Genomic DNA, 71,257 nt, shown 5'->3' on the forward strand with positions numbered 1-71,257 from the left:
TGAACTCGTTCAATGTTCTGACCACACTGGACGCTTCCAGATATTCAATGTATCAAATTAAAGGGATCATCATGCATGAGTTGACGCAAGAGTGACTGATCTTTGGCGTCTGCCAAGCGTCATGGATATCCTAATTAGGATCACAATCATCTCATTTTATTAGTTGTAGTTAGATTTCAGATGCGCCAAGGAAGGTCAAATTACTTGGTTCAAGTTCTCAATCTTAATTCTTATGATATTCCCAAACCTTCCCTCCGACCATGTTTCCTGCCTTTTTTTTTTTTTTTCCCTTTCTTTAAGATCGGTCACGCTAAGAAATTCTGACCGGACGTCCTTCGTCTACGGCAGCTTCATTTGATCCCTATGCAAGTTTATTACCGACCCATTACAGTAATTTATTATCTTCTAACCAACAAGGGTCTTGTGAGGACAACACTAGCGGAGTCTTAGAATCTGAATGAAATTTCTAATTACATGGCTAATACAGAATGTTACGAGCAGATCCAGATATAACGTGACAGTCAAAATTAATGTGAGATGGTGATTAAAATCAATATGAGATGATGATCAAAGTCAAGGGGGGTGACAGTCAGCGGGTCACTTTCAACAGGACTTTACTCCTTGCCCAGCGCTAAGGCCTTCAGTGCACTCCAAGTATGACCTAAGAGTTGATCGGATCCAAGGGACCTAGAGCTTCATTCCTATGTTAAGACACCTATTATATATTCAATCAGTCAATAGTTGATCGAGTTTAAGGGATAACCGACCTACCATAAAGTCTGTCGATTATACATCAGGTCGGATTCAAGGGACCCAACTTCCCATTCTCATAGTACAAGTCTTTTAGCATATGGTTAGTCAGCCCTTAAGTTGGTCAGACTTAGGGAGCTTATCGCTTCATTCATTGTCAAGATACACAGAACAACCGACCTTACACGTCGGTCGAGTCTACGAATCTAGCTCCCCGCTTCTGCAATATAACTCAGCGTAGGGACGCTCGGCCCTAAAACCAATCAAACTTAGGGGGTTCAATACCAATACGAACACATTAAATCTGAATAACCTTAAACATCCAATCAAACCTATGAGTCTTTTCATATGTCAGTCCTCCTAATATAGCAGGTTAGTAACAACGTCGGCCAAGTGTACATAGCTCAGCACACACGTCTCTTATATGTACGAGGATAAATGTATAAGATAATTCTCATTATAGATTCGACCAAACTTCCAGATCTCAAATTTTCACTTCAAAGGCAAGTCTTCTATCATATAGACAACCGACTTAAAGTACTGATCATATCTCTCGAGACTCAATTCCCCATCCTTAAGAGGCAAGTATCCCAGCATATGGTCAATCAGTCATATAGTCGGTCGGGCCCTATGGGACTTGGTTCCCTATTGCTTCAATATTAGATCCCCAACATCACATAGTATATAGCCGAGTGGCCCATGGGCTAGAGGGCCATACAGGACTCGGTACCCAACTGCCTATATATCGAGCTGCCAATATAATATACAACAGGTCGATTAAAGATCCGACCGAGATATCTTCAAAGGACAACATTATCAAAGAATCACAACAACCTGTTATAGATTAACAACTATTCATCAAAGAATATTCATTTATTATAACAGATGCATTCAATGAAACTGTCTTCGAAGGTACGTGTTATATATGTTCCATTAGCCGATAGAATATTCTCTTAACTGCCTTATTAATTGCTTAAGTTACAAAAGCGATGAATAAATAACGGAAGATTCCTCGAATTGTGATTGCACATCTCCCAAGCTACACATCTTCCTTTACTCGATAACTACTGATACCTGATATTCTCTGCCACCTTATGATTGCAAAGGTTATGAGAGGTGGTGTATATAAAGAGGGGTCCTCTCTGTTAGCGAGGTATGTTACGCTCATGCGAGACATTACATTTTCACTGCACATATATTGTTCTTCTCTGTTCTTCTTTTTTTTTCCGCCCAGCCACAGTACTGACTTGAGCCTCAGAGTACCTATGCTAGGGATCTCTTCCCTGATTCTCGCTCTAACATTCTGTTGGATTGCTTTTCCATGTGCGTAGAGAAGAGGGAGGCACTCGGAGCCCCTTGGTCACCCCATCTTATTAGCTTTTTCTCCCATTCAAAGTCTTCTTTTGGTCAACAACACATCCACCTTCCTAGCACATCATCTTCTCAGCTTTCAGATATGATCAAATTTGACGCTGTTTGTAAAAACTTTCGCCTGAATCTGAAACGTAGAGATGGAAGAAGTTGGACAATTCACTACAGTTACCCTGTCTTAAGATGATTTTGAGTTATTGGTCATAGCTCGAGAACAAAGGTTAATGCATCAGTAGTAAGCAACCACCGCTGGCACGCTATCTCATGACCTGGTTGTGTCTATGATGGGTCCTCACACTGAAAGAGAGACTTGAGTAGAAGGCCCAATTAGGTATAGCTAGTTCCTTCTCCACTAGCGGCGGGCTTTGTGCAACCACCCATCCTGCAAATCAACCTACTACCCGTGCCATCATCCCCTATTGTCTATCACCGAGCATTATTTTGCACGCCTCTGGAGGGGATGGGTTGAGAAGAAAGACCTTAGGTATCATCTTCTGGAGATGCACCCGCACGAGATTTACGTAAAAGGAAAGCTCCAATGGCCAATGATTCTCCTGAGCGGATTAGCACGCCATTCTCCATTGAACTATTGGAAGACAAATTGTCAAGTCACTTCCAACCCCTGATGATAGGGGAATATGGAGGGGCAACCGACCCAGAAGACCACCTCCTCAAGTTTGAGAACGCCACCATCCTTTATCAGTACACGGATGACGTAAAGTGTCAAGTGTTCCTCACCACACTCTTTGGATTGACACAGAGGTGGTTCAACCGACTGTCGGTCGAATCCATATGCTCTTTTAAGTATTTTCATAAGATTTTCCTTCAACATTTTACCAGTAGTCAACATTACCACAAAACCACCCTGAGCCTCTTTTCGCTCAAACAGGGACCCAAGGATATGCCCAGGGCCTACATCAAAAAATTTAACTATGTGGCCATGGATGTCCCCTCGGCCACTCCGGAGATTCTAGTGAAGGATTTTTCTCAAGGGCTCACAGATAGCGGGTTTTTTCACTCCCTAATTAAGAAGCCTCCAAGGACTTTGATCATCTACTCAGACGAGCAACCAAGTATATTAATGTAGAACAGGTGTAATATGCCTGAAAGAAGGAGGTCACTGTTGGTACCCCCATGATAGTTTTGATGTGATCAACCAAGTTAAGTTAGGTCCTATGTATTTGATCCTTGTGTCTAAGTGTGAAGGAGCTTAGGAACATAAGAAGTCGAGCGGAAGATGCAGCTAGCGAGAAGGAGACACATGAAGAGAGTTAACGAGCTTGGTGCATCCAAGGGATGAGAAGCTGCGGAAGAGTACACCAGTAGATGAGAAGGACGTGCGCGGTGGTCTGAGGGACGAGAAGTCAGGGAGGAAGACTGCTCGAGGAGAAGGCCAGAAAATGGGTTCGGGTGATCCCTATTCTAGTTGGCTGAAATCACCCAAGTGAGCGAAGCAGTGGAAGGAGAAGACTTGGAACTCGGTAGTAGCTGCTGAAGGTGCCTTCAACCCTTCATGGAAGGCGCCTTCAATCACTTGAAGGCATCTTCGACTGGGCAAAAACTGTCGTTGGTGAAGGATAAAGTTTTATCCTTTCTTGCCTTGCTAGAAGCGCCTTCCAGCCACGGATAAGATTTTTCAAGGGCTATAAAAAAACCCTAGACCTAGGAATTAAGTATCAACTCTTGTATTAATTTCTAGCAACTGTCTGGGCATTCAACGAGTGTAAGAGGCTTCTCCGCCTTCATCGAAGGAGACTTTTAGAGCTTTTCATTGGTCTTGGATTAACAATCACCTAGGTTGTAACCAAGTAAATCTTATACCTCTTCTTTCATTTTGTTGTTGTTTAATTTAATTTTTTTGTTGCTACTAATTTGAGTTGAAAGAACGATAAAGGGATTTTGTTTTATAGGAAATTCACCTCCTATTGTCGGTCTCACTGCACCAACAATTGGTATCAGAGTCCAACTGCCTCAAAAGAACTAACCACCAACTAAAGCACCAAAATGATGTCGGACTGACAATCTTCCCACCGAAGTTCAAGGGAGAATTTGTGTCTTGGAAGAAACACATGGAGATATTTTTCAAAACTGATTTTGAAATTCTGTTAATAATTAAATATGATTTTATAGCTCCTAAAGACTCCCAAGGAAATGAAAAGAAAGAATACCAATGGACCAAGAAGGACCAAGCAGACTTCGTAGCTAATGGACGAGCCGAGTTCCAACTACTCAGCGTACTTCCACCCCAGGAAGTAAATCAGATCGGAGATTACGAATCAACAAAAAAACTTTGGGAGAAGTTCCTAGAGATGCACGAAGGATCTTCCGAAGCAAAACTCGCGAGACGAGACCTGCTCCGGAACCAACTGACAAACCTCCGGATGTAAGAAAGTGAAATAGTTGCACATCTGCACTTGAGGATTAAAAAACTAATCATCGGACTCATGAATCTCGGAGAAAAGGTAACAAACTGAGATTTGTTAAGGTATGTTGTAAATGCATTTCCTAGGACACCCGAGTGGACATCTATAGTCGACTCATTTTACATATCTAAAGATCTTAAATTTAGTTCATTAGAAAATCTTTTTTCCACTTTTGAACTTCACAAATCAAGATGTGCAGTCTTGTGAAACAATGGAGAAAAGACAACCCATAACAAAGAACTAAAAGCCAATCAAAAGGGCGAACTAGATCAAGACTCTAAGAATTCAATCGACGCAGATAAAGTAGCATTATTAGTAAGGAAATTCAATAAATTTATTAAATCTAATAGATTCAAGTCACAGACAAAAAAAAGACTTCAGAAGTAAAAGGAAGGTATGATGCTACAATGGCCAAGGAGAAGGGCACATCAAGAACGACTACCTGAACTAAAGAAGAGAGAGAAAGATAAGGGCAAAAGACTGATAAGATCAAAGCACAAGAATCTGAAGGCAACTTGGGATGAGTCTTCGTCCTCTGAGTTCGAGATCGAGGCCTACGCCGGACTAGCTTTGATGGCAGATCACCAGAGGAACATTGAAAGTTCCTCAAAGATGAGCATCGACGAAGGGGGAGAATCCTTTGAAGAAAGCAATGACGAAGGGGGAGCATCAGAACACAAGGTAAGTGCGGTACGTATCTTATCTCCTGAAAAATTATTTCAATTTATTAAAGTTCTTTCTAAGGATAAAGTAAATCTAGAAAAAGAAAATGCTAGGTTAAAATTAAACTTAGTAACCATGTCTCCTAGAAATGTATGATTGCTTAAAAATAGAAAATAAAAAATTAAAGATTCAAATAGAAAAACTAGAAAATGACTATGCATGCTCAACTCAAAAAGGATTTCGAAATTTAAATTACATACAACTAAGTTGGTATATCAGGAATCATAGGGGTCAAATTAAAAAAATCCTTAAAAATTATGTACCCCTAAATTTTTAGTAAATCAGTAGGAAAGAACCTATACTGGGTTCCAAGATCATTCTTAGATTAAATTGTTATAATCTATTCAGCATACTCAACAAGAAAATTAAATATTTCTTTTCTTTAAAAGGTTTTATCTAGAAGTAGTTGTTGTTTCAATATCCAAGAAGGCTTAGTACCTCACCACAGCCTAGAAACCAATTACTGAAATGAATGTTTAATTGTCTAAAATTGTTTTTAAACATTTTTTTAAATTCTTAATGAATGTTTAGCCAAATTTCTTTTCCCAAATTTGTGTAACACTTTATTGTATTTTTCCCATTTTTTTTATGTGATCAAATGGGGGGATAAGTAAAAATGCAAAGAGATTAAGGATTAAGGGGGAGTTAGAATTTTTTTATTTTGAATTTTACAACTAATTTGTTTAAATTTATTGCAACTTTATACTTATACATTCATCATGTTATTATGCTATATTGTTTTAAAACCCCTAACTTGAACTTGGGTTGATGCACATCAAAAAGAGAGAGATTGTTGGCATCCTGTGATAGTTTTGATGTGATCAGCCAAATTAAGTTAGGTCCTATGTATTTGATACTTGTGTCTAAGTGTGCAGGAGCTTAGAAACACAAGAAGTCGAGCGGAAGACGCAGCTAGCGAGAAGGATGGAACGGGAAGAGAGTCGATAAGCTCGGTGCTGTTGAATCGCAGCGGCCGGTTAGCAGGGGGGTTGAATATCCCTGTAAAAACAAAACACAACCTTTCTCAAACTTTCAACAGAACACTTGCATAAAATAAAAGCAATAAATTAAAATAGAAAAGAAGAGGCGCAAGATGTTTACTTGGTTACAACCGGGGAGGTTGTTAATCCAAGAAAAGTATCGCACTAGTATATCCTTCAGGTGGAGAAGCCTCTTACAGCAATGACGTACAAGAAATAGAAGCTCAACTCTAAAACAAAGCGTACAAGTGTCGGAATGCTAATGCTTAAGATGATTTGAAGCTTCTGGACCAAGGCTATATTTATAGCCTTGGTCGAGGCGCCTGGAAAGGGTCCAGGTGCCTGGGAGGGGATAAAATTTTATCCCCTTCGCAACGGATCACGTTTGACGCGATCCTGGTCAAAAACCAACTCCGAGCGCCCGGAATGGTTCCAGGCGCCCGGATAGTCCGGCTGCCCGGACCATTAAGTCAACCAAGTTGACTTTTGGTCCGAGCCCTCTGCTCCGGTGCTGCTCGCCTCTGTCCGGGTCTTCCGCTCCGGTTCTGCTCGCTTGGGTGATTTCATCCAACCGAAATAAGGCTCACCCAAATCCAATTTCGACTTTCTCGAGCAACCTTTCGCTCCGGCTTCTCGTCCCTCGGAAACGTCGCGTGTCTCCTTCTCATCCGCCCGTGTACTCTTCCGCAGCGCCTCGTACCTTAGACACACCGAGCCCATCGGCTCCCTCCCATGTCGTCCTTCTCGCTAGCTACGTCTTTTGCTCGACTCCCTGTGCTCCTAAGCTCTTGCACACTTAGACACAAGGTTAAAAACACGACAGAACCTTACTTAACTTGTTGATCACATCAAAACAATCTTAGGGTTCCAACAGGTGCATCTGAGGAATGAGTAGTTATGGAAGAGTACACTGACAGATGAGAAGGACGTGCATGGCGGTCCGAGGGACGAGAAGCCAGGGAGGAAGTCTGGTTGAGGAGAAGGCTAGAAAATGGATTCGGGTGAGCCCTATTTCGGTTGGTTGAAATCACCCAAGCGAGCGGAGCAGCGGAAGGAGAAGACTTGGAGCTCGATAGTAGTTGTTAAAGGCGCTTTCAAAGTGAATTGAAGGCGCCTTCAACCCTTCATAGAAGGCGCCTTCAATCACTTAAAGGCGTCTTCGACTGGCCAAAAACTGCCATTAGCGAAGGATAAAGTTTTATCCTTTCTTGCCTTGTTGGAGGCACCTTCCAGCTTGTTGGAGGCACCTTTCAGCCATGGATACGATTTTTCAGGGGCTATAAAAAGACCCCTTGACTTAAGTATCAACTCTTGTATTCATTTTCTAGCAACTGTCTGAGTATTCAACGAGTGTAAGAGTCTTCTCTGCCTTCATCGAAGGAGACTTGTAGAGCTTTTCATTGGTCTTGGATTAACAACCACTTAGGTTGTAACCAAGTAAATCTTATGCCTCTTCTTTAATTTTTTTTGTTGTTTAATTTAATTTTTTTGTTGCTACTAATCTGAGTTGAAACAACGAGAAAGAGATTTTGTTTTACAGAAAATTTACCTCCTATTGTCGGCCCCGCTGCGCTAACAGTCACCATGCCTACTCCAACACCTACTTTAGAGGGTTGAGCTCCTCCCCCACCTTTTCCTCATAAAGGACTCTGAGTAGGCCCTCAACCTCATCACCAAGAGTCGTGACCTCAAGTTGTACAATATGTGGCGGTCGAGAGGAGGAAATTCCCTGTGCCCCTAGATGGGCTCCACCCAAATTCTGTACATACCACCAATCAATGGCACATAACACTCAAGATTGTTATCATTACAATCTAGAAAAGCATCAAGCGACCAACCAAGGATTTTGTCGGCACTTGCTGTCTCTTAACATCTGGTACTATCAGTGATCGAACGACCGACCTCAAAGAGAATACCAGGATGCTGAGTGGCGCCAAAGAACTCCCCAGCAATAAGAGAACGGGGCCTATCCCCCTGCCTGGTATAGCATGAACATCCCCCTACGTGGAAAGAGGAGAACCATAATAACGCCGGGTTATTGGCATGATCGCAGGAGGGTCGACCGACGGAGACTCCAATTAGGCAAGAAAGTCGCATGCCCATCGGTTAGAGATCCGTGCAGTAGGATGTAGCCAAGAGAAGGAGCAAGGGTCCAAGATTAATTTTAGGCCCAAATATTTGGAGGGGATGGAAGTGCCCCATGATGATTCTTTAACAATTAAGGCGGTTATAGCGAATTATAATATCCATCATACCTTTGTTGACATAGGTAGCTCATTCAATATTTTATTCAAGAAGACGTTCGAGCAACTATATATAGATTGACAAAGGAAAGCTCTAGCCCATGATGAAACCATTATATGGCTTCACAGGAAATGAGGTTTAGCTGCTCGATCAAATTAAGTTAGTCATATTCTTAGGGGAGGAGTCCCTAATGAGGACGCACCAATCAACTTTTATAGTGGTAGACGCATCCTCATCATACAATGTCATTTTGGGTCAACTGGTCCTAAAGAAATTTTGGACAGTTGTTTTGAATTTCTATCAGAAAATAAAATTTTCTGTAGACGACTAGGTGGGGGAAGTTAGAGAAAATCAATTAATAGCATGTAAGTGCTACAAGGATATTATCAACACTAAAGCCAGCATCTCCCAAAAAAGTTAGCAGCTAGAAGTTAACACCATTCGGGAGTCACCCCCGACTTTGATTTATGAAGAAAAAGAAGAAGTACAAATTTGACTAGGCTGACTAGAGGCTACTACTCAAGTAGCACCTGACTTATCCCAGAGCTTAAAGATGAGCTTATTGCGTGTCTAACATGCAATAATGATGTCTTCACCTGAGAGCTAAAGGAGATAACTGGCATATCACCTGAGGTCAAGGAGAATGTACTCTACATCCATCCAGATGCATGACCGATCAAATAAAGGAAGTAAGATTTTGGGGCCACATAATACTCAAGATTGTTATCATTACAATCTAGAGAAACGTCAGGTGGCCAACTAAGGATTTAATTTGTCGGCACTTGTTGTCTCCTAACCTCCAGTAGTATTAGTGACCAAATGACCCACCTTGAAGAGAATACCAAGACGTCAAGCGGCAACAAAGAACTCCCCAGCAGCAAGAGAACTGGGCCCAGCCCCCCGTCCGGGTACAATAGGAGCATCCCCTACATGGCAAGAGGAGAACCATAAGAACGCCGCTTGAGGGGATATTGGCATGATTGCAGGAGACCTGACCAATAGAGACTCCAATCAGGGGAGAAAGTCACATGCCCATCAGTTAGAGATCCGCGTAGTAGGATGCAGCCAAGAGAAGGGGCAAGGGGCCGAGATTAGTTTCAAGACTAAATATTTGGAGGAGATGGAAGTGTACCATGATAATTCTTTAATAATTAAGGTGGTTATAGTGAATTATAATATCCATTGTACCTTTGTTGACACAGGTAGCTCGGTCAATATTATATTCAATAAGGCATTTCAGCAGCTACGGATTGACAAAGGCGAGCTTTAGCCCATGATGACACCACTATATGGCTTCACTGTCAATGAGGTTCAGTTACTCGATCAAATTAAGCTAGTCATATCCTTAGGAAAGGAGCCCCTAATGAAAATGCGCCAATCAACTTTTATAGTGGTAGACACGTCCTCAGCATACAATGCCATTTTGGGCCAACTGGGCCTAAATGAATTCCAGGCAGTTGTTTCGACTTTCTGCCATAAAATAAAATTTTATGTGGATGGCCATGTGGGGGAAGTTGGAGGAAATATGTTGGATCGTGATAGGGGGGTGAATCATGAGTTTTTTTAAACCAGATTAATTTTTAAAATCTTGAAGTAAAATTGCAGCGGAAAGAAAACTGAAAAGAACACCAAAAGATGCGGTTGTTTTTAATTGGTTCAGAGACTTCGACGACTCCTAGTCTGAGACCTAGGTTCGCAGACCTATCAATGGATAATCCACTAAATGTCTCTTCCAGAACCATCGGAAGGGGTAATCTAATATAGAAAGATAGAGATAGTGTAACAACCTACACTTCCCTTTTTAAAGCAGTAGTACAAAAACTTACAACACTATTAAAAGTTTGCCAACAATTGGGGTGTGCTCGTGTGTTGCTGTCGGTATGCCGGAGATGATCAGATGACTCAAAAATATAGCTCGGTGGTAAACAGACTTCTATGAAGCAGTAGTAAGAAGCTAGAGTAGTTGGAACTTCAAACAGATGTGTAGAGGATCGTAGAAGTGATGTATTAGAAGTTTTGCTTGAAATGTTCTTTTATTGACCATGGAAGGCGCCTTCCATAGCCTTGAAGGCACCTCCAACGTACAAAAATTGATCATGAATAGATTGCTCATTATCTGCGATGAAGTCTGATTTTATCCATTGGAAGGCGCCTTCCATAGCACTGAAGGCACCTTCCATGAGCAGTATGAAGACTCTTTCCAATGCTTGAAGGCGCCTCAGGTATTGTTTACCCGAGATATTTTTTGCTCCTTTTGCCCTGAAAGTTAGGTTAATCCAACACGATAATATCCAACTTGTAAAATAAGTTTTAGTACAATCATAATAAGAAGTATTAATTAGTTCATATGCTTTCGGGATTAAGAACTAATTAAGGTCTTAGTTTAGGGATCCAAAATGGACCTAAATTGGACCAAGACCTACTATCCCCTTAATTGGGACACGCCCTCACTTAGTCACTCTCCTCCAGTGACTTACCTTCACTTACCAATTTGCAGTCTATCAACTAGCCTCTTGACTCACTAGGTCTATATACCAGTTGTCAAGTCCGTAGACCCAACTAGACTTCGGCCAGCTGTCAGGCCCCGTGGACTAAGCTGGACTTTTGGCCAGATATCAGGTCGGTTCTTTGACCTATCTAGGCTTCATACTAACTATCAGGTCCTCAAACCTAATTGGGTTTCATCCTGGTGTCAGGTCCTTTAGACACATCAATCTCTGCACGCTCAGTACATGCATTAAATCACAATAACACTCTAACTTTAATCCCCTTGTCATTCATCAAAATTTGAGTTAGATCATTAGTGCAAATTATACCAACATTCTCTCCCTTTTTGATATAATGATAACTTGTGTTAAAATTAAAAAATAATATTGAAAGAAAATATTCAAAATGCAAACCAATAATCTCAGTTAGATTTGAATTTGATTTACTTAATTAGGTTTGTTTGTGCTTAACCGTTACTAAGGTTTGTTTGTTTATTCTTTTTCTACATTAACCCTTACCCTTTTCCTTTGGCATTCATAAAAAAAAAATACTAAGGTAAGAGAAATGCAAGCATAAGATAATAATGTCAGACATTAATGCAGAAATATAACTGGGAATAGACACTTGGTACATCTAAGACTTAGGTAGAGTTTTTGAATAGAAGTTTAGTTTTAAAATATTACAAATATTTAATTCTATTTTTTTAAGTAAAGGTTTGGTAAAATTATTTTCCAAGTAAGACGTTGTCAAAAAAAACTTTCAAGGAAAATCCGTAAGTGGACATTTTTACAAATTTCTAAATATATTTGTTTAAAAATGTCTGAGTAATTATTTTTTTAAAAAAAATAAGGAGGGATCTTAAAAAAATTTTAAGTGAAGTTTTGTAAAGATGAAGTAAGAATTTTCAAAAATAATTTTCAAGAAAATTTCTAATAAAAAGTGTCAAAATAATTTTAAAGAAAAATTTTCTAATGAAAAGTTCAAAGTAATTTTAAAGACAAATCTCTAAGAAGAATTTTTCAAACAATGTTAAAGAAATTTTTCAAAGAAAGATTTTCAAAATAATTTAAGAGAAAAAATTTCTAAAAAAACTTTCAAAAGTTTTTTTGGGTAAACATTTTCAAAGTACTTTTAAAAGTACGGATTTAAAATAATTTTTCAAGATTTAAAAAAAAACTATTTTTTTAAAGTATATAGTTTTTTTAAAAAAATATTTTAAGTTGTCCAATCAAATCCTCCTCCTTAACCTGATATCTTTATTAAAAAAACTCATTCAGTTACCAATAACTATAATACATATCTAACTGTTAGTTACTGACTATCTACCAAAAGATAGTAGTTTTCATTGGGTTAGTCAAGTTAAGTAAATGTATTCAGTTAGTGTTTGACTAAACTAGATTACTTAACCTTATCATTATTACTTTGATGTTTTTCACCCAGACTTGTATTGATGCACTGATATAAGCATCCGAAGTTCAGGCAATAGGCCTATACATCTCACGTCATTCTAAATTTTAGAATGCACAATCAAGGTAGACCTATTGTGTTTGTAAAATGCTCAATTCCTAGATCTATAGGAACATGCTTTCTATGGATTTGTTCTAGTCTAAGGCCAAAATTAATTTTGAAATTCTAAGAAAATAGAATTTTTTAGAAAATATAAGTAAACAGATTTTCCTAAAATTTAGAAATCATTTAAGAAATATTTTTTTAAAAACAATAGTAATCCTAGTCTAAAGAAAAGGAATTTCCTAGATTAATAGTGGCAAAGAGTAGCAAGTTGTATAGATCAAGTCATACAAATATGCACTGTATAATAAGGTAACAAAATAAAGTCAGGTCTGGTCATCATCAGCTGGAAGAGGTGGGGGTTGTTTAAGCACTCGCAAAACTAGAAGAATCCATTGAAAGCCGATGGTCATCTCCTCCTAGAGAGATGAGAATCCGGTGGTCATCTCTTCTCGAATAATGCTGAATTCATCCGAGACTGACTACTAGATCTGAGCAGAAGACTCCTCAGATTGAGTAAGTCAATCCTCGATGGATAGTGAAGTCGAGGGTTGGGTCAAAGCCGAGGGTTGAGTTGGAGAAGGTCCAGAGAGCTCCTCAAAAGTAAATGTCGGTAACTCCTCCCCCTCGACTGGAATGATGGGTGGAAAATTGTCCTCGGCCTCGCCTAGAGCGTTTGGCTGTAGTCCCACTCTCCAAGCTAGTCTCCCCTGAGCAGTGACATCTATATACACTAATGCAAGTGATGCTAACCAATCTCATTATATGCACTAAGGGATGTGGACATACCATGGGGCATATCTATTCCTATGGTCGAAAATATATATGTCAAAATGTGACAATAGGGCATATGAACTTGACATCTAGTGATGAGACTAGATACATGAATGACATTCTGGAATATGTGTAATGCAATGTCAATGTCAAGGCATTGATAGAGGAAGAAGGAATATAAGAAGAAGAAATGGGAGGGTCGCATTATTGCAACATCGCGAGATGTAATTGGCAAAATACAAATGGTCAAAACTCGATACAGGACATAGTCCTGTACCATAAGGGAGAGTAACCTAAAGTTAGTCACTGTAGATAGCCTCTCCTTCCCTAATAAATATATGTGGATAGTATCCAATATAACATGGGAGTAGAGTTCGCCAAATGACAAATCCCTATTAGGGTAGCACAAAAATGGGCAGGCTGACCTTATAAGTCCTAAGCTATCATACAATAGAGTGGGGGAGAAGTGAAATTCCTTCCCACCAACACTAGTGGAATAAGTCAGGTCATCAATCTTAACTAGATTGTTATAAAATTGGGCACATAAGTCTAAGATCACTGGATGACTACAGTAAACTAATTTATCCAACTAATAATAAGCAATAATCTCTATAATAGAAGCATAGTATTGGGTAAAAAAGGTCCTACTCAGAAACCTAGACTTTAATACAACATATGTATGCTGTAGAAAAACTAACCTAAGTCGCTCAGTGGGAAATCGACATCAGTAGATGGGGTACTACTAGGGCTAGGGTTAACATGTCGTCGTTTACTAAAATAATTTATATATGCAAAGCATTCATATAACAATATATAGATAGCCAAAACTAACTAGATAGTTAAGTTAGGGTGTACCAAGGAGGTATTTTCGAGGTTTAGAAGGAGAAGAAAGGAGAAATAGTGGAGATCAACTGTGGGAAGGTGCCTTGCCGTGACCAAACTCGCGAACAGAGTAAGGCTCTATTCGCTGGAAAAAGTATGATTGAAGGCGTCTTCTGCCTGATGGAAGGTGTCTTCCATGTGCTATAGAGGACACCTTCAACCAACTGAAGGCGCCTTCAGTCAGTTAGGGCAAGATTTTTCCCATCACCCGAGGCACCTTCAACTGTTTTGGAGGCACCTTCAGTGGCACAATTTTTTTGTTTATATTTTAATTAATTTGAATTTAAATTTGATTTTAATTTAATTTGAGATTTATTTTAATTTTAATTTAATTTTTGAATTTGAATTTGAATTTGATTTAATTTTAATTTTAATCCTTAGTCATCTCATCCAATTTATATTTTCAAAAAGGGAATCCTATAATTTTGTGAGATGAGTTAAGTTGAATTTCAGGGTTTGGTTTAACTTTGTGTTAGATTCAAATTTAGCTTTGGATTCAACAAACAGATATTCTTTGAATAAACTTCTAAGCTGTGGTAAGTCACCTGGACATCATTAGAGTAACCACGCATTCAGAATTTTTCAAATAGCGTTATCCACTAAAATTAATATAAAACTCCGGTCTAACCAATTAGGATTAGTAAGGGGTAGCTTCAGTTAGTTCCATTAAGTCAAATGCATCAAGTTGAAGTCATATCTTCCTAGACATGTATAGGTAGAGCTTCTCTAACCTACTTGTAGGTTCGAAAAGAACGCTAGAGGAGGGAGGGGGGGTGAATAGCGATCGTTGAAAATTCAATTTAAAACAGATATGCAATGGAAGAATAAGAAACAATGCTAACACGACCAAGTTTTTACTTGGTTCAGAGCCTTCGACGACTTCTACTCTAAGACCCGCACTCATCGAGTGCTTTTATTAGGCAATCCACTAATAGTTTGAAATGGTTATAAATTGCAAGTATAAGAACTATAAAAGAGTGTTACTAACAGTGAAAAGAAAAGAATCTTGATTGTCGATTGTTGGAGGAGCTTCACAACGTTATAGGAGCTTTTTCGGAGCATCAAGCAGAAGAGAAAGTTGCAGTAGTCGTTATTTTGAAGCTCCAAGTCAAAGGCCTTTAAATAGGTCCATTCTGAGCGCCTGGAACCCCTCCGAGCGCTTGGACCACATGGCTCAGCCAATCGACGCACTCCACATAAGTTTGTAGATCAATTTTCAGGTCCGGACCCCTGGACCGAGTTCGGGCGCTCGAGCATCCTGGGCGCCTACCGCCCTGCCCAGGCGAGCCTAGTCTGGGTGCCCGGACCCCAGGCGTCCGGACTCCTTCCGAGCGCCCAAACTCATTTTCTTCAGCCTTTACACCTGTAAGAAAAGGTTAGTCCAGGTAATCAAAAAATATATTTTACTCTACAAAACAGAGTTAGCACAACATAATAGATTATGAGTATTAATTAGATCCTATCTCCCTAAGATCAGGATCTAGTCAATGTCTCAGCTTAGGTTTTCCAAATTGACCTAAGCTAGACCGATACCTACAGTTCTCTCAACGGGGAACACGTCCTCACTGGATCTCTCCAATTGTTTACCTTTACTTATCAGTTGTAATCACTCGACTTGCCTTTAACCCACCAAGTTTTTCTGCCAGTTGTCAGGTCTGCAAATCCAAATGGACTTCGGCTGGTTGTCAGGTCCCGTAGACCCAACCAAACTTCGCGCTAGATATCGGGCCCCGCGGACCTAGCTGAATTTCCCACCAGCTATCGGGTCCCGCAGACCTAACTAGATTTCAGTCTAGTGTCAGGTCCTTCAAACCAGTCAACTCCTGCACACTTGGTAGAAGCGTTAGACAAATAACCCATCTAACTTTAACCTATTTGTCATACATCAAAATCGGACTATTAGTGTAACCTACACCAACAATCTCCCCCTTTTTAATGTAATGACAACCTGAGTTAAAGTTAGAAAAAAATACAATAAAGCAATAAAGCATAAAATGTTTAAAGTGAGTTTAATTTTTTAACTTAACCCACTATCCTCCCCGTTTGGCATACATAAAAAAAATAAAGACATAATGCATAAAAAATAAGTAAGAAAATATTGCAAGTTGATATCTTCAAGCAAGTTTCAAAAAATTATGGCAATATAAGGGATTTAGAATAGTAATTACTTTAAATAACTTTGAAACAAGACAGAAGTTTAAGTTCATTTGAGAGAGGAATAAATATTTTGAGAAATTTTGCAAGTAAAATTTTTGAATATTTTAAAAGTAATAACTTTTCAAAATATGGTAACACTGTTTTTCAAAATGATTTTCAAAAATTCAAAGTTTTCTAAGTAAGACTTTCAAAAAAAAGTTTAGAGAGAAATGTCTAAGTAATATTTTCAAAACATTCTAAAAATATTTTTCAAAATATTTGACTGAACTTTTTCAAAGTAAACCTCAAACAAATATATCAAGTAATTTTGAAAGAAAATAAGGTTTTGAAAAACCAACTACTTAAAAGAATTGCAAAGTGATGGTTTCAAATTTTGAAACTTTACAATAATTTTGAAAAATATTTTCAAAGAGAAGAAAGTTAGTTTTGAAACATTTCATATTTTTCAAACAAGATTTAACAAAGCATATTATAAAGATTATTATATATAAATTTTTTTTGAAATTTTGTAGGTATCCATGATGGATGCCCATAGTATATTTCGAGGAAATATATTTAGGACATACCTTATTAGATCTCGGATCTCCATCTGGTGGTCGATCGTGTGGAGTCCGTTGAGGATGCCCTTGATCCTCGCGTGTAACTGGCTTGCAGTCTCTCCTTCCTGTATTTTGATATTAAATAATCTATTTAAGAACAAGTCCCTTTTTGTTACATTTGCGTCGTTGGTTCCCTTGTGTAGGAGATACAGAAATTTATCTCAAACAACCATGCTTATACTCTTAACTGGCCAAGATTCTTATTGAGAAAAAAAACAAATGCACTTTATATAGAAACTTAATCCAATGTACACCTCATCATCTTGAGTTTCATCAACATCTTCATATGCCCTTTTACCACAGTAGTTATGAACATCTTGAATCAACATGACAATCAAAAGGTATAAAATTTTAACCTCTATAAGATTTTCTCACGGAAAAATGGTTACATAGAAGTTGCAGGATAGACACATCCACTTGCATTTGCAATACCAAAACCATAGATTAGCATCCTATTCTTCCATGGCTTCCAATGATTTGATAAGTTAAGAGAAGGGGATGCTTGCTTGGATCTGAGAAGGTGAGCATGGCTGTAGAAGGGGCTGCTTATTCCCTCTCCTAGTCAGACTGTTACGAAGAGGAAACGAAGAGCACTGGGTCAACCTGCTATGAAGAGGGAATGAAGGTGGGTGGTTCGGCGGAGATGTTCAGCGAAAGAAGGATTCAACTTAAAAGGGTTATGAGGAAAGGAGTTCAAATGAGCGGTTAGGCGGAGAGGAGTTCACAAAGAGGGGGATCGCTGGCATAGAGGGGTTCGACAGCGTGAAGAGATAAAGAAAGAAAAATGTGAAGAGATCGTGGATGGAAATGCTTAGGGTTTGAGAAGGCAAAGGAGAAGGGAGACGCGGCGGCAAAAAATTTCGGGGAGAGGGAAAGAAAAACTCGATGGCAAAAAATGGCAAAGGGAAAAAAACGACGAGGGAAAAAATAATGGTATTCAACAACACTTAATAGACAACGGTTTTTAAAAATCGTTGTCGTAACCCCAAAAAAACGCACATAGACAACGATTTTCAAAAACCGTTGTCGTAGCCTTTAAAAATCGTTGTCGTAGCCCAAAAAAAACATAAATAAACAATGGTTTTTAAAAATTGTTGTCGTAGGCAAAAAAAAATTGCTAAAAGATAACAGTTTTTGTTAAAACTGTTGTTAAAAGGTAAAAAAAATAATGATTTGGTATAAAACCGTTGTCGTTTGAGTGTTGTTGGATGAAGATTTTCTTGTAGTGGCTTTCCGATTTATCCTGGTGATTGGTACGAAACTTCCATGAGATCAAGCCGATCACTCTAGATATAATCAATGAGACTAACTGAGATTATCATTTTTTAATTTTTTTTATACATGAAATTGAATTATAGAAAAAAAAAAACTTCGTTGAGTGTGATTTTCCTCGTATAAGGGTTATTGATGTAGGACAAAATATTCCTGTGGTGATACTGGGCCATTTAAGGTGAATAATATTACCCTTTTGCTCCGTAGTACAAGAAATTGAAATGAAAGCCACAATTCATCTCAAAGCTGGTAAAAAAATGTGATTTTGAGATATATAGTTGCTGGTTTGAGGCTAGAACAAACGCTTATTATAATGTTCAATATCTGATACATACGTTAAGTCATATCCTAAGGTATAATACTACTGCAATTTGATTTTGGGACATGGAGCAAAGCTGTTTCATGATATAAATTCAAGCTAGCTAAATCATACATAGAGACAAATTTATTTCAAATTACAACAAGATTATTTTATTATATTTTGTTTTTATTATACACTAACCTCTCTTTCCTTTATTGCACACATTGGGCATAGTGATGGATACTTTTGAAGAGCTCCTTCATTATCATATCTATATCACGACAAAAAAAGTATAGAATCTCTTGTTTTATTATAAAAACATCTCTCAATAATTTCTTTATGGATTTTACACTTATTCATTATATATATATACAGTATTTTTATAGTAAAAAAAGATATTCTTTACTTTTTGACGTGATATATATATATAATCTCTTTCGTATTTATTTGATATATAATTAAATTTTTATAAAATTTAAATTCATAAATTAATAACGTAGAATAACATTAATAATTAAAAAAATTATATAAATATTATGGTACATAAAAATTATTATAAAAAACATAAATTATAATAATATATAAAAATAAATTTAAGCACATCTATACTAACCACGTCTCTTTTTAATTTTTTTCAACCATTTTCTTATATTTACGAAGTTATCTCGGCGTCATCTCATTAGTTTCCTTCATAAAAATTTCATAATCCTTATAAAAGATCTCAACTTCCCGCAAGTCATTTTTTACATTTAATATTTTTAATATCTTACCGTTCTTTATCGATGCTTTATTCCATTATATCCCCCTCTCTAACTTTGAATTTGCTATTTCTCTTCGTTGTCTTTTGCCCTATTGGACGATTACGGATTTTAAAGTCATGCACATCAACACTCGTATTTGAATTTGATGTTGAAGTGTTTCACTTGATTTAGATGTCCTTGTCTTCTTACTAGAGTAATGAGCAACTAATTGTGGAGCATATGGATCATATTTCTCATACTCTCTGAGAACCCTCCACACATGCATATACTTTAAATCCTTATTATTATTGTTGGCTTTCCACATGTTTAGTGTATTCTACAACACATGCTCGTTATTCCAACCACTTTGATGATGCATATAAAAATTATTATAAGTTTGTAGAAAATGCATTTACCATCAGCACAAACTTATAGTAATGTGATTTTAGCCGCTAATAGCTTCTCGTCAAAATTCCAGTGGGTTGATGCTTGTTGTAGTAATCAGCTATACATTTTTAAAAAGTTTGATCCTTCTGGTCATTACCAATGACTGCATCGGTGCTGATAGTTGCCCTTAACTTTGCAAGGACCACGTCTTTATCGAGAAACTAAAATCTTCTTTTCGAATAATCTTTTTTCAGTTCAACTTCATGCTCTTCTTGTGATAAGTGTGGTGACCACTGAGTTGCTGGAACAAATGATGACATTAGAAATTCTTTGTCACTGATAGATACATTAGTAGTAGCTTTTCTTAATTTATTCGAAAGCGTTATTGATGATTGAGACTGAGAAAATACGTAAGGTAGAGAAGGTATCTAAAATTAACTGTCATTGACCCATCTTGGAGTGGATATATACCATTGATGGAGCTGGAGTGACGTCACTTGGATTCATAAAAAATAATTTGAGATCTTTGAGAATTTGGAAAATTTGGAGAATATTATGGAGCATATAAAATATTTTGAAATTTGAAGGGTATTGTGTGTGTAACGCCCGTCCTTCTAATAACCTTAACTTACAGGACAATTGGACAGACGTTACCCTTTCTGTATATCTAATTTTTTTTAGCATTCTTACTCATTATGTATGGTTCACCATGTAGGTCTACTTTCATTTGTTCGACTGATAGGACATTACTTGGAGCCAAGCAAAGCTGCACGACCGTGTAAATCCACACGGTCGTGTCCCCTTGGCCGAGAAAGAGAGGTACACGACCGTGTCCCCTTGGCCGAGGGGGAAGAAGTGCACGGCCGTGTGAATCCACACGGTCGTGTCACCTTGACAGAGAGGAAGGGGTGCACGACCGTGTGAATCCATATGGTCGTGTCACCTTGGGCCTAGAAGAAGAGGTGCACGGCCGTGTGAATCCACACGGGCGTGTCACCTTGACAGAGAGGAAGGGGTGCACGACCGTGTGAATCCACACGGTCGTGTCACCTTGGGCTGAGAAGAAGAAGTGCACGACCGTGTGAATCCACACGACCGTGTCACCTTGGCCGAGAGCAGGGGGTAGGGGACCGTGTGAGTCCGCACGACCGTGACACGGGTCGTGCAGAGGTCACCCCTTGCTCCATAAGAGAGGTTGTTCTCCCCTGAGTACTCATCCTTGGCTTACCCTTCTATCTCATTACTTGAGGAGGAGTCTTTGACACACCAATTACTACCAAACTGTAAATTCATCATAATAACCATTACTAGTGTTTCAGGTGGAGCGGAAATAAAGAAATACATTAGCACCAAGGTTTAACATAGCTAATTCCAATATCTTCTTCCACTGTTCCATCGCACGCACACACAAAACACTGCTCCTGTTGCCTCCTCCTACTCGAGCTTTCCTTTACCTTTATCTGTGGTATAAGGAAATGCAAATCTATAAGCGAATGCTTAGTAGTACCATCTACTCACAAAACGATGCATTTAAAGAGAACATGTTTTCTTTTAAAAACTGATTGCGGAAAGTACAAAACTTACACTTGACCGTAATCCATGCTAAAACACATAAATCAGAATTAGATACATGGCATGCATTTTTAAATAGATTGATCATGCAAAACATCAACTCAAATCATGCTAATAATATAAAGAAAACAAGAATCTTGGCATGTTATAGAGTTCATCAATGCTACCCTTTTAACTCAAGTTCTCGAACTTAGGAAGCTTCCACTAAGACAACCAATGAATTTTGAAATCTTTATATTACATAACTAGTGAAAATAATAAACAACTTGCTTTGGGCCCGACATTGTATCACTTTACGTGCATACTTAATAAGGTCCGAGGTACCTAATCTCGAACCCATTAAGGTACTACTAGGCGGTCTAGGAGCCTAGGGGTGATCTAGGAGCCCACCCATGGACCTTGTGTCCAGTACATGCCTTTCAAAAGTAAAATACTTTCTTTTAACTATTGATTTCTTGTACTTGCATTTGCTTGTCATTTAAACAAATACCTTATGTGCGCTTAGTTCCCCCACACTTATAGGGAAGCACTTTAGGCACTTGATTATACTTCTTAGTCCCAAAACTCAATGGGAAGAAAATCAAGATGATCTAAACATGCTCTTAATCCCAACTTAGAGGGCATCTTACATATCATAATTTCTATCTCCTTTAACACGAAATAAGCATATCATATCATGCATCTTCCTTAACATGTCGTAACATATATTATCGAAGCTACTCATACTGTAGGTGAGAGATACTTACATTTTTTCGCTAGATCTTACTATTATAAGGTGTAGGGAAGACAATCCTCTCCCTTGCACGCTTTAATTCTCCAAGTCACCCTTCCTCGCGCGAACTACCTCCTTGGGAGAGACCCTCCCCTTAGATTCTCCCCTTGAAAAGCCTTAATACTTGGAGCCCTAGGGTTCTTGGCCGAAACTTAAAAGGAGGAAGGAGAAATTTCGGCTAGAGGAGAAGAGGAAAATGAAAATTAGGTTTTGATCTCATCCATCCCCTTTTATACTAAGTGGAAGTTGAAACATTTTTTCACACATAATCTATAGATAATGAATTGTTTCACATTGCTCATGTGATACTTTACCACCACCTAATAGCTACTTAAACCAATCTTAACTAAGAGGTCTCGGGTTCAAATCCTAGCCCATGCCATTCATGAATATATTTTTATTTCTTTTCTCTTCTTCTATTTCTTTTTATTCATTTTGGAGGAAATGAAATTTATGGATGTTACAATCCCCATACCTTATAAAAAGTTCATCCTCAAACTCAGAACAGTTGTGGATAATTCTGTTTCATATCATCCTCGTATTCCCATGTTGCTTCTTCATACTGTTGACTTTGCCACAACACTTTTACTAACGATATCTCTTTCTTCCTCAACTTCTTAACTCCTTAATTTATTATCTGAATAGGTCGACTTTCATAACTGAGGTCCTCAATCACTTGATTTGTATCGGGAACATGCTTCTTCAGCATTGAGACATGGAATACATTATGGATGGCTGACATTTCTTGATGTGGTTCCAGCTCATAAGCTACTTTGCCAACCCTTCTGGTGATCAGGTATGGCCCCGCATAATGTGGACTCAACTTTCTCTTCTTTCCAAACCGCATCACTCCTTTCATAGGAGCCACTTTGAGGAACACTAAATCCCCAACCTCAAATTCCAGTGGTCTACGGTGCACATCCGCATAGCTCTTCTACCGGCTCTAAGCAGTTTCTATTCTCTGGCGAATGTTCTGAATGACTTTGGTGGTGTCCACGATAAGATCTGTTTGGAGTCCCATTTCTTTCTTTTCACCACATTCATACCAACAGATAGGAGATCTACATCTCCTCCCATATAGAGTCTCGTAGGGTGTCATTCTGATAGTAGCTTGATAGCTATTATTGTATGCGAATTCTGCTAAGCATAGGTATTAGCACCAGCTCCCTTTGAAATCTAAGGCACAAGCCCGTAGTATATCCTCTAGAACTTGATTTACTCGTTCTGTTTGCCCATTAGTTTAGGATGAAATGCGGTGCTAAACCACAGCTTAGTGCCAAGAGCTCTTTGAACACACTCCTAGAAGTGTGAAGTAACGCGACCATCTCTATCCGAAATTATGATCTTGGGAACTCCATGCAATCTGATAACCTCTTTCACATACAATTGTGCTAACTGCTCAATAGAGTAGGATACTCTGATAGCTAGAAAATGAGTAGACTTGGTCAATCTGTCCACTATTGCCCAAATAGCATCATAACCATTTGTGGTTCTGGGTAGTCCTACTATGAAGTCCATAGATATATCCTCCCACTTCCACTCTGGAATCTGGATAAGCTGCAGAATTCTGCCCGATCTCTGATGTTCTACTTTAACCCGTTGGCATGTCAGGCAGGTACTGACATATCTTGCAGTATCTCTTTTCATTCCAGACCACCAGAAGCGTTCCTTTAAGTCTTGGTACATCTTGGTGGAACTAAGATGCATAGCGTAGTGTGTTCCATGGGCTTCATCTAGAATTTTCTGTCGTAGTTCTTCGTGGTTAGGGACATAGAGGCGATCACCATAATATAGTATCCCACAGTCTGATACTTGGAACTTCCCATTTTCTCCTTCCTGTATTCCCTGCTTGATCTTCTGAATATTCGGATCTTCATCTTGCCCTTTTTGTATATCGTCAAGCAGGGTTGACACTAGTGTCAAAGTGGAGAGCTATCCGGTAACAATTTCAAGCCCAAAATTTACTATTTCTTTCTGTAGAGGATGAAACATAGCAGATATAGACAATAACATTGCACAAGATTTCCTACTTAGTGCATTTGCCACTTTGTTTGCTTTCCCTGGATGGTAGAGGATTTTACAGTCATAGTCTTTGACTAGCTCAAACCATCTCCGCTGTCTCATGTTCAGGTCTTTCTGAGTGAAGAAATACTTCAGACTCTGGTGATCTGTATAAATCTTGCACTGAGCTCCATATAAGTAATGCCTCAAGACTTTGAGAGTGAAGACTACTGATACTAACTCAAAGTCTTGAGTGTTGGTGCGGTTAACACTAACGGTCTAACTCAGGTTTTGATGAATGACAAAATAGGTTAAGTTAGTTTCGTTGTTATCTAACACTCTGACCGAGTGTGCAGGAGAAGTCCAGACAGGTCGATGGGCTGACCTGATGTCTAGCACGAAGCCCAGCTAGGTCGACGGGCCGACCGGATATCTGGCACGAAGTCCAAACGGGTCGACGGGCTTACTGGACGTTTGACACGAAGTCCAGCTAGGTCGACGAGCTGACTGGATAGTTGGCACGAAATTCAGACGGGTCGAAAGACTGACCTGACATCTGACAGGTAAGTAAAGGTAAGTTACTGGAGGGGAGTGACTGTGAGGATGCGTTCCCGGGAAGGGAACTTAGGTGCCGATCCGACTTAGAACCATTTTGGAACTCTAAGTCGAGATCTTGACTAGATTCTGATCTCGGAGAGACGGAATTTAATTAATACTCTTTCTGTTACACTATGAACTGTGCTAATAATCTATTTTGTAGGAGATATAAGTGTCTCGGACTAACATTTTCTTGCAGGAAAGAAGTTGCTGGAAATCAAGGTCCAGGCGCCCAGAAGGTACCCGGGCGCCCGGAGGCAAAGTTTTATCCCTAACGTCACTGTGCCATGTGGAGTTCGCTGGTTGGCTAGGCTACATCACTTCAGGGCGCCCCGAAGGACTGCGGGCGCCCTGAACCTCCTATATAAGGAGGGCCAAGGCTGGAGTTAGAACAAGAACTCACAATCTTATCTCTTGTGCTCCTGTGACGCTGCAAAGCTCCGACAACGCGCTGTTCTTCTAGTTTCTTTCTTTGTCGGTATTGTTTTATTTTTGCCATTAGCATTCTTGTACTTAAATTGTAATCAAACCTTCGAATTGCTAGTGAATTGCCCATCGAAAATACTCTTGTGTGCGGGCCTTGGAGTAGGAGTCGACACAAGTTCCGAACCAAGTAAATCGAACTGTGTTACCATTGCTCTTTACTTTTCGCTTATACATTTTCTGCTGCGTAATTTCTCGATAAAGTTTAAAATCAATATTCACCCCCCCTCTATCGATTTTCACGATCCAACAATGAGTAGGATAGTTTTTCTCATAATCCTTGAGTTGTCTTAAGGCATAGGCAATGACTTTGCCATTCTGCATCAGTATAGCTCCGAGTCCCAATTTAGAAGTATTGTTGTAAATATCGAAGCCTTCGTTAGTCTCTGGAAGAGTCAGGATTGGAGCACTGGTCAGTCTCTTTTTCAGTTCAGTGAAACTCTTCTCACAATCCTCTGTCCACTCAAATTTTCTGTTCTTTCTGGTAAGTATCGTCAATGGAGAAGCGATCCTTGAGAAGTTCTCTACGAATTTCCTGTAGTAGCCTGCTAACCCAAGGAAACTCCTGATTTCACTGGCATTCTTGGGTCTATTCCAGTTACTCACAGCTTCTATTTTTGTCGGGTCTACCATAACCTCATCCTTGGAAATAATGTGACCTAGGAAGGACACTTGATTGAGCTAGAACTCGCACTTGGAAAACTTGGCGTACAGCTGGCTCTGCTAAAGAATTTGTAATACTGTCCTCAGATGTTCAGCATGTTCTTCCTGAGTTCTGGAGTATATAAGGATATCGTCTATGAAGATGATTAGGAACTTGTCCAAATATGCTTTGAATACTCTGTTCATCAGATCCATAAACGTAGCAGGAGCATTCATCATTCCAAAAGGCATAACTACAAACTCAAAGTGCCCATACCTCGTTCGGAATGTCGTCTCCGGTACATCATCCGCTTTCACTTTCACTTGATGATATCCGGACCGTAAATCTATCTTGGAAAAGACTGTGGCTCCCTTTAACTGATCAAATAGATCATCAATTCTGGGCAGGGGATACCTATTCTTGATTGTTACTTTATTCAGCGCTCGGTAGTCCACACACATTCGGATGGACCCGTCTTTCTTCTTTACGAACAACACCGGAACTCCCCATAGTGAGTGACTAGGGTGAATAAAACCCTTATCAAGTAGCTCCTGTAGTTATCCCTGAAGTTCTTTCAATTCTGCCGAAGCCATACGGTAGGGTGCCTTTGAGATTGGATGGGTACCATGGAGGAGTTCAATCTCAAATTCAATTTCCCTATCCGGAGCTAAGCCTGACAACTCATCCGAAAACACTTCCGGGTAGTCACATATGACTCTAACTTCCTCTAGCTTTTAGTCTCTTTCTTGCTGAGTATTAACCACATGAGCTAGAAACCCGGCACATCCATCGGCTAACATTTTCTAAGCTTTTATGGCCGATAAGAATTTCTGGGTTCTCTTCTTTGATCCTCTGATGAACTCAAACTTAGACTCTGCCTCGGGTTGGAATAGGACTCTTCGCTTACGGCACTCGATGGAAGCACCATACTTGCTCAGAAAGTCCATCCCAAAAATAACATCATAATCAGACATGTTCAGCATTATCAAGTCACTATACAGTTCTCTGCCTGAAATTTTGACTGACACAGCACGTAGCTAGTGCGTAGATGTCATTATCTCTCTCGAGGGTAGTGTCGTTAATAATTATCCGCGTAGGACCTCCGGGGGTATACCTATTCTCAATCTGTATGGGCTTCTGCTGCTTGATGTTGTTCAGGTAATACTCCGTGATCAGGGCACTACTAATCAGCTCTTCTGCGGTCTGCGGTCTATTTATTCCGTCAGCTACATTCAGAGCTATCTCTGGCCTCAACATCTTGAGCATTAGCCTTACCCTTTCTCGTTCTGTGCTGACCAGTTCAGGGCATAGACGAGCCAGCCTATTGAATTTCTTCACGGCTTCGTCCATTGATAAATTTCCTTGTCGAAATTCCGTGAACTCGTCATAATGTTTATTCGTGACTCGCATATGGAAGAACTCTTCGAAGAACTCGGTCTCAAAGTCAGACCAGGTCATTTGATCCACTTTTTGTTTTGCCTTGACCCGTTCCCACCACATTCTTGCATCACCAATAAGGCAGAAGGAGGCACACTTTATCTTTTCTACCTCCGGCCACTCCAGTAGCTCCATTACACTCTCCAGGGTTTTGAATCATGCCTGAGCATCCCATGGTTCATTGGTGCCAGAGAAATTCTTTGGTTTCAGTTTCTTTCATTGGATGTGGTACGCTTCTTGCCTCACTACCTTTGCTGGGGCTACAGGAGTTACTGATGGGACTTCGGTTGTAATAGGTGCCACCATATTGGCTTCCGGTGGGACTACCGGAGAAGCTTGCTGATTAGCAGTCAGGGTGGGAATAACCTGCTGCTGCTTCGCCAATTGTCTTTGCAGCTGAGCTACTACTTCTAGAAAGTTGGGCTGGGGTGCAGACTCATTATCCACTGGTTGAGGTTCATTAACTCTCGACGATCTAGCTTGTTGTCCTCTAGCTATACTACATATCATAAACCAAACTAGTGGGACATACATCAGCCCATCCTCATTCCTACTTACTATCATCACTACTTTCATATATAAGCATGCTAAATCTTAACAAGCATTTCTTACTAATCATAACGGAACTAGATGCATAAAAGTTATGAAAACGGTACTTTCTTACTTGGAAGCTGCAGAATCAATGCTTGAGGTGTGTGACGGAAGGATAGAACTTGCTCTTATACCAAACTGTAACGTCCGCCCTTCTAATAACCTTAACTTACAGGACAATTGGACAGACGTTACCCTTTCTGTATATCTAAATTTTTTTTTTGGCATTCTTACTCATTATGTACGGTTCAGCCTGTAGGTCTACTTTCATTTGTTTGACTGATAGGACATTACTTGGAGCCAAGCAAAGCTGCACTGCCGTGTAAATCCACACGGTCGCGTCCCCTTGGCTGAGAAAGAGAAGTGCATGGCCGTGTGAATCCATACGGCCGTGCCCCCTTGGCCGAGGGGAAGAAGTGCACGACCGTGTGAATCCACACGACCGTGTCACCTTGACAGAGAGGAAGGGGTGCACGACCGTGTGAATCCACATGGACGTGCCACCTTGGGCCTAGAAGAAGAGGTGCACGGCCGTGTGAATCCACACGGTGGTGTCACCTTGACAGAGAGGAAGGGGTGCACGGCCGTGTGAATCCACACGGCCGTGTCACCTTGGACCGAGAAGAAGAAGTGCACGACCGTGTGAATCCACACGACCGTGTCGCCTTAGCTGAGAGCAGGGGTAGGGGACCGTGTGAGTCCGCACGCCCGTGACACGGGTCGTGCGGAGGTCACCCCCTTGCTCCATAAGAGAGGTTGTTCTCCCCTGAGTACTCATCCTTGGCTTACCCTTCTATCCCATTACTTGAGGAGGAGTCTTTGATACACCAATTACTACCAAACTGTAAATTCATCATAATAACCATTACTAGTGTTTCAGGTGGAGCAAAAATAAAGAAATACATTAGCACCAAGGTTTAACATAGCCAATTCCAAGATCTTCTTCCACTGTTCCGTCGCACGCACACACAAAACACTGCTCCTGCTGCCTCCTCCTACTCGAGCTTTCCTTTACCTTTATCTGTGGTATAAGGAAATATAAATCTATAAGCGAATGCTTAGTAAGTACCATCTACTCACAAAACGATGCATTTAAAGAGAACATGTTTTCTTTTAAAAACTGATTGCGGAAAGCACAAAACTTACACTTGACCGTAATCCATGCTAAAACGCATAAATCAGAATTAGATACACGACATGCATTTTTAAATAGATTGATTATGCAAAACATCAACTCAAATCATGCTAGTAATATAAAGAAAACAGAAATCTTGGCATATTATAGAGTTCATCAATGCTACCCTTTTAACTCAAGTTCTCGAACTTAGGAAGCTTCCACTAAGACAACCAATGAATTTTGAAATCTTTATATTACATAACTAGTGAAAATAATAAACAACTTGCTTTGGACCCGACATTGTACCACTTTGCGCGCATCTTTAATAAGGTCCGAGGTAGCTAATCTCGAACCCATTAAGGTACTACTAGGCGATATAGGAGCCTAGGGGCGATCTAGAAGCCCACCCATGGACCTTGTGTCCAGTACATGCCTTTCAAAAGTAAAATACTTTCTTTTAATTATTAATTTCTTGTACTTGCACTTGCTTATCATTTAAACAAATACCTTATGTGCGCTTAGTTCCCCTACACTTATAGGGAAACACTTTAGACACTTGATTATACTTCTTAGTCTCAAAACTCAATGGGAAGAAAATCAAGATGATCTAAACATGCTCTTAATCCCAACTTAGAGGGTGTCTTACATATCATAGTATCTATCAGGTGAGAGATACTTACATCTTTTCGCTAGATCTTACTATTATAAGGTGTAGGGAAGACAATCCTCTCCCTTGCACGCTTTAATTCTCCAAGCCACCCTTCCTCGCGCGAACTACCTCCTTGGGAGAGACCCTCCCCTTAGATTCTCCCTTTGAAAAGCCTTAAGACTTGGAGCCCTAGGGTTCTTGGCCGAAACTTGAAAGGAGGAAGGAGAAATTTCGGCTAGAGGAGAAGAGGAAAATGAAAATTAGGTTTTGATCTCATCCATCCCCTTTTATACTAAGTGGAAGTTGAAACATCTCTTCACACATAATCTACATATAATGAATTATTTTACATTGTTCATGTGATGCTTTACCACCACCTAATGACTACTTAAATCAATCTTCATTTTGGGTTCAAATTTTAGCTCGGGTCATTCATGAATATTTTTTATTTCTTTTCTCTTCTTCTATTTCTTTTTGTTCGTTTTGGAGGAAGGGAAATTTATGAGTGTTACAGTGTGTGAGAGAAAAAAATGAGGATATTGTATATTTGGAGGAATGCGAGTATTTTGAGAAAATATATATTTTTTTTATTTAAAAAATTTAATAGATTTATAAAAGAAGTATTAAAATTTTTATCCATCTCAAATATAAATAGAGAATAAAAGGAAGAAAGAAGAAGTAGAGAGTGAAGAAAATTACTGAATGAATAAAAAATAAAGTATTGATTATGTATTTATAGATTCTTTTAAATAAAAAATTAAAATTTTATTGTGAAAAGCAGCTAATAAATTAACCATTGTGTAACGATTAATTTAGGTAAGCGTTGTGCAACAATTTCATTTGTTTTTCTTATAAATATTCAAAAAATAAATTATTTTAATAATTTTTAAAAATTGAAGATTCTCTATAACACCAAAAGTAGATGGAATCCTCTGATACGTAAATTATGGACCAGAGGATGATTCATTATTTGTGATTGATAAATTAAGATGAACCTCATCTATTTACATGATAAAATTTATTAAAATAAATTAATTTATAAAATAGTTGATTTTTAGTCCATAAATTACGGAATAAAAAATTCATAGTCCACAAAGGAGTCCTTAGCATCCACGTCCCAATGTGGATGCTCTTAACTAACTCGTCACGTCTTATCGGATTTTCGAAGGTATACAGCCGTAAAATATTCATGGCCAAGTTGGAAACCAGATCCGATTCGCTAAGCAAACTAGTGTGCCTCTTCGGCAATAAAAAAAACAAAGCACCGCCTCAACCTTCCCTTGCGACTTCTGCGAAGCGCATCGCCTCAAGCTTTCTGCTCTATCACTTGGCATCATCGCCCGCAGCATCGACCCTGGGAATCCTAGCTTCACCCGCTCAGGTCTGTTTCCCCGGCGCTCCCTCCTATCTACTACTTCTGGTGCCCGGTTCCTTCTCAGTCGGCGCTTGTGGGCCTTTAGATTCATTGAATTTTCTGGTCGTTTGCTAGCTTGCCGAGTATTGAGCGGAGTCTAGTTACATCTTGAGTTTGTGAGATCTATTAGAGGTTTCTGTTTCTGCATTTAGGAAGGTTTCTCTTTGCTTTCGCCGCTTTTCTGGATCTAGGGTTTCGCCGCCCACACCCGGTTTTTTAGGGTTTTCTTGGCTCCTTGCTTATGGCAGCTGGTCGACATAGTAGGTACCGTGATCACGAGTTCAGGGATCGCGACGCGGATGTGAAGCCCTCTGGGAGGAAGGATTATTACCGCGATCGACTACGTGACGGTGGTCTCGATAAGGACCGGGATCACCCGTACCGTGATTTGCGTGATAAGATTGGAGTTGCGCAAAGAAACCTCAAGAGTAGGGAAGTGATTAATGATTCCTATCGCCCTCCTCTTTCGAGCAACTTCAGTGGGGGAAGCAAGAGTAGTCAGAAAATAAACCACCTCTCTGGTAAAGACGTGGATCGCGAGACTGGGGAGTTGTCCAGTGGCAGCGGATCAGATGATATTGAAGCACCTATTTCAAAGATAAGGGAGAATGAAATTAATATTCATGAGAATGGGAACTCATCCATGGATAGCAGGAAGAGAAAATTCTCTCCTATCATTTGGGATAGGAATGATGGTAAGCGAGTAACTGTTGCCAATTCCAGCAGTAAGAGCTCCAAGATTGAGAATCATACACTGCCTCCACCGCCTCCACGGCCCCTGGGCTTCATTCCACAGCATTGTATTGATTCAGTTCAACCATCTGGTAGTCATGCGTCACCTTCAGATGCAGATATCTCTGTTGATTCACCTCCAGCACTCTTAGCAAGTAATAATCAGGAGGCAAAGTTGTTGGATGATTTTGAAGATGAACCTGCTCCTGCTTGGAGTATTTCGATCTCCAGATGGGCAGACGGGAATAGTGCTGTCAATGACGGGGATGAAAGTTTGAACACGGTCATGGTGCCCAAAATGAAAAAGAGTACCCCATTATCTTCTGGTTCATCAGGGCAGCATTTGCATATGAAAGTGGATAGTCCTGAGCCAGGTGAGGTTATCATTTCAGAAAATTCTAGAGTGGAATTTTCTAAATCTTATTCAAGAGAGGATGAATATGATGATATAGATGCTGAGTTGGATAGGAACAATCATCTGAACATTGATGGTGTTGAGTCTAGTACAAGTGATCAGCTTTCTGATACCAACTCCGAGGAAGAAGATGGTAGGTCCAAGACACCAGAACCAGCACAACCACCAAAAAGATCTATAAACATGCTGCAAGGTTGTAGAAGTGTTGATGAGTTTGAGAAACTGAATAAAATAGATGAAGGTACCTATGGGGTTGTCTATAGAGCAAAGGATAAAAAGACGGGGGAGATTGTGGCATTAAAAAAAGTTAAAATGGCAAAGGAAAAGGAGGGTTTTCCTCTTACCTCGCTTCGGGAGATAAACATTTTGTTGTCTTTTCATCATCCTTCAATTGTGGACGTTAAGGAAGTTGTAGTAGGTAACAGTGTTGACAAGATTTTTATGGTTATGGAGTATATGGAACATGATTTGAAAGCATTGATGGAAACTATGAAACAACCCTTTAGTCAGAGTGAGGTAAAATGCTTGATGTTGCAGCTGTTTTCAGGTGTCAAGTATCTTCATGACAACTGGGTGCTACATAGGTATTCTAATTTCTACCTTTATAATGTTGTAGATATATTCCTCTCAATTACTAGTGATATACTCTTTGCATAAAGTTCAATGGGAGGATGGAGATAAAATCCATGTAGCTAAGCCCAAAATAGTTGGGACAAATGATGAAGAATATTTCTTTCTATTTGTCATTTAATGTATGAGTTATCCTTCAGGGATTTGAAGACATCAAATATTCTTTTGAACAATCGTGGAGAGTTAAAGATATGCGACTTTGGTTTGTCTCGCCAGTATGGAAGTCCATTGAAACCGTACACTCCCTTGGTCGTTACATTATGGTACAGGTATGTTGCACTTGATCTTTATACTCTGCTCTTGTTTATACCTTGATCATCTGGTTCATTTTTTTTTTTGTGTGTGTTTGTGTGTGTGTGTGTGTGTGTGTGTGTGTGTGTGATATTATTCTCTGTCTGTGTAATCAGACAACACCATTGCTTTTAATCAGTGTATTTCTGAATCCTGATGCCCTTAACCGTTTGTTGTGATAGGGCGCCTGAACTTCTACTGGGAGCTAAAGAATATTCTACTGCAATTGACATGTGGTCTTTAGGGTGCATAATGGCAGAGCTTCTATCAAAGGAGCCACTATTCTGTGGGAAATCTGAGCGCGATCAACTTGACAAGGTTTATCTTCAAAACAATCTTCTACAGTTAACTTTATGTTTATCTCCTTTAATATAGTCTTTATTACAGATGTTCAGGACACTTGGTACCCCTACTGAAAGCATATGGCCTGGATTTGCTAAATTACCTGGTGTTAAAGTAAACTTTGTCAAGCAACCGTAAGTATTGAGTCTCTAATCCTGTATTTGTTTCACTATTGCATGAATCTTGAAAATCTGTGCCTTTGTTTAGGTCATTTTGACACCATTCTTCCCAAGGCCTAGAGCTATGGTTGATTATGCCTAAGTTTGATGGCTTGCTTTGGTGGCTCTCAATTAGGTGAAATGTTCTTTATTATTTTAGTTAATTCACCAAATTATTTCTTTTTTCAGGTATAATAAACTGCGTGAAAAGTTTCCTCCCACATCTTTTATTGGTGGTCCAACCCTCTCTGAAGCTGGTTTTGATTTATTAAACAGACTTTTGACATACAACCCTGATAAGGTATATCCCTAAAAAACATGACATCATGGCAATTCTAATACTGAATGTTATTACTATTCATTTTGCAATATTAACTTGTCTACTTGTAAATGCAGCGAATAACTGCAGAATCTGCTCTAAATCATCCCTGGTTCCAGGAGGTTCCTTTACCAAAGTCAAAAGAATTTATGCCTACTTTTCCTGCTCAACATGCTCAAGATCGGTGTGTAAAGTTGTTCAGCAAAAATAAACCAAACAACTGCTTCCCTACTTTCTTCAATATGTGACCTATCCATGAGCTTCATTTTAATTTTCAGACGTCAAAGAAGAATAATGAAGAGCCCAGATCCACTTGCAGAGCAGCGGAAGGAGCTACAACAAGGTGATCTGGGTCTTTCTACCCTATTTGGATAGAGAATGATTGCAAGTCATCACTAGGTCACGTATGTCTTTCTACCTGATTTGGCTAAAGGACACAAAAACAACACAGTAATTCTAGGACAGTGCGATCTTTTTAGTGCGAGACAGCCATTGAAATCTTGTTTAGCAGGCACTTGACAAAGGGTAGTGTCTCCTTTAGCTGCCAAAACAACCATTATGTCAAGGCATTTTTTTGCAGCATCAACTATAATGTGCCTCAAGGTGTGATGTATTTAACCTCCATCCCACTGGTTAATCCCCTTTGATATATATGCACAACATTTGTCTTGAAATTGTAACTGCTGCTTCTTAAGATTGGACAGTTGGAAGCATTATTGATGTTGACCATATTTCATTCCGATATTTTTGATTTTTTCGTTGTGTGTTTGCAAGAGTTGACCAGTCAGACGCGGTGGATCATTGTTTGCTTCTGGTGCACAAATGTTCTTAGCTCTCTTCTTGAAAAGGTAATTCACAAGCTGATGCTTAAAATAAGTATTATCACTTCTGCTACTATATTTCTCCAACCTCCTATGCATACATGTCTTAATTTGGTATTTGAAGGGTTGTATCTCTAGTATTTATGCATATATTGTTGATGAAACATGACCATTCATGATATGCAAGCTCTGCATCCGCTGAGAAGTGCACGGTCTGAGTAGTAATTCTTTCAAGATTAAACTGCTGCCGAACTCGTTCACCAGGAATATTGAGTTTTTTCTAGACTGGCATCTGCAGCATTTGTTCACAGGAATTTTCACCAAAAATGTATTATTGTAAGAAGGACGATGTATTACAAATAAGGTATGCTTCATGGTTCTTTGATTCTCCAGTCTGTTTGGTCGCCTCTTCATTGGCAAATGAATCTCATGCAGATTCACAAGCGAGTCAAGTGGTATATTAGCGATCATTCATCGTTTTGTCTCTTATAATCTATCCGCAATTGTCTTTGTATTTCTTTTTGAATTCAATACGCTAGTATGTTATCCATCATGTAGCTAAAAATAATCAGCAAATGGAATCTGAATAGTATGAAAATACTTCATTTTAATTTTGTTTATTAATTTTGCATCCCAATAGTTTTTTTTTTCACCAGGTTATCTACTGATGTTATAGTTAAATTTGTATTCTCAATGTTGGGACTAATGATCCCTATGAGCCTTAATTAATACGAGCACCTGGAGGACACCACTTTAGGGTTTCTTTGCAAGGATGGAGGCAAGCAGATCTAAATCAAGAAACATGGATTCTCAATCAAATTGATGGAAATTTTAATGCAAAAAGTTATTTATGAAAATAACTATTTGTTGATAAGTTTTAAATACACGATATTATAAAAAATATAGAAAAAATTCAGAAAATTAGAATGAAGATAAAGACCAAATGTTTTTAGTAAAAAAAAATTGATAATCAGTTTGACACTGCTCAAGTAAATTTATTAAACACCTAAAAGTATTGTATCTGTGTAATTTTTTATAATTCATCACAAATTAAATATTTAGAAACACAAGTTATCATGTATTTTATCTTAAACTAATATTTATATATTTAAAAATATAAATGTAACGGTGTCTTTTAAGTTGATAATTTCATTAATAAACTTTCATTATTATTTAATAAAAGCTATCAAATGCCTATACAAGATTTTACATATATAAAAAAATAAATTGTTTTATTATTTTTCCTACTGGTTGGTAGTATTTTCGATTTGATTTTCAAAACATCGAAGTAAACTTGCTACAATTACAGACCTTTGTTCCTGTATAAAATCCGAAGAAGACGAATACACTGAAATTTCCTAATTAAAAAGGATATATCTGCATATTTACAAAATTATAACAAGACGGGCTAGTTGAGAGAACACGCGGAAAGAGGTGAAAGTCCGTGCTCACTATTTGTTTTTTCCTTCTATTCAATCTCGCGACTTCGTGTTCTTGTTCCCCTCCCCTCATAATATTATATTAATGTCGGCGTCCATGACGAGCTAAATCCACCTCTCTTTCTCTTCTTAATTTCTTCCATATAAGAATTCCTCAGATAGCAAGGAAAAGCTTCCCCTTGTCTCTCTCTACGGCCCAAAGGTGAGACTTTTGCCTCCGCCATCGATATGCTTTGGCACCTGGTGTATTAGGAAAATTGGGATTCGGTTACTGCGTTATTGAGTTTTATTTGATCTGGTTTATTGGGTTGAATTCAAAATTTGTTTTTTTTAGGGTTCTTGGAAGGATTTGTATTATCTTTCTTTTTTTATTTTTGTATTGAGGGGTATTACTGATTTGATCTTTGGGGCATGGGTGGAGGACTGTTGCAGGTACGGTTGCGATGACTATGGCTGCGGCCTGTGCGGAGCGAGCGACGAGCGACATGTTGATCGGCCCGGATTGGGCGATCAATTTAGAGTTGTGCGACATTCTCAATATGGATCCTGGGTAGGGTTTCGGTTTGCTATTGCCTCCTTTGTTGTGTTTGTAATAGGTCCAACTTGGTTCAATTTGTTTGTTTCTGAGAAAGGTATAAACTTCTGTCAGATGCAAATGTTAGATATATCAGAAACTTGTGGAGATTTACTTTTTGAATGAAACAAATAGATATTTTACAGATACCTGAGCATTTTTCTTTGAAATTAGGATGTTTACGGCAGCTTAAGCATTCAATGAATAATTACTTCTTGTATACTCTCTTCTACAGTGGTTTTGTACCCGTTTATATACTTTAGAAAATTCTAGTTTCTACCAATATACTTCTATAAGTAACTCTTAATGATTCAATTAATCTTTTCTTCCAAATATTTATCCTCACATAAGGGTACCTTGAATCATAACCAATATGTGTGACTCTAGATAGTAAATGACAATAGAGACAACCATGAAGCAGATTTTCAAGCTTGCTTTACATGATACCGGATATATTACATTTAGAACAATTTCTTTACTCTACTCTATTCTAACTTCGTTACATTACTTTTGCTCCTGGAAAAACTTTTTCATTTTAATTTCCATGTGCTTCATTGCTGTAGTTCTCTTTTTGTGTTGTTTGGTTCCAATGAAAGAAAAAGTTCATTGCTGAAAAACTCTTCCATAAATCTCTGTTTTGAGGAGTAGACAAACAAAGGATGCATTGAAGGTACTTAAGAAAAATCTTGGAAGCAAAAGCCCAAATGTTCAACTTCTGACACTTTCGGTGAGTACATGTTCTATTTCAGCTAAAATTTGTCATATCTTGAAAAGATTCATCTTCAACTGTTAGTGCTTGAGTTTATGCAGTTCATTGCTGTTATTTTGTAATCTAAATATAAAATTTCCCCATGTTACCTGTTTCTAGAGCTTTATATCTATAGAATAAAATCAGGCGCTGTGTCAGTCATATTTGTGCAATATATGTAATTCAAAATTATGAAGGGGAGCCTTGGCGCAATGAAGTTGCTACCATGTGAGCTTGAGGTCACGGATTCGAGTCGCAGAAATAGTTTCTTGCAAAATACAAAGTAAGGTTGCATACAATAGACCCAATGTGGTCTGACCCTTCCTCAGACCTTGCACTGGTGGGAACTTCGTGCACCAGGATGCCCTTATATGTAATTCAAAATTATGGAAGAACTATTATCATCTTTGCATTTGAGTTTGATTGCTCCAACAAGTCTACGTAATGATAGTATGACATTGCAAGCCTCTAATTCATCCATGGATTATGTAGTTCCATGTAAAGAAAAAAATATTTGTCACATTAAGTACTTACTGATAAGTAAATGAACTTGCGACTGAGTATGTTCTCTGAAACTAAATTTTGGATTAGCTATTTATTTCATGGAAAATTACACATATCTGTCTAAGAGCTGGTAATACTCAAGTTTGTGGCTATAACATTGTGATATTTAAAATGACAACTAGGTGCTGGAAACTCTAAGTAAAAATTGTGGAGACACTGTTCACCAACAAATTGTTGAGCGGGATATTTTGCATGAAATGGTTAAAATTGTAAAGAAAAAAGTAAGTATCACTCGGCATACCAGGTTTGTTATCAGTTCTTTCGACGTTACACTTTTGCTCCATGATGCTAATTCTAGTTTGAATTTCTGTTTGCAGCCAGCTTTAAATGTAAGAGAGAAGATATTAGTCTTGATAGATACCTGGCAGGATGCTTTTGGAGGGGCAGGAGGAAGATATCCTCAATATCATGCTGCATACCAAGAACTTAGGGTATGTTTCCACCCCCACCCCTATTTGGCACCTGGTTATTTGCTTTATTGGCCTAGCTAATGTGACAAATCATTCCCTGGATGTGGGATAATTCCATCTTTGGCCTTTAATATCTATTTGGTTTGCTGAAATTTTGAAATTCATTTTCATGTGAAAGTTCAATGATTCCTTATTGCCATTTTGCTTTTAATTTTCTTAACAACTGAATATATTCTTAGAATTTATATTGATGTTATTTATATACTAAAAACGAATATAATCACTTGTTTTTTAGTTCTAAAAAACTTATCCATAAGACAACTATGTAATTTCTATTAGTAATGTATTTTTATCAATGGGGCAATAGAAATTCATTCCCTTGTTTGCGTATTATAATTTATAAATTCTTTTTCACCATTGAAATAGGTTCAGATCACATGCTTTGAATTAGGGAAAATTGTTCTTATAGAAATTTCTAGCACTGTTGATTACATAGTCCTTTCATTTTTTGTCTTGTATTTTGTATCTGATAAGATTTTCTACATAACAGGTGTTTGTTTCTCTTGTATCTTTTTAGCTTGGAATGAGACACATAATTGTTCTTTTCTTTTGGTCATCAAGTCTTATCTGCTAACATTTTTTGTCATGTATGGTTGGTTTATGTTGCATCAGTAATTCAGTTTCTAGCATATTTTGCTTGTGTGACTGTACTGTATTCATTTATTGTGATCAGTTGTGGTTTTCTAGTATAGCAAGTTTTTCAAATAATCCTTCATTTTGTTTATCTAGGCAGCTGGAGTTGAATTTCCACCCCGTACAGAAAATGCTGTGCCATTGTTCACCCCTCCTCAGACACACCCTATAGCCCATCAACCAGCTACATCAGTATATGAAAATGCTGCTTTAGAAGCTTCACTTCAGTCTGAAATTTCTGCTCTCAGGTTTTTGGCTTGCCATTTTCAATTATCTACGAGTTTTCTGTTTAAGCTGTCTTAACTCTTCTACATGGATGTAATTAATGTAATGTTTTACTAGATTAGCTTAATTGTTTCTCTCTTTTATCATTTACTTCTAAGACTGTTAGGAGCTAGCGTGAACATTTATACATTGTGTAAGTGTAAAAATCATGATTTCTACTACTGAACTCCACTATGTACTTTCTATTGTAGTACTAAAGTCAAACTCAACTGTTCATGCAAACAATTCTCAGACCCAGACTACACAACTGAGGCAACTGGAAATCCTAGTACATGTCCCCAACGAGTCTGGTTATTTCACATGGCATCTTAAGATATCCCAGGTTGACTTGGCTAGTTGAATTTGATTGGCGAGGATTGTTTTTATTTCATTTTCAGATTTGTAATTGTTTTTTTTATCATGTATGATCCAAGATAGCTATGTGGTCCAAACGTCTGATCCATAGATCCATCACTCTGACAAATGAGTTACTCAAAGCTCTACTGGATCACCTTGTGGACTAGGTCTCATAAATATAGTACTATCAATGATATTGAGGAATGTCGTTTTGTTGGAACTAGGTTGCATTGGGCAGTTGTTTCTAAGTAGGAAATCAAATGCATTTCTTTTTTGTTTTTTATAAGAGAACTCTGGGAAGATATGAATTGAAAATGATAAAGAAGGCCAAGGCAAAAGTGCTCTTACTAGTGGAACTCTTGGAAAATTAGTGGAATTCTGTGTGTACTCAAAGATAGAGAAATTTTCTGAATTAATTTGTATTTAGTTTACATGATACTCCAAGATGCTCTATCTGAAGAGGTTAAGCTTATTTTGTTTAGATATGATAGTGTAAAACTTCTCTTTAGTCAACGACTATTTTATTCATGCATCATACCTAACTACTAAGAAGAATCTTTTCATAGAAAATGCATATATATGATATTCAAATTCTTATAGCTAGAAGTAATGAAAATATTCTGGAATGAGGATAGTCCTAACTGTTATAGAAATTGAACTGTTAGGATGAAGCTTTAGAGATGGTGAGTTTACAAAGAATCAAGATAAGAAGCATGCCAATTATATTAATTTGGTTTAAACCAAGAGAAACATGTGCTTGATTATCTAGATATATTTTAAAAATCATGAAAATAGGAGCAAGACATGTTATTCCACTATAAAAGATAATAATGAAAATAACAAGGGCATAAAGAAACTAGAAGAAAATATTTTTCTTTCTATTGAATCCAATTCAATACACATTAACAACCATGAAAAAACCTGTAAAGAGAGGCTTGAAGGAGGAAAGGGTGCAGGGGATGGAACAAGATGATGGCGACCACATAAATTGGTTGTTTGTGCAGTGAAATTATTCCGTGGAAAATATGTTTCTTGTCCATTTTTGTTAACCCAATAAGGAATTACAAGTTATCCTGAGTTTGGTGGTGACTTGTGGAGGTGTAATGAATGTGGCAATATATTTTTTCTTACTTTTTTCTGCATTACTTATCCGCAACAGTTGGGAGGATAAAGCATAATTTGTTTATCAGGACATAACTTGTTGAATAAAATTGTAACAAATCCCGCATAAGCAAGTAAAACATAATCATGAAAAAAAAAACCAGCTAAGATTTACTCTTACTGTATTGATCATGTTCTCTATATTTTGAGCATAAAACATAATTTGTTTATCAGTTAGCCTCATGATAAAAGGTTACGAGGACCACTACTTCAACCTTCATCATATCTATAATCTTCAATTTTGGTGAAGTTTACAATTTAGAGGCAACCTATTGTCTTGATGCAGTTTGCAAGACATTCAGAATGCTCGAGGAATAGCAGATGTTTTATCTGAAGTGCTCAATGCATTGGATCCTAAGAACCAAGAGGTACACGTTTCACTTTATCAATTTTAGAAATCGAAGTTAAGTTATGTCTTTGTGCACTTTCCTATTTTTCCATTAAGGAAATAAGAAAGTTTAGACTTGTGGTTTTACTTGGTCACGGGCAATAATATTGATCATGTATTATGAATATGATTTTTATTGCCACAGGATATCGTATTCTTGTTGCATGGGACTTTTTAGAAAGAAGTCAGGCATCACAAATAATACATCCTTACGAATTAAATACTTTTGCATGCCAGGACATAAAGCAAGAAGTTGTTGTTGACCTTGTTGAGCAATGCAAGTCATATAAAAAGCGAGCCATGGTTCTTGTGAATAGTACTGGGTATGTCTAGAAAAGTGAAAACAGTATGGATTAATGTTGACTTCTATGAATCAATGATGTTATTGTAATATTTTAAATGGAGCAGGGATGAAGAACTCCTTTGTCAAGGTCTAGCACTTAACGACGAACTTGAGCGTGTACTTGAACGACATGATGATATCATCAAGGGAACTACTCGCAGTGGTGTACCTTCAGTTGCTGCATCTTTGCCTATTATTAATGTAAATCATGAGGATGATGAATCGGAGGATGATTTCTCTCAGTTGTCTCTCAGGTATCATTTATGACGGTTCTTTGTTCCTCTCGTGCCTATCTTTCTGCATCTAGTTTTACATGAACTCAGAATTATCTATATTATATTCTAAAACTATTGTCTAGGTGATATTTTTGTGTGGTTTAAGCAAATTAAATTTTATGTTATTGTCTCATGTGAACTCTTATTAAAACCAACATTACCTTTGAGTTTTCAACTCTTTTGTTCCTTCTCCGCGATGTGTCCTTTGAACTATTCCCAGCTAAATTAAAGTTACAATATTCCAATTGTCAAGGTAAATTCTAAGCTCACAGTAAAATTTACATTTTTTTGCTAAAAGTTGAAGATATTTTAAACCATACATATAATGCAAGAATTAATGTGTTGACATCTTTTGTGGTACATTTTGTTTCTATTTTCCATTTACACATGCATACTCTTTATTCCTTGCGACTGCTTCACCTTGGCAAGTTACAGATTATGATAAAAATATGTTTTTTTTAGCTACTGATTTGCATTTTCATCTGTTGGAGTATCCGTAGTCCATTGAGTTACTTGTTGTCTTGTTCAAGTTAAATCACCTCCTGAAAGTGAAACCAAGGATTCTCATGCTGGATTTTTGCTAGCAGGTCAAGATGCCTAGTAATCCAAAGTGACTATTCATTTGGATGGGGTTACCCTCCGTCCCATAACCATTAATGCATTTGGTTGCTGATTCAATTAGTAATTCTAATTAATGTTTCACAGACTATAAGCTTAAAGCTTGTGCGAATCTGATGACACATGTACTGCTGTCTTTCAATCTTGGTTGGCATAAAGGACGGCCAAGTCGTAAACAAATTTCATTCTCATGCTCTTGGTTGCTATGGGTTAAAAGAATGCAAACTATTGTATGCTTTTGTCTCTGGATCTTATGGGTATAGCAGCTGTGATGTTTTGGGCCAATGTTTCTTGGTTTAACAAAAACTAGATATTTCTCCTGTTTGAGGACAGATTATCCATCTGCATCCTAGAGAAAATGCAAAATAAGAAAGGAAGTTTTTTCTATATGTAAATAAAACACATCCTTTCTTAATCAACTGGAAAAACTCAATACTACATCCAACAGTTAAAAATTATTTTTAAGTTAATTTGTGCAATTATTCCGAAGAAATGAAATAGTTTAGCTTGTTGTTGATATATGTTGCACTTAGAATGATGTGATTCATCAACTTGGTGGACCATTGGACGTTTGCTTGGCAATGATACTACTATCTTTTTTCACTGGGTACATTTATTTTCGTATACTTGGTCGGATCTGTGAGTTGAAGTTTAAACATTTACTCCATACATATTTGTAGCTAATTTTTAGCTTCTTGGTACTGAAATTGATGTAGCTTATTATATTGACAATTCTGAGAATTTATCTTCATTCCAAGTTAAATTAGGTTGTCTCAGAATTTCAAGTTTTAAGCTGCAATTTAGCAAAATTTTCTTTAAATGGATGCAATATGCATACTTAATCAGCTTATATCATCTTTTCCATTGCTCCAGGACTTCAAGGGACAGTGCTACTGGGAATGGTAGAAAAGTTTCTAGTGCCAAATCACCAAGCCCTCTTCTCCCCCCACCTCCTCCTTCAAGGCCAATTGGCACAGAGTTAAGCAAGGTAGACTATCTGAGTGGTGATGCCTACAGATCAGAACAATCATTTGATGCTCCTGTTAACACACTGCAACACACTCTTTCCCCACCTCCATCCAAATCTTCTGATCCAGCTCCATTTCTGGAGTCTTCTAACTTGCCCAGATATGATGAGCCTATTCAAGCAGAGAGATCCAATGTTGAACTGCCGAAGGCTTCTTGGGAATCCCAGACTCTTGGTTCACTGCCACCCCAGGTGCTGGATTACAGCCAAAGAGAGCAGATTTTTGAGCTTCAGAAGCATGGTTCATCTAGTGGAGATGCCATATCTCCTTACAATGCACCTCTAATGCAATATCAGAACTCATCTTTTAGTCACGATACTTCAAGTTTGGATCAACATCATAACCAACAAAGCTTCAGAAGCCAGGATGTGGCACCTGCAGCCAGACAAACCAAGCCAGAGGACGCTCTCTTCAAAGACTTGGTCGACTTTGCAAAGGCCAAATCATCTTCATCACCCAATGCACCCAACACTAGTGGAACTCGCTGATCAGTGACAAGCCATTCATTTCGTCGTGCTTAGTGAAATAAAGGGGATTTTATTCTCAGTTTGGTTTTGTTCAAGTTGTTTGCTCTATGGTGTATATGAACGAGGTGGATTGCATTTTCTCTGGTCATTCTTCTTTTGTAATCTATGGCTTCATTACATCAAATGTTTTATAAAATTTAATTTGTGCTATTGGCAGTGAGTCATTTCCGTATAAAATTCATCTTTATTTATTACTCTAATGGAACATTCGCGTATGCTCATCCAACTAAAGTGGATTTTTATAAAGAATAAAACAAATAAAGCCAGCTTTTAAATTCAAGCTTACTCGTATTTACAATGGATATCTGTTGTTTGATCACAATCGATCATCATATTTAATTGATTTTAATATCCGAAAATTGTAAGTACCATTATCAGCCCTTGCACTTCTATTGCAGTAACGGGAGAATTTGCCATCGAAAATGGGCTGAAAGTCTACTATTTGGGCCACTTGAATTTCCATCCAGAGTAAGAAGAGAGAGAGAGAAATTGAGAGAGAGAGAGAGAGAGAGAGGCCGAGAAGGGGGGATGGGATGGTGGTGGGGGCGACAGAAGAAGATCGAAGAACCTTGCAAGAAGGAGGCTTGCAACATCCAATCCTGCCTCTCCAAGAACAACTTCGACTCCAAGAGGTGACAGATCGATTTCTTCCTTCCTTCCTTCTTCTCTTTAACCCCTTCATCAATCCCCTATGAATTAAGTCGAATAGATTTTGGTACCCTCGACGTGCATACGACGGACAACCTGCGGTTTTTTTTTTTCCTCGAAAAAGCTCGTTTGATTTTCCTAAATTATGCATCTATTGTTCATTCAAAGACGTGCTGTTGGGTTAGGGCGTGTTTTTTGCTAGTTTTCATTGACAAAATTAGTAGTTGCCAAGTTTATCGGCCGAAGAACTATAAATTAGTTATGCTTTATGGATGATGGCCAAAAATGAATGTATTCTGGTTTTCTATTTGATCACAGAAACTACTAGGTTTATAAGAGTGTATACTTCTGCTAGATTACTTGTTTGTGTTAATGAGTTTGGATGCAAATTGTAATCTGATAATAAATGTTGAGTGTACCCATGTCTTGTAGAAGCTTACTTTTAAAGCTTTTGGAGACTGAAAACGTAGTGATTCATTTTATTATTCTCATCCCATTGCACTATCTTTTTGTCTATCACATCTTAAGAAAGAAATAAGAATGCAGCTAACAGCATTTGGATTAAGATACCATAATATTTTCGCTAAATTGCTGATTCGATATGTCCTGTTCCAATTCAAATCTATAGCTTTCTTGTTTTGATGAGTCTCACAGTGATGTATTAGTCACATAATCTGTGGCATATACTTTCATAATAGGGAGTCATGGATCTTACTAACATGTTGCTTATACGTCTTGATCTTGCTTGGCCATGCTCAGTTATTGTCTATTTTCTATTTGGAGAATATTTGTAATCATAATTGAGCAATTTTTGCTTGAATGTTAAAATTGCTGATGTGATGCAATTGGATATTTTTTTTTACTTATTATCTATGGATTTTTCATTGACAAAGCTTTGATGTGGAGAAGTTACAAGGAGTTGGGTCTTCTATTTTATTTAACATGCAATTGTACTTTCAACTTTGTTTTAGATTTCTTATATTTACTAGAATGTTTGTGATCGAGTTAAACTTCCGTGTTTGAATATGTGGTTAGATTATATATAACTATGGTTAGCCTAAGCTAAATGATTTTGACTTGAAATATTTGTTTCAGGTGTATGAAAGTCATCAGATTGTTGCAAATATGTTGTGAGAACTGCAACTATGATTCGACACATTGTGCTCCACTGTCTGCACTTCTGAAAACAGATCCCAAATAAAGAGAACTAATAGCCACCACCCACTTTGGTGATTATCTGCCAATGTATCCCACGCGGGCAAACTGCTGTTGGTCTTCGTGTTCTTCATTTTTCATTTTGAGCGAGTAAATAGCTTTATCATAACTCTCTCTAGCTTACTTATGGCGATTATTGTCTTTTGTTAGAATCCTGGAATAATGTAACAACAGCAGCATTTTTAGAGAATCAGGCTCTCAGGCATCAGGTTATAAGGAGCTGTCTTATGTGTGCTAAACAGAAAACTTTATTTTAGTATATGCTTTATTTTTCACAAACTTCCTGTAGGGTTATTGCTGCGGACCTTCACTTACCTTGTCAACACAGTAATCCAATGTAATTTAAAGATGCGGAATTACTACCTTTCAATACTTTATTATTTATGCATCTTGATCTCTGCTGGCAACAGCGAACATGGATGATTTCGAAATGATCGAGTTCAAAGTGAGTAAATTACACCTTTTGCGCAAGGCCATGTTCTTAGTTTTCTTATTAGATCAACCATTGCAAATGAAAAAAAAAAAAAAAGATTCGTTATTAGTGTGATGCTTTGATGGAGATAGCTTGCAACATAATGAATGAAGCCAAAACACCAAGTTGGTGAGTGGAGTTGGCTTTCTAGAATCCAAAACCCCCCACTTTTTGTGGGTGATCCATTGTCTCACGGGATAATTAAAACCTTTAGAAAAGACCATTCCGAGTGGAAGTCTTGTGATAAAGCAAGCTATCAGAGTGGTCAAAACACACAGATAATCCTGAATCCAATGAGATTTGTTTAATTTTGTCGAGTGGCTGTTGAATGGGATGCGATGTCACTGGTTTACCAACCACCAACTACCACAAGCCAATTGCAACCTTTTCCTTTGCCAAAGTCTTGTTATTCTTTTCTTCAAGTGGACCTTCCATCTAGAATCGTTGCAATACCTCAATATTGTCCTATAACTTTTTTTTTATTTTCCTCGTCTGTAGAGATATTAACTAATGCAATTAAGTTTGTGTTTTTCGAAAACGTTAAAAGAAAAAGCTTATTTTTTGAGTTTTCTTTATAAAATATCCAACATGGAACACGTGAAACTATGGTAGCTCAGCTTAGATGATCAATAAATAGTTTGACAAGAAATTAATGAGTCCTCGGTTTGCTGTGATACACATCTCAATAGCGAATGAAAAAAGCTACAAATAATTCCATATTTCCTTAGAAATGACCCAATAAGATCACACACATTTCTTACCACCTTAATTTGACATGCATCCTTTTCTCACTTTGTCATCTAAAGACACATTTAATTAGACTTCAATCACAAGATAATTAAAGGCTTCAAGTCATCTCGTGGTTGCATTATGAGTCCCAAAGTCTCAATACAAGTGGATTACTGTCGTCGGAATTTAGGCAGCTACAGGGCTGGCCACTTTGCCTGAAACTAAGATGGCAACACAAGCAAATGGAGCGTTTGTTTGCTTCTAAATCAGCATGTGATTCGGAACACTTTGGGGAGTAGTGAGGCAGGCTTATAGAGAGATTGAGGTCGAGCTCAAGGTTATCTCCTCTTTTGCTACATCCTCCGTCGCTATTGTCTTCACCAAAGTTGGGCTCGGCGATTCCTTTGCTCTGACTTTGGATTACAACTGCTCGATGGGTTTCCAAGGCCATAGCATGATGGATAGGGCCATGGTTATAAGGATCAACACCTTGGCTAAGGAGCTTCCGTTTGATGTGTGTGTTCCAGTAATTCTTAATCTCGTTGTCTGTTCTTCCTGGTAATCTTCCGGCGATCAAAGACCACCTAAATTAACCAATTGATACAAATTAAGCAATCATCATCACCCATGCTAATTAATTTGTCTTCAATTTTTTATCATAAAAATATATACTTATTTCCAAGCAGGCCATGCAGCCTGATAATGAGCTCGTCTTCCTCCTCTGTGAAATTACCACGCTTGAGATTGGGACGAAGGTAGTTTATCCACCTGAGCCTACAACTCTTCCCACAACGAAGCAAACCTATCAAATACATACCACACTTTCTTTTTCTTCAAAAATATATAGATATACAAATATCGCATGTACGAAATGGAATTGATTAAATAATCAACCTGCAGCTTTGGGGAGTGATCTCCAGCAACCTTCACCATGGGCTTTGATGTAGGAGATGAGCTTTTGGTCTTCTTCCTTGCTCCAAGCTCCCTTGTTGGTGTGAGCCTTTTCACAACATGGAGACCTACCCATGATTCACTCCCATGGACACATCAACTAAATTCAAAAAGGGATTTTTTTTTTTTTTTTTTTTTTTTTTTTTGAGAAATAGATTGGAGAACAAAAGTGAAGAAAGGGGAGAAGAAAAAAAGGATGAACTGGAACAAGGAGGAGAGAGAGGTGGGAGAGGATTTATACCAAGCAAAGGAAGATGAAATGGACGTTGACCTGATTCATTTGAGTTGGTTGACTACTTATTTTATTTGTTTTAGCGACATGAATGACTGAGTGAGCAATTAATAAGTAGGGAGTTGGATAAGTTAGGTAGGGCTACTTTCTCGTGTGAGATTAGTGTTTTTTGTTCTCCCTTTTTTTTATTCAATTCATTTTTTTTTTGCATTTATATATATATATATATATACCTGTTAAATATTCTAGAAGGCCTCACTTTTGTTGTGAGTGTGTGTTGTTGGGAAAGATTAAAAAAAGGGTCACAAGGCATCTATCAAATTGGTGACCTACCCTTCTCCTATCCTCATCCTCTTGTGGCACAAGCTTATCTTTATTTACCAACTACTTTATTCCTATTTGATAGAAGAGATAATGTTTTCCCTTAATAAACGATTCATCTAAAAAAAATATTAGTTTGATGACCGTTCACTATAAATATTTTTTAATATATCTATGAAAAATTTTTATAGACTATATATATTAATGATATGTATAAGAATACATCTTAAGAAAATACTCATAAATTTATGATCCATCTTTTTATTTTTTATGGATCCCATCATATTCTATGTTTATCCTTAAATATATATAGATATGACAAGATTATTGGAGTAGCATGCCTTTGGACTTAAATTCTAAGTTGTTTTTTCAATATTATTAATGTATTAGTCAAACTGTCTATTCATCCAAATAATTTTAATTAATTATGATTGCCGTTAAAATTAATTGCTAACAAAAGTCTCAAACTTCATGGCGTAGTTTGGTTTTCTTTTTCTTCTGAATTGTTTGTCTGAAACAAACAAATGGGTGTGGTTATAGAAAAGGAGTGAGATATAGGATGATGTTAACAGTTGGTTGGACGGCTTTGAACTCTATTTTTATACGAGATAAATGTGTGTCACGATATTACCCTGTTTTTCAAGTGCATGCATAATACATTGATATTGTGTGATTAGTTAAACAATATACTCAATGAATTAATCAAAGGACAAGCATCAACCACGTCACTCGATTCAAATATCATTTTCTCCCTAATTAAACTATACTTATGTTGGTCTAAGGCGTCAAGAACTCAAGATTAAGAGGAGATGGCAAGTTAAATGAAGTAGGTTATGGAGTGTGATGAGCTAAACGGTGATGCATTATGATTAATTACTTAGTGTGATACAAAGTTAGTTATGAATTAAAATGACAGTGGGTATAAAATTATCAACAAACGGCTCAATTTAAGATGACTTAGTTAAATGGATTGATCCTCTCTTATTTGCCTCCTCTATATATCTAGAGTGCTAGATAATAACTATTATTAAATAATAAACTAATTGTTAGATTCAATGTTTGTTTTTTTTAAAAAAAAGAAAATTATCATGTAATAAATTAAATAAAGGAATTACTCTAGATTTTTAATCCAAGAGCTCAGTTGTTAGAGTGTATACTAAAAGCCTAGCTTTTGTAAATATTTATTTTTGAAATAAAAAAATCACATTGGTCAATATCTATATTTATTTGTTAAATGTAATTGTTTAATTAATTTATATAATAGACAACATGGTGTGTGGTGTCACACACAGAAATTATAAACAGTTGCTCACGACTAAGATGGAAAGGAACAAACCATCGGAATAGTCGTAGTGTAATTAAGTATTAGTTTATCTTGATTAATAAATTACACTGGTACACTCTAAGTGTATTGAGTAGGACCATTTAGGTAAGTTCTTTTTGTACTGACTTAATAAAAGAACTAAATCTTAGTTATTATGGAAGTGTGTGCTCTTAATCCTAATATAATAACAAGCATATATATATTTAATATTTGTTTCTTTGACTTATCAAAGGGTGAGGTTTAGCTCGATAAATCAATATGCCCGATAAGTTGGGAAATGATATTACTTATAGTATGTGTTGTTGATTATAGAAGGAATCTGTGTCCTAGTTATCTAGGTTGAAAATGTCCCCAAGAGGAGCTCATAAGGATTGCCATGTTAAACCCTGCAGGTAGACTTAGTCCAACATGACAATGAAGTTGAGTGGTACTACTCTTGGAGCTAGATATTAATTAAGTGAGTTGTCAGTAACTTACTTAATTAGTGGACATTTGTTATCTTAACCACAGGGAGACTAACACACTCATGATAAGAAGGAGCCCATAATGTAATTTGGGATTGGTGCGGTAGTGCGATAATAACTCTCTAATGGAATGAGTTATTATCGATGAACTTGAGTTGTGTGTTCGGGCTGAACACAGGATACCCAAGCTCATCGGAAGGCCAAAACCAATTTCTCCTCTAGGTCCCTGTCGTAGTCTCATTAAAGCCTCAAGTCCATCCAAAGAAAGACCCATCTTGGTGTCCAAGAAGGGGGCCGACCCAATGCTTGGTGACCAAGCAAGGGCCGACCACATCTTCTTTATAGGGGCCGGCCCTATTGCTTGGTGACCAAGCATGTAGGAGCCGGCCAAGATTAATTCAAATAGGAGGGGTGTTTTGAATTTTTTAAATCTTTTCTTTGTAGAAAACTATAAGTTTTAAAAGAGAAATTTTAATTTTAAAAACTTTCCTTATTTGAATTAGGCCACATGTTTTAATAAAGAGTTTTAAAAGTTTTGAAACTTCCCTTTTTAAACCATGCTTATGGTTTAAGAAAAAAAGGAAAATAAGTTTAAAATTTAAATTTTCTTTATATGTTAAAAAAGGAAATTTTATAAGAGAAATTTTAAATTTTAAAACATGGTTTTAATTTTTTAAAACTTTCCTTTTTTAACTCTCACTTTAGGAAATTAGGAGAGAGCTTGTAAAATTTTATAATAGCTTATAAAATTTTATAATAACTTATAAAATTTTATTAAAAATTTATTTTTCCTTTTTTCTCTTGATGAGGTGGCCGACCACCTTGCTTGGTGGGGCCGGCCATAATTAAAATAAAAAAATCATCACAAAATTAATGTTGATGATTGATTCAATCAAGAGGAAAGAAAAGGAAAAATAAAAAGGAAAAAAGGAAAAACTAGAGGATGATTTTATTTTTTGTTAAAAGTTTTTCCTTATTTGTCTTGGGCAAGTAATATAAAAGAAGGGGTCAGGAGGCCTCATGGGACACAACTCTTATTCTCTTGCTTGGAGACTCTCTTGGTGTGGCCGACCCTCTCCCTTCTCTTTTTCCTTTTGCTCTCTTCTCCTTGGTGGTGGTGGTGGCCGGATTTTAGAAGACGAGGAAGAAGCTTTTGGGTGGTGTTCATCTTGGAGGATCGTCGCCCACACGACGTCCAAGGCGATGCGAGGAATACGACAGAAGATCTCGAGGTCATTAACTTATAAAGAGAAGGTATAACTAGTAATTTTCTTCCGCATCATACTAGTTAGTTTCTTTGTAAGAATTCTAAATACAAGAGACAATTAGATCTAGTTTTTCGAGTTTGTGTTTTCTTCTTTTTCGAATTTGTGATTTGATTGTTCTTTTTGGTTAACCTAAAGTTATTTAAGGAAATTAAATATTAGCTTTCCTTAAAAGACTTTGTCTAGGCGATGGTGGTTGCTCCCATATCCAAGAAGGCCATGTGCCTCGCTATGCAGTCCTGGAAGCCAATTTTAGAAATTAATATTTAATGAAATTAATAACATAGGTATATTTTGTTAGAATTCATAAATTAAAAATTAGAATTCATGAATCCTTACAAGTATGTCAAAAAGAAAAGTCTAATTTAATATCTATTGATGTACTTGAAAGAAGATATTACATCCCTTTATATAAGGTTAAAACATAATTCTATAATTCACATCTACTGATGTGGGACAAATGCAAATATAAAATAATGCATATGTTAACATCCCCTCTCAAACTCGTGATGGTGTAGTGAGAAACATTGAGAGTTTGTCAAGAAAGAACCGGTGACGCTTGATGGTGTGTGCCTTTGTGAAGAAATCTGCAAGCTGCATCGAGGATGAGACAAAAGGTAAGGATATGGTGCCTCGCTCGAGATGGTGCCGAGTAAAGTGGCAATCGATCTCAATATGCTTGGTACGTTCATGAAAGACTGTGTTGTGCGCAATCTGAATAGCACTCTTATTATCGCAGTACATCGGTGTCGAACCACTAAGGGAGACGCCCATATCAGTCAATAGCCAGCGTAACCATATAATCTCACTTGTAGCAGAAGCCATAGCGCGATACTCTGCCTCAGTTGAAGAGCGAGAAACAACATCTTGTTTCTTACTTTTCCATGAAATAAGTGAATCACCTAAAAATACACAATAACCCGTAGTCGATTTTCGATCAGTTTGGTCAGTTGCCCAGTCGGCATCAGAAAAAGCGCGAAGCTCCAAGGATGAGGTCGATGGAAATAAAAGACTCTGATATAGCGTTCCCCGAAGATAACGAAGAATACGCATAACTGCAGCCCAATGAACAGATGTAGGTGAGCAAACGAACTGACTGACAATGTGAACGGCATATGCAATATCAGGCCGAGTAATAGTGAGGTACACCAGACTACCCACGATTGATCGATATAAAGTTGGATCAGCAAGAGGATCCCCATCAGTAGGATTGTAACGAGCGTTGACCTCAAGAGGAGAGTCAACAACACAAGTATCTGTGAGACGAGACCGCTCAAGAATATCTGAAGTGTACTTAGACTGAGATAGAAGATATCCCCTTTCAGAATAAGCTACCTCAATACCTAGAAAGTAACGTAGATTACCTAAATCTTTCATCTCAAAACGATGAGACAAAGTAGCTTTTAGATCTGAGATACCGTCAGCATCATCTCCTGTAATAATCATATCATCAACATACAACAAGAGTATAATATGACCTGCAGGAGACGATTTAACAAATAATGCTGAATCATGAGAGCTAGAAGTAAAACCAAGTGAATATACTACAGAGGAGAACTTGTCGAACCAAGCTCTCGGGGCTTGTTTAAGACCATACAGGGCTTTCTTAAGCCTGCACACTTGTCCTGGCCGATGAGAAACACCAGGTGGAGGGACCATGTAAACTTCCTCCTGAAGATCTCCATTCAAAAAAGCATTTTTGACGTCCATTTGTGAAATATTCCAGCGACGAACAGAAGCTACTGCAATAAGAACCCGGACAGATGTCATTTTTGCAACAGGTGCGAAAGTCTCCTCATAATCCATACCATACTCCTGAGCATAACCTTTTGCAACCAGACGAGCTTTATATCGCTCAATAGAGCCATCAGACTTGGTTTTAATCTTGTATACCCATCGAGAACCAATAATTTTTTTACCAACCGGTGGAGAAATCAAATCCCAAGTACCAGTTCTGTCCAAAGCAGACAATTCCTCATTCATGGCCTCTTGCCAAAGAGGATCACGAGATGCCTCAGAGTAAGAGGTGGGCTCACGAAGAAAATTGTTGGAAACTAAAAAGGAAGCGAAAGATGGTGTATAACAAGAGTAATCAAAATCAGATACCTGAGTAGATCGACGAGTGCGTGTAGGATATCGAGATAAGTTTGGATCCGTAATTATGGGAGGTTCTGAAGCAGTCGTAGAAAGGGGATGGGTGTCAACATCATTTGTTCTACAAGTAGAATGAAGCGGAACATTCGGTATAGTTTCATGAGGGTTAGCAATAGTTTCATGAGGGTTAGCATTTTCAGATGGACAATCAGTAATAAAAGGATCAATCTGAATGAGATCAGATTTCGACATGTCATGTGAGGTAGGTGGGATAGTGAAGAAAGGAATATGTTCAATAAAGGAAACATTACGAGAAACATACAATTTTTCAGAAGCTGGATCATAACAACGATAACCTTTCTGCACAACCCCATATCCAAGAAAAACACAAATGGCCACACGAGATGATAACTTAGAACGTTCTGCATGTGGACGAAGAACAAAACATGTAGAGCCAAAAACCCTTAAATGAGAATATAATGGAGTGTGACCAAATAATTTAGCATATGGAGAAATCCCAGAGTTATGAGCGGTAGGGATCCTATTAATAAGATACACAGATGTAAGGACAGCTTCTCCCCAAAATTCGCTAGGAACACTGGCGGATAACAGCATAGACCGAGCGGTCTCAATAATATGCCTATGCTTTCTCTCGGCTACTCCATTCTGTTGTGGGATATCAGTACAAGAGGACTGATGTATTGTACCATCAGCTTTGAAAATACCAGAAAGATCTCCACTAGTATACTCTCCCCCCAAATCAGCTCGAAAACACTTGATAGTGGCAGAGTGCTGAGTTTTTACATAGGCCTTAAACTCAGCATAAATATGACTAAGATCAGAACGACGTTTCATTAAATAAATCCAACAATAACGAGTATGATCATCAATGAAAGAAACGTAATATCGAGAACCTCCCTTAGTGGGAATAGGTGTCGGTCCCCAAACATCAGAATGAACTAAATCAAAAGGTGCCGAAGAAGTGGAAGTACTTAAAATAAAAGGCAAAGCAGAAAATTTTCCAAGTTTGCATCCACTACAATCAGAAATATCATCAGGTGGTAAATCACCAAGTACATCAGAAGTACACATAGAACGTAAACGAGAACCTGATAGATGACCAAGTCTAGAATGCCACAAATAAAATTTTGAAGAAGAAGGTGTCAAATGAAAAGAAGACAAATTGACAGGCATTGCTGCTACGTGAGTGGGAAGATGCAGTTCATCCAACACATAAGGACCTTTCCCTTTTCTATGCCCTGTCCCAATCACTCTCTTGGATTTTAGATCCTGCACATAACAAGAATTTGGAAGAAGACCAACAAAACACCCCGAGTCACATAATTGACCAACAGAAACAAGGTTCATATGTAATTTAGGGATAAAGTAAACATCATGTAGAGATAAAGAGGGTGTTTGGATAGAGCCAGTTCCTTTCAATGACATTTGTGTACCATCCGCAGTCATGACAGAAATAGATGGAGGGTCAGGAGACATATATGTAAAAGAAGAAGAATCATGAGACATGTGATTACCAGCTCCAGAATCTAAAATCCAGGGAGATGAAGGAATACCTGACCCAATAGACGAAGATGAGCTGGAAGGAGCAGAAAGAGCATAATTATGAGGGTCCTTTTGAAATTGCTGAAAGGCGAGGAACTTCTGAAATTGGTCGACAATAGAATTAGTACCAGTGTTCACAGAAAACTCTGAAGCTGAAGCTGAGTGGTTTAAGGAGGGCATAAAAGCTGCCGGAGTAGATGGATAAAGATTTTGAGATGGACCCTCAAAATACATTTTTTGTTGCCCGCCTTGATATTGTTGTGGAGACTTCCGTCCGTGCCCTGGAAGCTTCCTAGCCGATTCTTTCCGAAGCTCAGGGCATTGATTCTTCCAGTGCCCTGGTTTCTTACAATAATTACAGTTTCCTGTGACAGATGTTTTATACTGGTGTGCAGGAGCTGCTATGATCGGTGCAGACGGAGAGGCTGCCAAAACCGAAGTAGAAATATTATGCACCCCTTTTAGAGTCTTCAAACAAGTTTCTTCAGCCATGAGTTCATTTATTACATCTTCAACAGATGGTAGAGGTTTACGGTGCAAAAGACTTGAGCGATAATTTTCAAATTCTGGACGAAGACCCATAAGTAGTTGAACAAGGCGATCCTCATCTCTACATTTAATATAAGCATCACATGTTTGTAATTCAACAGATTCTGTCAATGCTAACCGATCCCAAAGAGTAGTCATTGCACAGAAAAAATCCTGAATACTCAAGTCATTTTGCACTAATGCACGAATTTCAGATTGTAATTGATACTTGACAGCAAAATTATTTTGCACAAATAATTTTGACAAATAATCCCAAATTTCTTTTGCAGTTTTAAACTTTGCCAATTGAACACCAATTCTGTGTTCAACAGAGTTGTTGATCCAAGTGATAATCTTTGAATTATTTGTATCCCAAATACGAAACAATTCATCAAATTTTTCAACACCAACTACAGGACATTTGATTTTTCCAGAAACATATTCCCAAACTCCTTTGCCCTTCAGAAAATTAGTCATCACATAATTCCAATACGAATAATTTTTTCCATCTAAACGAACACCAATAGATTGCAACGAATCGTCACCTCCAGTCATTCCAATACGAGTCTCAAATCCCAGCTAACAAACGATCAAGGCAATCAAAGCAATATCCAATCTCAAACGAAATAAAACATTTAGGGCAGATCTAACAATTCAGATGCGGAAGCGGTGGAGATAAATCAAAACATAAACCCACGAGCAGTGAAACAACAAGTATTAAACAGGCTCTGATACCATGTTAGAATTCATAAATTAAAAATTAGAATTCATGAATCCTTACAAGTATGTCAAAAAGAAAAGTCTAATTTAATATCTATTGATGTACTTGAAAGAAGATATTACATCCCTTTATATAAGGTTAAAACATAATTCTATAATTCACATCTACTGATGTGGGACAAATGCAAATATAAAATAATGCATATGTTAACATATTTGAATCAATAGTGTTAAGTTCCGCTTGCGAATCAAATCTAAACCATTAAGAACAGATAAGTTAAATTTGGAATCAATGATGTTAAGTTTCGTTTGCGATTTCTAATTTAACTTCTAAAGAACACAATAGGTTATTTAAGGAAAGGTTCGATACTCGTATAAAAATTTTTGTACAGTGAAATTGGTACGTTTTCCTAGGACTAACCAACACCAGTAAACCTAGCAATAAAGATACTTTAAAAGGAAAAAGAGGAAGGAGATATTTATTGTAGGAAGGGAGGGTCATCCACTAAACCAAGTTAAAGATAGATACTTAATAAAATGTTGATCAAACTTGATTATTAAAAAAAATTGCTCATCTAAACTTTATCCAAATATTTACTAATTAACTAAATAGTAATACAATAAAATAAACTGAAAAATTAATAAATGTATTATTTTAAAAACATTTTTGAAATAATTCGAACACTATAAAATCTCAAAAACTTATAATTTAATTAAATTATTTTAGAATTATAATTGATTGAACATTGTTATTTTAAACACTATTATTATAATAAATAAATAAATGAAAGATGACCCAGGTTATAGTGTTCTCAGACATCTAAGTATTAAATCTCAGTTATGGAAATCAATCGGTCACCTCTAGAATTAGTTAACATAAAAAAAATTACCGTAAAGGTTAAGGCAGTCACATCAATATTTCGGCTGTCTTTATGTATCAGTGTGTGCCAAACAAGTTTAGATAGGACGATAAATGAATTGAATGTTCATGAATAAATTTGGTGTTCAACTTGATAAGAACTTGTTTATATTTGTTCAATATATATAAGATTAATTAAATGAACAAGCTTGAACAACTCATTTAATTAAACGAACAAGCTTGTATATATTTGTGTTTAGTTCGTTAATGTTCATGAACAACATTCGTGAATAATGTTCATAAACAATATTCGTGAACAATGTTCGTAAACAACGTTTGTGAACAATGTTTGTGGATAATATTTGTGAACAATGTTTGTGGATAATATTTGTGAACAATATTCGTGAACAACGTTTATGAATAATGTTCGTAAACCATATTTATCAATAAAACTCTTATCAACTTATTAAATAAATAAGGAAAATTTTAAAATGAACAAATAAATTTATATTATATATCAAGTTTAATAACTAATCAAACAAACTTAAAATGTTAAAATTTCAAACAATAAAACAAATTTGAATTTAAGGTTTGATAATATCTAAATGAATCAAGTTTAAACCAAACTCAAACTCATAAAAAAGAAACCAAACCAAGTTTGAACAATTAATTTAAAAACTTGGTTCATTTTGATTTGACTCGGCTTGTTTGATTATTTTATTAAATAAGTTTGAATACCATAAAATTTAGCTAGACATAACTCGACTTATTTACAACTCTAGGTTTAGGGTCTCTTTGAAATGCATTCTAGATTTCTTGTCGTGCAATGGAGTATTTTGACGTTCGAGCACATTCCATTCTTCGGGAATGAAAAGCATGCAATGGTTATTCGGTGCAGATCCAATGTCAAGAAACATTAATAACACATCTCCATAGCATAATGCTATTTAAGAAGCAGATGGAATATAAAAAACTGAAAGTTTGTTGCTTGAACAAAAACAAAAAAAACCTCAGCTAGCACATATTTCTACATGATAAGAAAGCATAATTGCAAGAAAAAAAATGTCACCTTAAGCTAAAATCTCAATTCACTAGACCAGATTTCTAATATCTAAACAATGACAAAGGTTTCAATGAGCAAATGTTACATCAAGTGTCAACAGTCTCATAGAATAATTGTGAGAGGCATCTCAAAATTATCTGCTTGATAAACAAGAATAGCAATTCAGCAAATTCTTTTACAAGAACAAACTAGTAGATTCCAAAGATACATACTAGGTTCAAACCTGTTTTGTATTTTTTTGGGTATGTGTTTGTTGGTGCAATTGACCTTGGATCAAAGTTGACTAAGTTCAGATTGAATCGAGCTTGAGTTTTAATATTTGATTAATATATGAGAAAGAAGTTCAAGTGAGTCATGGAGGACCGGATACTTGACACGTATGAGAAGATTAAGTGGGTCGTGGAGGACCGAACACTTAGCACAAGAGAAAAGTCTAAGTAGGTCAAAGGTTGACTAAATACTTGGTGATTGAAAGTCTAACAAGAAGGTTGGCAAGAGAAAAGTCCAAATGGATTAATGAGGATTGGACACTTAGTGATCGAAAGTCCAATGGGAAGATTGATAAGAGGAAAGTCCAAGTGGATTAAAGATTAACTATACACTTGGTGATCAGAAGTTCAACGAAAAAGTTGGCAAGAGAAAAGTTTAAGTGGGTCAAGGAGGATCGAACACTTGGTGACCGAAAGTTCAACAAGAAGGTTCGCAAGCGGAAGGTTTAAGTGGGTCATGAATAACTAAACACTTAGTGATGAGACGTGAAGTTCCGACAGGTCAATGTTGATCAGATGCTAGGTTATCTTGTTCGAAATTGGTGAAAGTGATGAGCTGGGGACGTGGCTTTGTCGTTGACTGGATGAAGACTCCATGCTGTCCTGCAACATAGGGAGCATTAGTGCTAGGCCAGGGAAGGGGTCCCCGACGTTGGTCTTTTGACGCTCAAGTCAGTGATCGATTCGGGAGAAAAATAGTGGAAACAAACTGTAGCAAAGAGCGTGTGTAAATATGAAGCATCGTATAGCTCCGCCTATAAATGGAGACTCCTTTTATAGTGCCACTATTGAGTTATGCATGCATATCAAAGTATTAACATATTTTCCAAAGCTTTTCTAAGAAAGGACATGTCATAAAGTGCTCCTGACACCTTTCCTTAAACGAACGTGTAAATCTCTGTGATTTGATAGGTGTAGGACCGTTGGGCCGGCTAGGAGGGGGTTGTTGGATATCCTGCTAACACTAAAAAGAAAACAAACCCTCCTCGAACTCTTTAGGCTAACACTTGCATAATTAAGTTAAGCAGATAAATTAAAAGCATAAAAAAAAGCGAGACACAAAAGATTTACTTGGTTACAACCGATGTGGTTGTTAATCCAAGGAAGATTAAGCTCAATAAAACTCCTTCGGGCGGAGAAGCCTCGTACAGCGTTGAAGTGCAGAAAACAGAAGCTTAGAAAAAGAGAGTGTGCAAGCACTGGATTTACAATCAGTGAGTTCTGTTTAAGTTTCTGGACCAAGGCTATATTTATAGTCTTGGTCCGGGCGCCTGGAAGGGTTCCGGGCGCCCTGGGGGGGATAAATTTTATCCCCCAACGGTCGGATCGAGTCAAAACTCGATCCTGTTGAAAAGTCGATTCCGGGTGCCCGGAAGGGTTCCGAGCGCCCCGGTCGGTTCCGGGCGCCCGGAGCCCTAAGGTCAACATAAGTTGACTTTTCGACTCCGGTTCATCTCGTCTCGATCCAGCTCATCTCGGTCCGGGTCTGTTCGCTCCGGCTCCGTTTGCTTGGGTGATCTCTGCCATCCGGAATATGGCTCACCCGAACCCATCTTCCGGTCTTCTCGAGCGTGCTTCCTCCCGGCTCGTCCCTCGGAATTGCGTGTTCCTTCTCGCCCACTGTGGTACTCATCCAGACTTCGTCCCTCGGCCGCACCCCGTGCCGATCTAGCTGCGCCTCTTGCTCCCCGAGCAATCTTCCGCCTCAGCTTCTCACCACCACGCGCACTTCCTTCTCGTCCGTCGGTGTACTCTTCCAGAGCACCTCATCCGGACAGCCGTCCTTCTCGCTAGCTGCGTCTTCCGCTCGAGTACCTGTGCTCCTAAGCTCCTGCACACTTAGACACAAGGTTAGAAACAACGCAGGACCTAACTTAACTTGTTGATCACACCAAAACAATCTTGGGGTTCCAACAATAGGTTGGAAGCTTCTGGAGCATAAATTGCGGGCGTGATATTCTTTGTCTTTTATAGTACAAATTTCTAAAAGAGTACGACATGACAGGTATATGAGTCCTGCTGTAGGTTGACCGATCGTCACTCAGCCAGGAGATCGCCAACTCGGCCTTACAGAATGCAGTCAACAACTCGTTCATCACTCGACCTTAATTTTGCAGAGAAGACGTAATATGCCCGATCTACCCTTAGGTCCGATTAGATAGGGCGATGGGCCGAGTAAATTAGTACTTAGCTTTAAACCTCGTCTGCAAGTTGCGAAAGATGACCCTTCGGAGATCCGGTCGGTCCTTCACGCCCGACTTACGATGCAAGGCACATTCGGCTACACAGCCTAGTTAGTAGTTCAAGGTCCATTCGACCATGTAACTTTGACCGCTTGGCTTTGACCTCCACATCAGCTGGTCCTCCCTACTTTGACCCACTTTTTTTTAGGAGGGGGGGGGGGGGCATCTTTATCACCGTATCACTAGGCAACGAGGAAGTTCTGACATAGTAAACTTCCGAACACCATAACTTTTTTACTTAGATATCAAAATGAGGGCACGATTTTTGATGCAAAACTAAGCTCGTTAAGATATCTATACTTTTATTGCTTACCAATTGATTAAAGCAATCAATTGGTACACCATAGTAGCAAACAAAATATTACAGAATCGATTAGCATGATTGATTGGAATCAATCAATCAATTGGTGAGTCATACCAATCAATTCGTAAGGTAAAAATAGTCATTTTGTAGGTTTAAACGGTTAGATTCAATGAAAATCAATTGATGAAGTCTATCAATTGATTGACAGGAAAAAAACAACCCAAATTATAGCCTTAGAAAGAGGATTTCAAGGAGGATTCTCAGTGCCGATTCTTGAGGGGTTAGAGATAAAGTGTTATTTCATTGTCAACCATCAAGAGGCTAACCAAATCAACAAGCAACCATCCAAAGTAAAGATCTCATATGTAAAGTTTATTTACTTTCCTTTGCTTGTGTCTCAACCTTATAAGAGGCTTCTCCGCCTCCGGAAGGTTTCCAAGGAGGAAGTTCTTAGTGGAAGCTATGAACGAGGAGTAGATCCTTGGATTAGTCACCTCAAATAGATAGATACCAAGTAAAATCAATGTATATTGCAAGTATATATGAAGTCGAGTTTGAATCAAGATATTCACTGCGCATTCAAATGACGACAACGACGAGATCTAAGCTATTCACCTCTCATCTAACTCGCATGCTTCCTAACATTGTTCCTCTTCGAAGAATAAATAAAACACAATCTACGTCAACATAATTACTAAAGACTCATTATATAATTGCTAATGTTTAGGTTTAGCATAGCCATCATGTTATATTTTTCATTATAATTAGTGATGCGGTGCAAGGAGACGATAGGGCTCATGTGCATGACTAGTTAATAAAGAGGTTAGGTTACATGGTCAGAATTGAACTTGATTAACATAGACTCCACGTGACTAATCGATCGGACTCACTGACTTACCGAACCAATCAGACTCACTGACTTATTGAGTTGACCTCTTGACTTCCTGAGCGATCTGACATGCTGAGCTCAATCAGTGGAGTCCCCGACCTCTCAACTTTCTGAGTAGTCTGATCTTCCAAGTCGACTCGATCAGTTGAGTCGTCAATCTCCTGACTTCCTGATCTGTCGACCCCCACTCGCCCATGATCTCTTGCCCACTTCTCCCATGATTTCCTCCCGACTTCTCCATGATCTCTAGGATATCTCACACTTATAAAAGACCATGTACAAGCTCCGCCAAGCGGGCTCTCTGTCTTTTACTTTACCTCTCTTATTTGCTTTGTCTCTTTTTATTAAAACACCATGTTGATTTAGCTTGTTACTCTTCGGAAGAATTGCCAGAATAGGAGAAGAAATCCACGAGAAGGCTTTAATATCATCACCCTTTGCGCTAGTTGGGTGGATTGCTACCACTACGCCATTGTGGTGAAATTGTCGGACAGGACCGTTAGATATAGAATGCAATATCAAAATCAATCATGTTTGTTTCATTAATAGATATATAAAATTGACATTCTTCATCTAGTATGCATGCAATACTTAAGTCTAGTGGACTCAGTCAACTTTCCAGTCTAGCACTCATCCTTCTAAAATTCTGAAGGGCCAGGCTCAGAGAACCGCTAGAGCGACGGTTCCATTTTTTTTTTGCTCAAATACTTAAGTCTAGTGACCAAATGACTCAAAGTAAGTCTCGATCAAGTAGGGGCTAGAACTTAACTATTCCGCCGGCGGCAGATCCCCGCAGTCATAGCCTCGGATGGCCGCCACGATCCTTGGATGAACGTACTGATAGTATACCCTTTGCCTAAACCACTTGGCCACCGGCCGCCACAAGCCGTTGGAGCCGCCTTGCTGCACCCACCCGGACAGATACGCCGCCGCCACGATTCCAGCGACTCGCCATCGACGCTCCCGGGCGTAGTTCTCCAATCCAGCCTCCAGCAACGGTGCCCGCGCGAGGCACCGCCCCAGCACGACGGCGTCCTCCAGCGCGGCGCACCCACCCTGCCCGATCTCGGGTGTCATGGGATGCATAGCATCGCCTGCGACCGTCACACACCCCTTCTGTGTCCGCTGCAGGAGGAGGTCCCACGGGACCCGGAGCAGCAGCGGCGCCCAGCTCACGGTGCTCGCGTCCGCGTGTTCAACGGCACATCGCAACTCCGGCGGGAAGTCTTCGGTCAAGTGCCGTTGCACTTCTTCCACGATGAACTCCGGCGTTGCTCTGGCCATCTCTTTATCTGCATTTAATTAGCAATGTAAAGAAGCTATCAACTTTGAAACCGGCGACTAATTGCGGAAAATTGGGAAATAAAACTAGAGAAAACAGAGACTTGCCTGTGTCATCGGAGGCGCGGGTGATGAACCAGTAAAGCTCCTTGTTGTTAAGAGGAACCACCCCTCCTCTTTTTCCATCACCGAGGAACTGCAAGACTTCATTCTTGAGCCCGTGGCTGTCGGGGAACACCGCGAGTCCCCGAATGGCGGAGCGGCCGGAGTCAACAGCCGGCGAGAGGCCCAACCACCGCGCCACGACCGAGTGAACGCCATCGCATCCAATGAGCACTTTGGCTTTGATAACGGAACCGTCGTCCAAGTGCACAGTTGTGGTCGGCGACGAACCCTGTTCTTGGTCGATGGAGACTATCCTGGAAGAAAACCTTATGTTGTCCGGTGGCAGTTCCTCGGCCAGTGCCTGTAACAGGGCCTTCCTGTGTACTGACCTTATTCCTGTGTCACCTCTGTCACAAGAAACAGCAAAAAATGTTATGAAATGATACTTTAACGATCTCAAAAAATCATGATTTATATATATTACCTCTCTGTCTTGTTAAAGGGTACCACTTTAGTCGATCCACTTGAAAGATCTGTAACTCGTGCTCTAAAAACACAAACAGGAATCCATTAGAAAATTAATCAAAATTGAGGAATGATGGGGAGAAAGAAAGTATCGATACGTGTTGACGGCGGGGTAGAGGGGAATGAGCTTGTGAGCAACACGGAGGGCTTCGAGAGCGCGCCAAGCGTTGGGGAACAAAGTCAAGGCGGCACCGGCGGCTCGGAGATCCGGTGATCGCTCAAGCACCAAACTCGGCAATCCTACAATCTTCAGGGCCACCGCCGTCGCCAGCCCGGCGATGCCGGCGCCGACGATAACCACCTCATGCTCATGGTACTTCTCCATTCTCTCTTAATTGACAAGAAAAGAAATCAAGGAAAGATCAATGATTCTTTCTCTCATGACAGATATATAATAAATGAAGAGATAATTGGAAACTTGGGGACGACGTTTGCGATAAACAAAGAGGCCTTCCTGTGAGTGTGCTTAATTTGACCAGACTTTCAGCTCATACACTTGAGGACCACGATTGGAACTAATTTGACCAAAGCACATCTCCCTATCAACAGAGAGGGGACATGACATTGAAATTATTCCATAAATAATCATCGACACTTAGTTGAAGATTCAACATTGAATAATCAAATAAGCTTATAAAAAGCCCCATAGTTGACTAAACTAGAACCCGTTAGAGCTAGGGACTCCTGTACAAATTTCAATATAAAAATTTCTGCGTAGATAATAATAATAATAATAATAATAATAATAATAATAATAATAGATCATGTCGATCTATCCTGATATAAGTTATGATGAGTGGACTCGAAAAATAACGTGATAGTAGAAGTCAAGATGATGGAGCGGTCAAAGTCAAGATGATATGATAGTCCTACTCGAAAAAGAGTAATATCCCCTCATCTAGTCTAGATTAGTCTCCTAGTGTTAAGGTTCTTAGGTTTAACAAGATTGAGTTTTAATCCGACCAAGGGGAGACGGTCAATCCTCAAGCCAAGCGAATCAGAGAATTTGGCGTCTCAAGGCCGGCCAGATTTTAAGGCGACCATGAGCGAGGTCGGCCAACCTTAAGGGTCAACCGGAACGATTGATTCACTCCACATCAGACCAACTACTAGGGGATAGTAGGTAGGTAAACTCGTCCGGTTATAAAGTTAAACAGACTTATATGTCCCGACCGTACAAAAACTCGGGTAGGACAAATACAACCTAGCCTGATATATTGATCAAGTCTCTCAGAACAAAGTGGACCTTCTCTATATAACTTATCATATGCTCGGTCAGATAAAGGGACGAATGGGCATACGACACTTATACTTATATTATTATCGCCTGAATGAAATTCTAGCATAACATATATTATTATTAAAGGGATTTTTATGATGCACTCTACCATACTCTAACGAGTATCTTAATGTTGTGCAAGAACGTGGTTGAGCAGCTTAATATGATGTATAGTAGTGGAATATATAGAATGCAACTGAACAACTCAATAAAAGCGACCGGGTTAAGGACCGGTCAGATTATATTCAGCCAACAATATCATCTTAACAGGGCGACCGACTTAAAGACCGATCAGATTATATTCAGCCAATAATATCATCTTAACAGGGTGGTTGGCTTAAGAACTGACCAAATTATATTCAGCCAATAACATCATCCTAATAAGACGGCTGACTTAAGGACCGACCGGATTGTATTCAGTTGACAACATCATCTCAACAAGGTAGTAGACTTAAGGACTGACTGAATTATGCTTAGTAGACAATATCCCGACAACTGTCATAATAACAACTTTGTGTCAGAGAATATTCTTCTAAAAACTTCTTCAAGAACCATCATGTCTCCCATTAGCAGATTAATAATAACAGTATATTTCTTCGACAACCTCGGCAATAACAGAAGCTATAAACTACAAAGGGGGTATACATATGGGTAAAATAAAACGATTTCTCAGACGATTATGGCGGACTGCTTAACAAATTCTGATACATTTTGCCACCTCATGATTATGGAAGTTATGTAAGGTGATATATAAAAGGGGAGTTTTTTCTTTGTGACGAAGGTACGCTCACTGACATTTGCAACTCTACTCTCATGCATACATTCTGATTGTTCTTCATCCACTCGTTTGGATGGTAACTGATTTGAGCGTCGGAGGGTCTTCACCAGAGACTCCCCTTGATTTCTGGCGGCTAACATTTTGCTAACTCGTCTCCTTATGTGCAGAATTGAAAAAAAAGCTTCTGTGGAGAGAAAAAGATCTTCTATTAGTCAATTAACCATTACCATACCCAGCACATCATCTTCGAAAGTCTCAGACAGGATCATGCCCCATTTAAAATAAGATCACTATCACTTACAGCTCACAATGATAAATAATCTTTGAATTTCTTGGACATGGCATATATAGTGAATACTTCCATATCTCATTAAAACTCAAACTGGTATCAGAGACTTCGAGCAAAACTTTTGCATCTCATGTGGAATCTACTTACTACTACAGTTCGTACTTGATGCAATAAGTATTGAGTTCAAACCATTATGTTTTTGGACGGCATAGATCCAGCTTCAGTCTTCAGATATGGCAACACAAAGTGCATCATCTTGTGAGAACTTCTAAAGAGGCAGAGGCTTTTGAAAGCTATAAATGTGATCCCGTCCGGAAGCTGAGTCGGATGAGGGCGAGCCTTGCTGCGCTAAATGTTGGTGAAAAGTCGTTGAGATGCTGAGTTAGTAAGTTACCCCTTGGACAAGTGCGCACGAGCGGTGGTACGAAGGGAAGAAAGGTTCAAGATGATGGCGCTATCACTCTGCACACACTCAGACAAGTCACACGGTCGTTAGAGACCAGAAACTAGGGAAAAAGTCCCCGGGTCAGGCCCTCCGACGCTCAAGTCCGGTACTTTTTCTCCAGAAATCACAGAGAAAGCAAGAAAAAGTAAAAGACTGGTAAAAAATGACGAGTGAGCGTACCTACGTAAGGGACAAAGCATCCCTTTTTATACCGCAACTGAGGCTTCTGAAACCTGGCAAATGTCAGGGAATGTCGGGTGTCAGGCTCTGTCTGGCGGTGATCGACACGTGGCTTTCTCTCATAGGCCGGCGGAGAAACCAAGAGGAGTATGAGTCTCCCACTGTTAGAATATTCCCTGACATGTGATGATTATTCTCTGACAGGTGGTTACGATTCCTTGCAGGCCTATTTGTCATATAGTGTCTGGCCCCCTGACCCCCCTTCGTCTGTGTCATTCAAAGTATGTACATCTCGATGATCTAATGATTTCCGACCTGCACCCGGGGTCGGCTCCCCGACCTGCACGTATGATCCTCCCAACCTGCATGTTGGGTCGGACCTCTGACCTGTGTCCGTCCGTTATCCATGGTATGCTCGTCCTGACCTGCACGTATGATCCTCCCGACCTGCATGATGGGTCGGATCTCTGACCTGTGTCCATCTGTTATCCATGGTATGATCGTCCCAACCGACACGTATGATCCTCCCGACCTGCATGTTGGGTCAGATCTCTGACCTGTGTCCATCTGTTGTTATCCATGGTATGATCATCCCGACCTGTATGATGGGTCGGATCTCTAACCTGTGTCCGTCCGTTATCCATGGTATGATCGTCCCGACCGACACGTATGATCCTCCCAACCTGCATGTTGGGTCGGATCTCTGACCTGTGTCCATCTGTTGTTATCCATGGTATGATCATCCCGACCTGCACGTATGATCCTCCTGACCTGCATGTTGGGTCAGATCTCTGACCTGTGTCCATCTGTTGTTATCCATGGTATGATCATCCCGACCTGCACGTATGATCCTCCCGACCTGTATGATGGGTCGGATCTCTGACCTGTGTCCGTCCGTTATCCATGGTATGATCGTCCCGACCTGCACGTATGATCCTCCCGACCTGCATGATGGGTCGGATCTCTAACCTGTGTCCATCTGTTGTTATCCATGGTATGACCATCCCGACCTGCACATATGATCCTCCCGACCTGTATGATGGGTCGGATCTCTGACCTGTGTCCGTCCGTTATCCATGGTATGATCGTCCCGACCTGCACGTATGATCCTCCCGACCTGCATGATGGGTCGGATCTCTGACCTGTGTCCATCTGTTGTTATCCATGGTATGATCATCCCGACCTGCACGTATGATCCTCCCGACCTGCATGTTGGGTCAGATCTCTGACCTGCATCCGTTCAAAGTAAATCATATTCGGTATATCCATCCGACCAATAAGCTGGTCTTGAGTCGCCCTCAATCTCTGGTTGCACCTGACCCTTGTGAGCGGTCTTCCATTGAATTTGGTCCTGGGAGGGTCGGGTCCTTTTCTAATTCCCTTTAGAGACCGGATCCGTCCCCGGACCCGGTCCAACTTGTGAATTAGTCGTTTGACCAGTACCTCGCTTGAAGTTTTGACTTCGGCCACGTGTACCGAAATCTTGACCTCCTTGTAATTCTGACTTTTGACCCCCATGGTGACATTGTCACGGAGGCAAGACTTTTGACCTCCAGGCTGGCTTAACTTTTGACTAGCCACGAGGGCTAGACTTCTGACCTCCAGGCTAGCATAACTCTTGACCTTTTATGGCTTGGACTCCGTGCCATATCATCTCACAGACCCCACATCGATGCACCGTATCACAAGCCTCCCCCTCAAGTCTAGTCAAAGGAGGACGCAAGTCTGACTGACTAGACCCATGCATCCCTCTGTGCTCTTCTGCCTCCTGCCTTATCTACCGTACCCATCTTTATGTCCTGTCGCCTGGGGTACTGCGCCTACATAATTGTTTTAGTGGTTGCTTGTGGTACGGCGCCTGCACAATTGCTTTAGTGGTTGCTTGTGGTACGGCGCTTGCGTAATTGCTTCAGTGGTTACTTGGGATACGGTGCCTGAGTAATTGCTTTAGTGGTTGTTTGTGGTACGGCGCTTGCGTAATTGCTTCAGTGGTTGCCTGGGATACGGTGCCTGAGTAATTGCTTTGTCTTGAGCACTCAATCTCCTCTTTAAAAAGGCCTCAATACACTCCCTTCTCTTATCCTTCCTTTCCTTTGCTTTCTTCCTACTTTTCGTCCCTCTGCCCGCTCCCGATTTCTACTTGATACAATGCATTCACCTTCCTCCGACGAGGTTGATCAGCCAACCCCCCAAATGCGGATACATCAACTCACCCAACAACTTGCAGAGAAGGAGCACGAACTGAAAAACTTGACTGTGGAGCTAGACCGTATACTTGCTTCCTAGCAAGACGCAGACGCCCTGTATCGCCTTGCTAAATCTTGTGTTCACGCCGAAAAAGCGAGGAAAGAAAAATACCAGTCTGACCTACAACGCCATCATAACCTCCAGGAACATCTGCAACGAGAGCATGAGGCCGAGCTATCCCTCCTACGTGCATGCCTTGATGATAAACAAGATACCATCGCTCGACAACAAGCCGTCATCGAATCCCTTCAAGCAGAGTTGGCCCGAACTTACAATGTCCCAGCAACTCTTGACCCCCAGGATGTTCCTTCCCAGGGCAGTGTCCACAGACCTTAACTAACTCTTGTGTCTCTTGTCTGGGCTTTGATTGTCTCGGTGACCCTTGCCCGGGCTTTAGTTGTCTCGGTGGCTTTTATCCGGGCTTTAGTTGTCTCAGTGGCTCCTTTCCGGACTTCAGTTGTCTCAGTGACTTCTAACTTGTAGGGCGTTCCTTCTTGTAGGACGTTCCTTTCTGTAATAGTGCCTGTATCCCTTCTCTCATGTAATTCATAAATAATAACTCAGCTATTGAGCTTGTGTGACGAGTGCTGGTTTTGTAATGAATATTTTGTATGCTCCCTAAACTATGCTGTTGTACTAGTCTATGACCTTGATGTTTGTTAGTTGGAGAGGCTCATCCTTCTAGGCAGTCCATCGTACTTGATTCCCTTGGCCCATTTGGTCCGTTGTGAGAATCATTTAGCTGCTTGACCTGATCATTTAAAGATGCTTCAGTCAGCGCGAGACACGCCCTTCTAACTGTGAGACAACCGAGCGCCCCTCATGATCTCATTTAACCCTTCGACTTCCGAGTTGAATCCACCTTTATTACGACACTGGTTCCCAAGCGCCTTTTCCAGCTTCGAGAGAGTCCGTTCACCTTCCTCATCCGTATAAAAGATTTGGGGGTATTTCACCCTTCCTATCCACATATTCCCTTTATCCACGGGAATGCGTTCATGGAACCCCCCGAATTGTCTGCTTTGTGTCAGCGGCTGGCTCTTACCGAGAAGGCTTTACATGATATGACCCTGAGCCGGGATCTACAGACCTCTCTTTGCAGGGAACTTGAAGAGTTATGGCAAGCGGCCAAATGCAGGACTCGGGCGGAAATAGCTCTGAAGATGAAAGCGCAAGCAGACTTTCACGCTCAACTCCATCATATCCTCTATTTGAAGTTGAAGCATGAGGATGAGGTGACATCTTTAAAAGAAGAGAATCGACTGCAAAACGACACCATTAATCAACTGCGAACCACTCTTGATCATGCCCAGGTAGAGTTGGCTCAAGCTAGAGCTTGCTTAGAAGAAGGACCTCAAGTGTCTGGATCAGATAGCGATTGAGGATGCTATTAAATGTTTCTTTCTACGAATTCCTCTTTATGAAATGAAGCCAATTTTCTACTTTATGACTGTGTTCCTTTCTCCTGTCTGTGCTTAGTATCTATATTTATGAATCATTTACATTTGTTTAGCCTTACTAGAAAATATAACAAAAGCATTTCGCGTACCTCACTTTCTTCTTACCCCGAGCCAAAGTAGTAGTGAGCCGTAGTACCTGTAAGGCATGTGGTACTTTGCTTTATATGTAAAAGATGAAGATACTGACCGAGAAAATGATTGAACCAACCAAAAAAGTTGTTGGGCGTGAGAGCAGGGCTCACTTATAACTTGCACTGAGGCAAGAGTCTAGGACAGCCGACCGAGCAGCTCGGTCTTTGGGCGTGAGAGCAGAGCTCACTTATAACTTGCACTGAGACAAGAGTCTGGGACAGCCGACCGAGCAGCTCGGTCGTTGGGCGTGAGAGCAGAGCTCACTTATAACTTGCACTGAGGCAAGAGTCTGGAATATCCAACCGAGCAGCTCGGTCGTTGGGCGTGAGAGCAGAGCTCACTTATAACTTGCACTGAGGCAAGAGTCTGGGACAGCCGACCGAGCAGCTCGGTCGTTGGGCGTGAGAGCAG

The 71,257-nt window shown here is 39.0% G+C and overlaps 4 protein-coding genes and 1 long non-coding RNA gene across 13 annotated transcripts; 3 read left to right on the forward strand and 2 right to left on the reverse strand.

Annotated features, from left to right (window-relative positions):
- The first annotated feature begins 30,723 nt into the window (after nucleotides 1-30,723).
- Nucleotides 30,724-35,203, forward strand: LOC122026208 (cyclin-dependent kinase G-2-like). Of its 8 annotated transcripts, none has more exons than XR_006124057.1 (9): nucleotides 30,725-32,606; nucleotides 32,793-32,921; nucleotides 33,126-33,261; nucleotides 33,331-33,419; nucleotides 33,633-33,744; nucleotides 33,840-33,946; nucleotides 34,041-34,610; nucleotides 34,771-34,947; nucleotides 35,019-35,203. XR_006124057.1 is itself a non-coding variant. In XM_042584859.1 (7 exons), the coding sequence occupies exons 1-7, from the start codon at nucleotides 31,117-31,119 to the stop codon at nucleotides 34,135-34,137; spliced, it is 2,160 nt and encodes a 719-aa protein (XP_042440793.1). In that variant the 5' UTR covers nucleotides 30,725-31,116; the 3' UTR covers nucleotides 34,138-34,975. The 8 variants fall into 8 exon arrangements, 1 of the variants encoding a protein (XP_042440793.1); XR_006124060.1 differs by lacking the exon at nucleotides 35,019-35,203 and having other exon boundaries at nucleotides 34,041-34,166; nucleotides 34,271-34,610; nucleotides 34,771-34,975; XR_006124059.1 differs by lacking the exon at nucleotides 35,019-35,203 and having other exon boundaries at nucleotides 34,041-34,166; nucleotides 34,274-34,610; nucleotides 34,771-34,975.
- A 794-nt stretch (nucleotides 35,204-35,997) lies between these two features.
- On the forward strand, nucleotides 35,998-44,122 carry LOC122026923 (TOM1-like protein 3). 2 transcript variants are annotated; one of them, XM_042585671.1, is made up of 10 exons: nucleotides 35,998-36,224; nucleotides 36,444-36,572; nucleotides 37,245-37,323; nucleotides 38,031-38,129; nucleotides 38,226-38,339; nucleotides 39,108-39,259; nucleotides 41,080-41,161; nucleotides 41,419-41,504; nucleotides 41,590-41,778; nucleotides 43,291-44,122. In XM_042585671.1, the coding sequence occupies exons 2-10, from the start codon at nucleotides 36,466-36,468 to the stop codon at nucleotides 43,931-43,933; spliced, it is 1,551 nt and encodes a 516-aa protein (XP_042441605.1). In that variant the 5' UTR covers nucleotides 35,998-36,224; nucleotides 36,444-36,465; the 3' UTR covers nucleotides 43,934-44,122. The 2 variants fall into 2 exon arrangements, with proteins under 2 accessions (XP_042441605.1, XP_042441604.1); XM_042585670.1 differs by having other exon boundaries at nucleotides 36,455-36,572.
- Nucleotides 44,123-44,589: 467 nt separating this feature from the next.
- LOC122027199 lies at nucleotides 44,590-46,219 on the forward strand. The gene is made up of 2 exons (XR_006124308.1): nucleotides 44,590-44,721; nucleotides 45,716-46,219. It is a non-coding gene; the product is annotated as an uncharacterized LOC122027199 (long non-coding RNA).
- Nucleotides 46,220-47,064: 845 nt separating this feature from the next.
- On the reverse strand, nucleotides 47,065-48,242 carry LOC122027182 (myb-related protein 308-like). Its single transcript, XM_042586088.1, has 3 exons — nucleotides 47,931-48,242; nucleotides 47,709-47,838; nucleotides 47,065-47,620 (listed from the first exon to the last, which is right to left on the reverse strand). Exons 1-3 carry the CDS (start codon nucleotides 48,061-48,063, stop codon nucleotides 47,176-47,178), a joined length of 708 nt encoding a protein of 235 aa, XP_042442022.1. The 5' UTR covers nucleotides 48,064-48,242; the 3' UTR covers nucleotides 47,065-47,175.
- A 14,401-nt stretch (nucleotides 48,243-62,643) lies between these two features.
- Nucleotides 62,644-64,477, reverse strand: LOC122028241 (monooxygenase 2-like). The gene is made up of 4 exons (XM_042587268.1): nucleotides 64,135-64,477; nucleotides 63,996-64,058; nucleotides 63,515-63,918; nucleotides 62,644-63,417 (listed from the first exon to the last, which is right to left on the reverse strand). The coding sequence occupies exons 1-4, from the start codon at nucleotides 64,359-64,361 to the stop codon at nucleotides 62,894-62,896; spliced, it is 1,218 nt and encodes a 405-aa protein (XP_042443202.1). The 5' UTR covers nucleotides 64,362-64,477; the 3' UTR covers nucleotides 62,644-62,893.
- Nucleotides 64,478-71,257: the final 6,780 nt, after the last annotated feature.

The sequence above is a fragment of the Zingiber officinale genome, chromosome 10A (assembly GCF_018446385.1).
Source record: "Zingiber officinale cultivar Zhangliang chromosome 10A, Zo_v1.1, whole genome shotgun sequence".
Classification (NCBI taxonomy): Eukaryota; Viridiplantae; Streptophyta; class Magnoliopsida; order Zingiberales; family Zingiberaceae; genus Zingiber; species Zingiber officinale.

What these genes read in the sequence shown, in the direction of transcription:
- LOC122026208 (XM_042584859.1), top strand. Translation starts at nt 31,117, where the DNA reads ATGGCAGCTGGTCGACATAGTAGGTACCGTGATCACGAGTTCAGGGAT. An exon ending in GTCGTTACATTATGGTACAG is followed by an intron (nt 32,922 to 33,125) that starts GTATGTTGCACT and finishes TTGTTGTGATAG; the next exon opens with GGCGCCTGAACTTCTACTGG. An exon ending in GTAAACTTTGTCAAGCAACC is followed by an intron (nt 33,420 to 33,632) that starts GTAAGTATTGAG and finishes TTCTTTTTTCAG; the next exon opens with GTATAATAAACTGCGTGAAA.
- LOC122026923 (XM_042585671.1), top strand. Translation starts at nt 36,466, where the DNA reads ATGACTATGGCTGCGGCCTGTGCGGAGCGAGCGACGAGCGACATGTTG. An exon ending in CTGCATACCAAGAACTTAGG is followed by an intron (nt 38,340 to 39,107) that starts GTATGTTTCCAC and finishes TTGTTTATCTAG; the next exon opens with GCAGCTGGAGTTGAATTTCC. An exon ending in TCTGAAATTTCTGCTCTCAG is followed by an intron (nt 39,260 to 41,079) that starts GTTTTTGGCTTG and finishes GTCTTGATGCAG; the next exon opens with TTTGCAAGACATTCAGAATG.
- LOC122028241 (XM_042587268.1), bottom strand. Translation starts at nt 64,361, where the DNA reads ATGGAGAAGTACCATGAGCATGAGGTGGTTATCGTCGGCGCCGGCATC. An exon ending in CTCTACCCCGCCGTCAACAC is followed by an intron (nt 64,059 to 64,134) that starts GTATCGATACTT and finishes TTGTGTTTTTAG; the next exon opens with AGCACGAGTTACAGATCTTT. An exon ending in CCGCGCCTCCGATGACACAG is followed by an intron (nt 63,418 to 63,514) that starts GCAAGTCTCTGT and finishes AATTAAATGCAG; the next exon opens with ATAAAGAGATGGCCAGAGCA.
- LOC122027182 (XM_042586088.1), bottom strand. Translation starts at nt 48,063, where the DNA reads ATGGGTAGGTCTCCATGTTGTGAAAAGGCTCACACCAACAAGGGAGCT. An exon ending in ATCACTCCCCAAAGCTGCAG is followed by an intron (nt 47,839 to 47,930) that starts GTTGATTATTTA and finishes TGTATTTGATAG; the next exon opens with GTTTGCTTCGTTGTGGGAAG. An exon ending in CATGGCCTGCTTGGAAATAA is followed by an intron (nt 47,621 to 47,708) that starts GTATATATTTTT and finishes TGGTTAATTTAG; the next exon opens with GTGGTCTTTGATCGCCGGAA.